The sequence below is a fragment of the Chanodichthys erythropterus genome, chromosome 24, assembly GCF_024489055.1.
Source record: "Chanodichthys erythropterus isolate Z2021 chromosome 24, ASM2448905v1, whole genome shotgun sequence".
Classification (NCBI taxonomy): domain Eukaryota; kingdom Metazoa; phylum Chordata; class Actinopteri; order Cypriniformes; family Xenocyprididae; genus Chanodichthys; species Chanodichthys erythropterus.
The window spans coordinates 1,628,334-1,692,951 of record NC_090244.1 but is presented as its reverse complement, the minus strand read 5'-3'; the positions used below and the strand labels follow the sequence as shown (position 1 = coordinate 1,692,951).

The window sequence follows — 64,618 nt, the reverse complement described above, 5'->3', positions numbered from 1 at the left end:
AAAGTCTCTTTTAATTGGAAGATTTTTAATTGCACCCAGTGCTGTTATTGTTCACTTAAAGAAAACTATTAAAAATTGCTACCAGCTTTTTTTCTCCAAATTTACTGACCAAATAATCAATTACCTGAAACATTCCATTTGAGTGTTAACTTATTCCATTACCTCACCTGTAGTTACCATGGCAACAGCAACATACGGTGTACTCGATAAACCAGCAGGAACCTCAACAGGTTCTGGAACAGAAGTTACTTCTAAATATGGATTAAAACACACACAAATGCATGAATATGCAAACGGCGAGATCCTTTTGTTCCACAGCTATCATATGTTGCCAGACTCCTCCTCTTCTGTCTGTGGTCTGCTGAGATTCGGGAGGCTTTTGTTTGAACCTCAAGGGTAATTTAGACCTTCGCAGCGTCGAGTGGACAAAAAAATGAAAATGGTGGCATGTGACATTGTTCTCCTGCTCAGGGTCAGAGGTCAAGAAAAATAGAAAGGGATTTCTATTGGAATGAACCCTCTCAAATGAGCATCCAAACCCAGATGCATTCTGGGGTAGAAAAGATTATGAAGTCTCTGGACGCTGGTTCATTTCGATCTGTTGTGCTCATTACTGGTTTTCCTAGCTTGTGGTGTGCTATTCCTTGAAAATCCATGTTGATACGTCTGCTCATGATTTATGTGCATAAACATAAATGCAGAGTTGTAAAGTACTTGAGTAAATGTAATTAGTTACTGTACTTAAGTATCTTTTTGGCTACTTTGTAGATGTACTGAGTATTGGCAACTTTTACTCTCTACTTGACTACATTTTTGAGCAAGTAAATGTACCTCTTACTCCACTACATTTGTGATGAGTAATGCAATTAGACATTACATTTTTCATGGCAGCTAACTTTTCCTGCAGCAGTTTGTTTCTGATATAAAGAAGTGATTTTGCCATCTAAGTGCATTGAAGGTTCTATATCTTGTGCATTTTGCCTTCACTCGCCCAAAGCTTGTCAACAAGGCTACTTTACATGAATGTGAGTGCATTAGCAGGTAGTTGCTGATCGCAGGAAATTACTGCAGCTGGTGATGAGGCTCAAAACGGCACATACAGTAGACTTTGACTATTTAATTTTACTTAACATTGTTTTATTTATCCGCTATACTGACAAGACCTTTTTGACAGATATTGGTTTACTTATGGCCTTTTTGTGCACCTGAACTTAGACTTGAGAGTTTGTAGACATTTAAAAGGTTGTTGTGTCGACCTTAAATTAATTGCAACATTGAGATGTTACAGTTGTATTTTGATTTTAGAAAATAAACTTGCTTTCTCATCTTACAAATCAACTGTTTTTTATTTTCACCGGCAATCTCTCAGGACTAGTGCATCTCTGAGCCTACATTCAGCATGAGTAAAATACTTAAGTGCTGTTAAAATCAGACACTTTAAGACTTTTACTCAAGTCGAATTGGAATTGGTTACTTGTAAGTTGTAGTGGAGTCATTTTCTATGTAAGGTAAGGTATCTGTACTTTTAAGTGTGGTTTTCAGGTACTCTTTACTTTTATTATTTGCTGGTCTTTCATGAGACACGCAGGTGTTTTATTGAAGTATAAACTGTTAGACGAACGTCCTATTAAAGTTACTGACAGAACGTTTGCTCATAACTTTGAGAGAACCTTGCCAGAACATTCTGAGAACATTCCCTGTTCGCTGGTTTAATGTATTGACAGTATTGACCATGACAGTATTAAAGTGGACCTATAATGCCCCTTTCACAAGATGTAATATAAGTCTCTGGTGTCTCCAGAATGTGTCTGTGTAGTTTAAGCTCAAAATCCCCCACAGATAATTTATTATAGCTTGTCAAATTGAGCAAAAATACGCTGTTTTTGTGTGTGTCCCTTTAAATGCAAATGAGCTGCTGCTCCCCGCTCCCTTTCCAGAAGAGGGCGGAGCTTTAACAGCTCAACAACAACAAATCTGGAGAATCTCACGCAGCCAAAATATCAGAAATGTCAGTAGCAGTGTTCAGCCTTATATGTTGGAACCACAGATGGAGAGACAGTTACAACTTTTATAATGAAACAGGACATTTCAGGTTAGTTGGCATACAACTAATACACGCATAAATGGTCATTATTAGGAAGTTGAAACAGCATTTATCATAACATAACTTTGTAGAAATTGAAACCAGCCACTAAAGAGAGTACCTATTAAAAGCAATTTGAACCAATGAGATTGAGTCTTAATGGAGACCCGATTTCAGGGGGGACCCAATGTACTGCAGTGGGAGTATGATATGTGATTTCAGTCTCTCTCATCCATCTCTCCAACTGAGCGACAGACAGAAACACAAACACCGGCTGTTGATTGACGTGGCCTGCGCCGCTCCGCCGGATGAGACCGACGCTCTCTTGAACTCTCGTGTATCATTTGAGTCTTGGCTCGGCACGAGCGTTAAATAATCACTGGAGTCAGATATGGCTTCCCTCTGTCAAAGAGGATTATTCTGCCAGCAGTCATGCATAAACATGTTTGCAGACGTATCAGTCGAGAGAGATCGATTACAAAGCGTTTGAATCCACAGAGGGACGTCTGATATGTGCAATAATTACTATCATTCACACAAATTACTCTCTGGGGACTCAAACATTTACCACTTTCATCTTTTTGAATATTTAACCATTGTTTTTAACTATGTGGATCCCCTTCTGATCACTGATCTGTACAAAAATTCATTAACATATAAAGCAGAGTTAGATGCGTTCCTGGGTCAACATATTTTGTTGATCCTGGAACAACATTCTAGTATGAAAATTTAGTCTTAACCCTATTCCTAGCCCTAAACCTAACCCTACCCATAAGTTATCCCAAAAATCAGAGGAAAAAAAGATAGGTGAATAACACTGATGTAGAAGCACCAATTCATGATTTTAAGCCTAAACTTGACATAATCTGTAAACTTGTCCCTCAAATCTGATTGGTTGATTTGCACGTTGTTCCAGGATCAACAAAAATGTTGACCCAGGAATATGTTGAACTCAGCAAAATCCGGTTATGCAACATGCAAATGTGTAACGGAGCGTCCGACTTTATTTTATTAATAAATTTACAATATTATTTGGATACAACTATTGATTTTAAAATGTATTAGAAATTGATGAAATTAACATTAACTAAGATTAATAAATGCTGTAGAAGTATTGTTAACTAATGTAGTTAACAAATGAAACCTTACTGTAAAGTGTAACCCAAATAATTTCAAATTCACATCAGTGACAAACGATTAAATCGGCTGTTCATTTAGTCACTGTTGTCGTGTTGAAAAAGAGGCAGAGTGTCTGACGGACCGCCGCTGGATTCATCTCTGTGACACGAGCGACCTCGACTCTGGCCTCCAAAACACATCGATTTAACCAGTCAGAATCAATTATGCCCTGAAACTGAGCATGAGCGTGTCCACACACACCTGATGCTCCCGCGAGGATCGCTTCAGCTCGAGTCCATCCTCATGTTCACTGACTTTCACCATGAAACAAAGTGCTGCTGATTAATGCAAGAAGCACAAACTGCATCCTGATTAACATTCACGCAGAATGCAAATATAGTGACTTGTAATTGGCCATGCATTATTGTTATTCTCTGTCATGAAGGTCAGTTTATTTTTCCCTTAAAGTCTTTAGTGGAGGGAAAAAAGAATATAATAGTTATTTTGACACCAATCAGTAATGCATAATGTCTAAATTAATAAAATGTGATAAAGAAATTAATCACACTTGAAAAAAATAAAAATTTTCGGTATTAAAGGAGAAAATCCCAACTTGCAAGATGGGCTTTTAATAAACCTTTGCTCTCTATGCAGTAGAAATGTTTTGTTTTTAATTAGTGCTTTGTGACTAGATTAAACCTCCCAAAGTTTTGTTACATATTCTTTGAAAACAAGTCTTAATGTCTCATGCAATCAAGTAAATGACAGAGAGCAGTTTAGATGATTAACTGGGAAGACAAAAACAGTGATTAAGAAACATGTCTGCAGTTGTTTTTGTACTCCTTTTCTTTTTCTTTGTAAATAATGGCACTCTGCACAGGTTTGTGGGATGATTTAGTTCAGAAAGAACAGTGGAGTGAAGCCGTTCCGGTCGGCCTGATCTCACGGAAGGACAAAATTCCAGATGAGGTCATGCGTTCACGGCAGCGGGAACGTCTCATTATGACTGAAGAATGCCGTCCAGAGGGCAACAACACATCGCTTCATCCCATAAGTGCACAAGACCTGCTCACTTCCCTCTGCAGAATTGCTGCATGTGTAATTTCACATTTTCCCACTCTGACATATTTAAAATTGAAACAGGAAGTTGACGTTATCTTCTTGTTCAGATTGCTTTGGTGACTGGTGTTTAACCTGTGGCCACGGACATCCAACACCCTAGCAACACCATAGCAACCACCAGAACACCCTAGCAACAATCTAGCAACCACAAGAACACCCTAGCAACTACCTGGCAACCACCCAGAACACTGAAGCAACAATCTATTGACCACAAGAACACCCTAGCAACTACCTGGCAACCGCCCTGACACCCTAGCAAAAATCTAGCAACCACAACAATACCCTAGCAACTACCTGGCAACCACCCAAAACACACTAACAACAATCTAGCAACCACAAGAACACCATAGCAACTACCTGGTAACCACCCAAAACACCCTAGCAACCACTAGAACACCCTAGCAACACCCTAGCAACCACCAGAACACCCTAGCAAAAATTTTGCAACCACCAGAACACCCTAGCAACTACCTGGCAACCACCCAAAACACCCTAGCAACCACTAGAACACCCTAGCAACATACTAGCAACCACCAGAACACCCTAGCAACAATTTAGCAACCACCAGAGTACCCTAGAAATTACCTGGCAACCACCCAAAACACCCTAGCAATAATCTAGCAACCACAAGAATACCCTAGCAACTACCTGGCAGCCACCAAAAACACTCTAAAAACAATCTAGAAACCACAAGAACACCCTAGCAACTACCTGCCAACCACCCAAAACACCCTAGCAACAATGTAGCACCCACCAGAACAACCTAGCAACTACCTGCCAACCACCCAAAACACCCTAGCAACAATCAAGCAACTACAAGAATAAGTGGACTCTTATGGTTTATAACACCATGGCTACTACCAAGCAACCACCAGAACACCCTAGCAACAATTTAGCACCCACCAGAACACCCTAGCAACTACCTGGCTACCACACAAAACACCCCAGCAACTACCCAGAAACCACCCTGACACCCTAGCAACTAAATGGCAACCACCCATAACACCCTAACAAATACCTGGTAACCATTTAGAACACCCTAGTAACCACCAAAACACCTTAATAACTACCTGGCAACTACCTAGCAACCACCCAGAACATCATAGCAAGTATCTGGTAACCATTTAGAACACCCTAGCAACCACCAAAGCACCTTAACTTTGATAGCATTGCGTTATCACAAAGAAAACAATCGACTCCAAGCAAAACCACACAATATGCTTATCAAATTACACATTTTTGGTAATATTCTAAAAAAGGTTGATGTTAATTTTCTTAGGCTGGACATCACTTTTGATCACTACTGTACATGGCAACCACCTAAAACACCATAGTAACAATCTAGCAACCATCCAGAACACCCTATAGCATCATAGCGACAAGTTTTTTACATACAAACATCACTCGTATTTTCTTCAGAAAATGTAAAAAATTAAGTTTAGCTAAAAATCTGAGGTTATTATAAGACAAAGTAATTCATAAAGAGGATCAGGATCTTTCAGGCTTTATTTTGAATTCTACTGTCGTCTGCACTAATGAGGCTGAGGCGGATTACTCAAGCATTTCAGTACAGATCTTGGCCTCTGTCAATCCAAATTGCCGCAACTAAACACCATTATTATTAATCCTGAGAGCTGCAGTTCAGCAGAACTATAATCAGCATAATAATGGAGCATAAAAGAAACTGAGGTTATAATGAAGCAGAGGCTAACAGGTATTGATCTGTACGCTCAGAATTCATTAACTCTCCTCAATGATTTCCTCCCATTTTAATATCGTCAGATTCAGATAAACACACCCGCAAATTCAGTAAAAGGTAATTCATTGCCTTTTCTAGCTTAGTAGTAAATATTTCCTAGTAGAGTAGACCGCTTTTATTGGGTTGCGGACAAAAAAAAAAGAAAAAAAGTTTTTTTTCGGAATGTTTTTATACGAGACTTTTATTTTGAAAGACTTGCGTGAAAGCTGTTGTTAACTCTTCTGTCAGACGCAGTTTAAGTAAAGAGTGCTTGAGAAAAATGCATTGCTCTGATTCAGTATCTGTGGTCAGATTAGATGTTGTCTGGCTATATTATTCTAACGTTATTATAGTAACTTGTTACGAAATAAAAAATCTCCCAATCTCACCTCAGAAATGTCCTGTCCCGCTCGCGTCGCACGCTCTTCAACTGTGCACAAATGCAGAGGCGCACGCTGTATATCACTTCACATGCAACTGGAGTCGACTATTCATTTTAAGTTGTCAAAACTTGTTTGCCATGCATTTTACTTCCGTAATAAGATATATCCCTGAGTGAAAAATGATTATTAATGTTTTCAAGCATGATGTGGCAGCACTTGATCTTATCTATTAGGATTTAATTAGATAGTGAAAAGCAGGCTTTTCATGGGCCTGCTACAATGCATGATTCTCCGAACACTGAATTATCCTGCTGCTTCCAGACCTTGACAGATGGAGAAATAAACACAAGTTGATTCAAAAAAGATCAGGAACTCTGGTGCTTATTATAACAAAATGTTTCCTTTGCAGGGAGATGTGCATGTGTCATGACGGTGACTAAATAATGCAGAAGTCTGCACAGAAAACACAGATCAAATGCAAAGAGGAGTTCACAATTATACCATTATGTACTTGAGAGAGAAGAAGAGAGCACATAACCTGCATGTCAAGCGCTGGTGTGAATCTGTTATGGGTCATTTGACGGTCACATCTCTGAGAGTCCATCAACATTTCCAGTTGACTGCATTAACACCTGCATGTCCATCTTTACTTTCAAAATGTACCTCATTAACAAGCCATGACCTATTTAAAATGTTTTAGGATGAACATCTAAGCTTCTTCGCATTTCTGTTCAAAAACAGCTATGTTTTGCACCATGGCATTACATAAACTAAAATAATTAAATAAAAACATTAAGAAATGTCATCAAAATTGGACTTTGGTGGCTTTAAACCACTTATTGTGCTACGGGTCAATTTAACCCACATTTGATTTTTAAACAATCAACCATTCAGAACACCCTGGCAACTAACCAAACACCATAGCAACTACCTAGCAACCACCCATAATTGACCCACATTTGATTTTTAAACAATTTAGCAATGACCACAACACCCTATCAAATACCAGCAACCACCCTGACACCCTAGCAACTACCTGACAACCACCCAGAACACCATAGCAACTATCTAGCAAAAATCCATAACACCTTAACAACGACCCCAATTGAACCTACTTACTGTGTTGCGGGTCAATCCAAACCACATTTGATTATTAAACAATCTAGCAACCACCAGAACACCCAATATAAACTACCTAGCAACCACCCTGACACCCTAGCAAGTACCTGACAACCACCCAGAACACCTTAACAATAGCCCCAATTTAACCTACTTACTGTGTTGCAGGTCAATCCAAACCACATTTGATTATTAAACAATCTAGCAACCACCAGGCCACCCTGACACTCTAGCAACTACCTGACAACCATCCAGAACACAATATCAACTACCTAGCAACCATCCATAACACCTTAACAACCCCAATTTAACCCACTTATTGTGTTGTGGGTCAATCTGACCCACATTTGTTTTTTAAACAATCTAGCAACCACCAGAACACCCAATATAAACTACCTAGCAACCACCCTGACACCCTAGCAACTACCTGACAACCACCCAGAACACCCAATATAAACTACCTAGCAACCATCCTGACACATTAGCAACTACCTGACAACCACCCAGAACACCATAGCAACTACCTAGTAACCACCCATAACACCTTAACAACAACCCTAATTGAATCCAATTATTGTGCTGTGGGTCAAACTGACCCACATTTGTTTTTTAAACAATCTAGCAACCACCAGAATACCCAATATAAACTACCTAGCAACCACCCTGACACCCTAGCAAGTACCTGACAACCACCCAGAACACCTTAACAATAACCCCAATTTAACCTACTTACTGTGTTGCAGGTCAATCCAAACCACATTTGATTATTAAACAATCTAGCAACCACCAGGCCACCCTGACACTCTAGCAACTACCTAGTAACCACCCATAACACCTTAACAACAATCCCAATTTAATGCACTTATTGTGTTGTGGGTCAGTCTGACCCATACTTGTTTTTTAAACAATCTAGCAACCACCAGAACACCCTGTATCAACTACCTAGCAACCACCCTGACACCCTAGCAAGTACCTGACAACCACCCAGAACACCTTAACAATAACCCCAATTTAACCTACTTACTGTGTTGCAGGTCAATCCAAACCACATTTGATTATTAAACAATCTAGCAACCACCAGGCCACCCTGACACTCTAGCAACTACCTAGTACCCACCCATAACACCTTAACAACAATCCCAATTTAATCTACTTATTGTGTTGTGGGTCAATCTGGCCCACATTTGTTTTTAAACAATCTAGCAACCACCAGAACACCCTATCAACTACCTAGCAACCACCCTGACACCTTAACAACTACCTGGCAACCACCCATAATGTCTGGAAACCACCCATAACGCCCTAAAAACCCCCACGATAACCCACTTATTATGTTTTTTTATTTTGTATCTGTGCAGCTAATTTTTATCAAAAATCAAACTGACCCCTAACATTTTTAAACACAATCGGAGTTCATAATTACTGATATTTCATATTTTTTTAAGTCTCTGACAAGCTACAATAGAGATTACATGACTCTTTATTTTTTTAATTTGTAGAATAGCATGGAAACCAATGGAGGCCGATTTGACAACACTGAAAACAAATGCATTCAAAATATTGATGACATCACCATGCACTCAAGCACATAAACACCAATCAGGTGCTGTCTATAATGAGAATGCCCCGCCCACTGACTATATTTGGCAACATATCCTGTTTCAACGTAATAAATCAACGCTTGTGAAGTATTAAGGTTAGCATCATATCTTGTCAAGACTTCATCATGTGTAAGAAAACAGTTGAAAGAACAACGTTCTGACTTTTGCATTTCAGTATTTTCTCCACACAGTGAGATTTTGGATGGTTTGTTCACTAAAATGTCACTCCGAAGGTCTAAAGGATGTAAGAGATGCTGAGATCTGAGTCTAATGACCCGTGGCAGAACAGACGTCTCACTGAGATCTGATGGTCAAAATCTTCTGCTGGCAAGAGTTCAAAGATCGTCATTCAAATTCAAAGGAGAAACTTGGTCTTTTTGACATTTTTACATCATTATTTTCTCCCTATCAGACCTTTGTGGGTCATGAACCACCGGTTTGAGGACAAAGAATGCTCTAAAATTGACAAACAAACATGCCTAAATCCAAAATGTCTGTAATATTTTCAGAAGACGAACATTTATTCTTAAACTTCCTTAAAATTCATTTCACAAACATAACAAACAGCTTGAGGCCTGTTAGGCAAAGAGCTAAATTTGACACCTAAAACCTGTAAGTCTAGAGGGATTTGAACGCTCCCTGAGGCATCATGAGAACTGCTAAACCAGGACACACACATGAGGGATGTTCCCTAATGAGTGTGTGAGTGTCTAATGTAGTGATAACAAAAACTATGACGAAAAATGTTCATTGACAACCTTTTGTTCAGAGACGACACCATTAAACACTGAGGCTGCATCTGAAATCACCTACATAGTAGGTGAAAAACAGTATGTGACAAAAGAAGCATGTTTAAATTCATAGTACTCATAGACAAAAGTATTCAGATGACCAACTTCTGGCGTACGAAATCGCAGACTTTCTTAAATAGGTACTGTGTGATTTCGGACACATAGCTTATAATGAGTGTAGCTTTTTTCTTACACTGCAACCCGTGAAGGTTAATTTCACAGATGGCATTTCCGATGACATTTGTGACGTTTTCTGAGGGATTATTTGGCGTAAATGCCATAAGTATCCTCGGTGCCTGTGATGACATGTAGATTTTACCGAATGCAACGGGTGAATGCATCCTAATGTGGCATGCTAAGCTTAATGACTGGTTGCGTTCTAATCAGCGAGCCATTTCCTGTGGAGACACGTGCACGTGTGTGTCATTAGAGCGGATTTGCTGCTGAACATGAGCTGCATGACCATGACGGCGCTCTGCATTATACATTATATGTGAAATGTAAGGCAGGGGATCTGAAAATAGCACATACGCACACGTGCGCTTCTCCAAGAATCAGTGTGGTTGAAAATGTGTGCTTCAGTGCATTTTGGATCGATTCCCTGATCACTCTGCAAGCAGCTACATTTATCAATACGGTTCAGAAAACTGTGATTGAAAGCACTTGTTTCTGATTAATGTTTTGTGTTTTATGTTTTTTTCATTTCCAGACTGCTGACTGACCTGTATGCTTTGTTTTAACGTGCCACACTTCCAAAAAATGATGTTCTTCCTCAGTATTTGTGTCTTGATTTCCAGTACAAATATCGAAATATTCTTAAATCAAGATACATTTACTGGAGAAACAGAATTACTAAAGAAATGTTAAGTCTTGTTTTCAGACAAATGCAGTGAGTTTAAGCTTAAAACAAGAACAAATATTTGCCAGTGGGGTCAGAAAAATAAACTTAATTCAAAGGGAAAAAGAGATTATTTTCGTATCCTATTGGCAGATATTTGTTCTTGTTTCAAAGACAAACTCACTTAATTTTTATAAGAACATTTTTTTGCAGTGCAATTAGGAGCAGATTAATCTGAAATAAAATATATCAAAATAATTGTCCATTACGCAAATAAAAAGGTCTCAAATGAACATCAATAAGACCATGAATTAAAAAAGTATATGGTCTAATTTTAAAATAAAAAAAACACCTTATTCACCTTATGAAAAAGAAGTATGCTAAAGTGTAGAGTACATACTGAATTATAGACATAATATAGTTAAAAATAATTATTTACTGTAAATGCAGACCGAGTGTGATGTTTTCACACTTAAATGCATGTTATAAACAATAAAATGAAATGTATTATTGTTTAAATTTATTCTGAATGCAATTGGTTGAACTTAACAGTGCTTAAGTATATCTTTTATGTAATTTCATAACTACTTCTATTGTCTTTTAAGTATGGTTAATGTGTATGGTAAACAAAAACACTTTAATATAATTTTTATGTCATATATTTTATTTAAAATATATGATCTTTAAATACTAAGTAACACACTACAGTTACAATTATAAGATTAAGATTATTAAAACATGATGATTTAAAAAGTACTTTTTAAATAAATATTTTAACTTGACATTATTACAAAATGCACTTTTTAAAAGTGTGTAAGTGAAAGTGAACTCTCTTAAAGTATATTTTATTGATGTTATATTATCTGCAAGTATTGTTTTTTTTTGTTTGTTTGTTTTTTAAATATACTATTAAGATCAGAAGTACACTAAGTGCACATTAAGTGCACTTCTTTTTGTCCTCATACTATCTCTAACTAAACTCTCACACATCTCTCTCTCCGTCACACGTAATTGTTGATTCTCACTTGTAAAAAACAAAACCCTGCTGCATTGCGGTATAAGTTTGAGGTCTGTAATTATGCAGATTATACGGCAGACTCAGGCCATATGGAGCATCATAATTGGTGTCTGTAGTGTTTGTGCTGAGAGAGACCCGACATACCAGATTCTCTGTTGTTTGTTTTCTGTTTGCCTTCCTAAAAAACCCCTGAAAATGAAACGCCAATCCTCAGAGAAAAACATTGAAAAGCTCCTTTTATTTTCAATCCCCAGAACTGAATGTCTCTTCAGAGGACGAAACTGCCCGACCGAACACCGCAGACCGATTGACATTAATAAAACTGAACCATTTTTGTCATCATCAATTTGCAGATTGTAAAAGACCACTTTTGTTCTAAAACCAGGTACACTGTGCATTTCGTCTGAAGTGCATTTGAGATTTCCAATGACAAAATCCACCAAAATTTGCTTTTAAAGCAGCCTGTGATAATCATCAACATTTTTAGGGGCATTTTAAGGATACATTAATGTGAAAGTATGATCTTTAGCAAATTTTCTTTTGCAGTTGATAAAGGCATTGTTCATTGTTAATAGCAATGTATGAAGCACAGAAGGCACTTTCAAACCAAGCAGCTTGAAAATGAGAGCAATCTGCATTGGGGACCTTTCCGCTCTTTCAATCACACGGATTCTTGAATGGATTTCACGACGCAACGATAAACATGATCAAACCTTAATTACATTTACATAGGTCTATGTTAGCATAATAGAATCTGACAGGCAGCTCTCACACAAGACAGTAGGCCTATAAATCACACCCGCACATGCTTTAATAAAAGAGATTATTCATTAACTAGATGAGTAAAGCTTGATGACAAACGTTGATGTTGGCTTGGCAAAGCCAGGTCTAAAAGTTTAAAATAACTTGGCTTGAAGTTTGAAGGTTTTACTGAGAGAAAGTTTAAAAAATGTTAAAATGTTTTACTACTTTCTAGCAAGTTTTAACATGTTGTTAGCATGATTAGCATGTTGTTAGCATGGTTAGCACGTTGATAGCATGTTACTAACATAATTTAACATGTTGCTAGTGTGTTTTAGTAAGCTGCTAGCATGTTTTAACATGTTACTAACATGATCATTTTGCTACTCTTTTGCTAAAATATTTTAACAAATTCTAGCATGATTTAGCATTTTGTTAACATGTAGCATTAGCTTTTTTGCTAACATGCTGCTAGCACGATTTAACACATTGCTTTTATTTTTAACATTTTAACATGATTTAACTCATTGCTAGCATGTTTAACATGTCAATATTAGGCCTACATAATTGTCACAATTTTCTTAGCATTATTTAACACATTGTTACCATGCATTTTGTTGTTAGCATGATTATCATGTTGTTAACAGGTTTGCTAACAGGATTAGCATGTTCTTAACATGTTTTGCTAGCATGATTAGCATGTTGTTATCATGGTGATAGCATGATTTAGTACATTGCTACCATGAGTTAACATGTTGCCTGCATGTTGTAAACATGTAACATGTTGCTACCATTATTTAATGTGTTGCTAGTATGTTTAACATGTTGTTATCATGATTAACATGTTGCTAGCATTATTAGCATGTTTTGCTAACAATTTGTTAACATGATTAGCTTTTTCTTAACATGTTGCTAGCATGATTAACATGTTGTCACCATGGTGATAGCATGATTAAGTACGTTGCTACCATGAGTTAACATGTTGCCTGCATGTTGTAAACATGTAACATGTTGCTACCATTATTTACCATGTTGTTAGTATGTTTAACATGCTGCTAGCATTATTAGCATGTTGCTAACATGTTGTTGATTAGCTTGTTCTAAACATGTTGCTAACATGATTAGCATGTTGTTATCATGGTGATAGCATGATTTAGCATTCTGCTATCATGAGTTAACATGGTGCCTTCATTTTGATACATTTTGCTAACACTTTGCTAGCATAAGTTAGCATTTTACTAGCATGATTTAACGCATTGCTATCCTGATTTAACATGTTGCTTGCATGTTGTAAACATGTAACATGTTGCTACCATTATCTAACGTGTTGCTCGTATGTTTTATCATGTTTCTAAAATGATTAACATGCTGATAACACGTTGCTAGCATGAGTTAGCATGTTATTAACCTGATTTAACACTTTGCTAACATGATTAGCATGTTGCTAACATGTTGCTAGCATGATTTAACACATTTGGTGCATCCCAAATGACGCACTTTACACTATGCACTTATGCACTATGTACTCATCCATGTAGTGAGTGAATTGTATAAGGTTATTTTGTCATTTAACAACAGACTCCGTTACGTAATTAAAGCTGCGACAGTTGAGTGCATGAAGTGTCCAACATTCCACACTTCATTTTTTCCGTTATTTTAGTGCATCATCCGGGTATTTAAAGTGAAGGCTACTTTTTCTTTTTGGAATTTTCAGTGTGAACGCACTATTTGCACATCATAGAATAGTGCATAAGTACGAGAATTGGGACTCACCTATTGCTAACATGTCTTAGCATATTTTGCTAGCATGATTAACGTGATTTAACAATGCTAGCATAAGTTAACACGTTGCTATCCTGATTCAACATGTTGCTGACATGATTTAATACATTGCTAGCTTATTCTACAAAAGTCTTCACCCCCTCAATGAAAGTCTATGGGACTTTTCATAGTTTTGATCATCCGTTTAACGAAAATCGAATCCGTTAGAAAAGATACAGCATTCTGAGTCGGAAAGGTCCAAAGTTTTGAGCAGAGTTTGGTGGGTGTAGTTTGAAAACTCAAGGAAAACAATCAGAAACAGTAGATCAGTATATTGGTTTGTCGACGTCATGAGCGACGGAGAGCACGAGCCGTGAATATCCCCTCCTGAACCCAATAACATCCTCTGAATTATGGCACAATGAATATTTTCCTCAACTCCTGTGTATGACATGGACACGGTAAACAAAACAAATCGAAACACCTGTAGGGAACACGATTCTAATATATATTCTAATGCACATTATATATTCATAAACACAAATCCGCACCACACAGCTCCCTAAACAACTGTGTCCTGGTGTAGCATGAGCGTGATGGGTCTGGTGTAAAGGGTCTGATTGAGTCTTTGATGAATGAACGCTGTCTATTTGTTTCGCCTGTCCCTGCAGGCGCCGTTGCGTCTCGTGTTGTCTTCGCTTTTGTTCCTGAACCTGTAAAATGAGGGAAGTTAGATTAGAGAACAGAGCACTTTCTGCAGAACAACAGAGTTGCTGTTACGTAACGCACGAGCAGCTTAAGTGCGACTGAACTCACTGCATTCACAGTTACTGTTATTGTTCATATGACATTCAAAACTGACTCTGTTTACTCTCTTAATTCAGGTTGCTGCTCATATTGTGAATGATTCATCCATCTGTGCATGTCATTACAAACCAAACTAGACGGTGTGACACTTTACAATAAGGTCACGCTACTAGTTAAAGGATTAGTTCACTTTCAAATTAAAATTTCCTGATAATTTACCCACCCCCATGTCATCCAAGATGTTCATGTCTTTCTTTCTTCAGTGGCCTCCAGATGGTTAAAGGTCAAAATTACAGTTTCAGTAACAGCTTCAAAGAGCTTTAAACAAGACCAGACGAGGAATAAGAGTCTTATCTAGAGAAACCATCGGTCATTTTCTAAAAAAATAAATAAAAAAGTTTATACATTTTAACCATAAATGCTCATCTTGAACTAGCTCTCTTCTTCTTCTTCTTCTCTATTTGAATTCCAGCAGTGTAGACGCTGCTAAGTGTATTACTGCCCTCCACAGGTTAAAGTTTGAACTAATTGTTATATACTTGCACTAGCATATTGAATATGACAATTTAGTTCAAACTATTAACTAACTCACTAACTAAATAACTAACTCAACCAGGCCCCGCATCATATGCCCCTGCATATGAATTATTTAAATGAGGAATACTGCGACGTGTTCGTTCCTGGAAGAAAACTCAAGACTACGATGGAGGTGTTTCAGGGAGAAACAGAGACACTGATATAGAGAAGAACTCCTGCTGGAGGGACTTTTACATGCTCAAACAGCAACATTTCACACTAAAGAAAGATGAAAAAAGCAAAACAGGTGCTCTTTAACATGCTCATAAACTGAAAGTACGCCTGCCGGGGGAATCTCCGGCTCGGATGCTAATTCTCTTCAGGGTTTTAGGGCTCTGAGCGTGTACCGGGTGTGATTCGCCTTCATTTGTCATTCATAGTGTGGTCTTAAGAGATAATGTGTCTCCGTGTTTCCAGCCAAGCCGTTTTCCTTGAGGAAGGGAGACTGATTACCTGGAATCGGTACAAGATACACTTTCACAAATTATGCACAGACCTCGTGACTCCAGACTGAAACGCATGAAAGTAGAACATCTATGAAGGAAACAACTTATTTTTTCATTTTTTCATAACATTTTCAAACGTTTCAGTATTCACAAAATGTACACCCCGATTCCAAAAAAGTTGGGACAGGTAGCAATAAGAGGCCGGAAAAGTTAAATGTACATATAAGGAACAGCTGGAGGACCAATTTGCAACTTATTAGGTCAACTGGCAACATGATTGGGTATAAAAAGAGCCTCTCAGAGTGGCAGTGTCTCTCAGAAGTCAAGATGGGCAGAGGATCACCAATTCCCCCAATGCTGCGGCCAAAAATAGTGGAGCAATATCAGAACGGAGTTTCTCAGAGAAAAATTGCAAAGAGTTTGAAGTTATCATCATCTACAGTGCATAATATCATCCAAAGATTCAGAGAATCTGGAACAATCTCTGTGTGTAAGGGTCAAGGCCGGAAAACCATACTGGATGCCCGTGATCTTCGGGCCCTTAGACGGCACTGCATCACATACAGGAATGCTACTGTAATGGGAATCACAACATGGGCTCAGGAATACTTCCAGAAAACATTGTCGGTGAACACAATCCACCGTGCCATTTGCCGTTGCTGGCTAAAACTCTATAGGTCAAAAAAGAAGCCATGATCCAGAAGCGCAGGCGTTTTCTCTGGGCCAAGGCTCATTTAAAATGGACTGTGGCAAAGTGGAAAACTGTTCTGTGGTCAGACAAATCAAAATTTGAAGTTCTTTTTGGAAAACTGGGACGCCATGTCATCCGGACTAAAGACGACAAGGACAACCCAAGTTGTTATCAGCACTCAGTTCAGAAGCCTGCATCTCTGATGGTATGGGGTTGCATGAGTGCGTGTGGCATGGGCAGCTTACACATCTGGAAAGGCACCATCAATGCTGAAAGGTATATCCAAGTTCTAGAAGAACATATGCTCCCATCCAGACGTCGTCTCTTTCAGGGAAGACCTTGCATTTTCCAACATGACAATGCCAGACCACATACTGCATCAATTACAACATCATGGCTGCGTATGAGGAGGATCCGGGTACTGAAATGGCCAGCCTGCAGTCCAGATCTTTCACCCATAGAAAACATTTGGTGCATCATAAAGAGGAAGATGCGACAAAGAAGACCTAAGACAGTTGAGAAACTAGAAGCCTGTATTAGACAAGAATGGGACAACATTCCTATTCCTAAACTTGAGCAACTTGTCTCCTCAGTCCCCAGACGTTTGCAGACTGTTATAAAAAGAAGAGGGGAAGCCACACAGTGGTAAACATGGCCTTGTCCCAACTTTTTTGAGATGTGTTGATGCCATGAAATTTAAAATCAACTTCTTTTTCCCTTAAAATGATACATTTTTTCAGTTTAAACATTTGATATGTCATCTATGATGTATTCTGAATAAAATATTGAAATTTGAAACTTCCACATCATTGCATTCTGTTTTTATTCACAATTTGTACAGTGTCCCAACTTTTTTGGAATCAGGTTTGTAAAAGACTGTAAAAATGATTTATTCTCAGTGTTTCTGAACTCTCTGAAACGCCTCCATTGTAGTCTTGAGTTTTCTTCACAATATTCCTCATTTAAATAATTCATATGCATAATAAAGGGGCGGGGCCTGGTTGAGTTAGTTAGTAGTGTGTTGAAACTGGCAGTTATGGTAAGGAACAGGACATTTCCCAAACACCAATCACAACACACTGCTCCAGCCGACCAATCAGAGCACATTGTGCTTTTCAGAAGGAGGGGCTTCTTAGAGACAGGAACTAAACAGAGCGTTACTGACAGATTGGGAAGAGAGGAGCTGCAACAATGGAGAATATGAGGAAAATAATGAACCTGTTCTAGTAGAGCACAAAAACAACATCAAGACTGTAAAAGAGCATAATATGGACTCTTTAATATTGACAAGTGGCTAACTAGAAGCACCGAAACAATTTAGTGTTTCCACAGAAAAAGACCTAGAAATTAACGTTATTGATGATCTTTCTGTGAACGTAAGCACCTTCTGTAAATTAGAAGCTATTAGCTTGATGCGTCTCTAACAGGAGACTGCCAACAATCAATAAACACAATCAGTATTCACACTGTAAACCAATTAACATTGTTTAGCAAGAGCTTTTAAATAAATATGCGAGGAAATGGATTGTTCCGGCAGTCTTAATCACTCATTTCTCAGAGTTATTTATACTCATAAGTAACTTCATTATCTGCGTTTATGTTCATTTGACGCCTTCATTAAAACGGCCTTGATTTTGTGACGGCTGACGTCTGGTGAATACTTGATGCTTGACTTGAGATCTCAAAGCCGCAGTCAGTCACATGTCCAGAGGAATTTATCTAACTTTTAATGTTTTATTATCATCGTAAAGAAGACTTTGTTCTGAAGTGACCCGTCTGGTTACGTAAAATGTTTTTAAAAAGAGCTTTTCAGCCTGCAATGTAAAGTAAATCTGTGTGAATCGATGTACAAATGAACCCTGTCAGATGGTGTCTGATGGAGTGTGTGTTGTGTTGTGTCGAGGCGCTCAAACGGATCATGTCAGACTGTCTCCCGTCGATGTGCACAGCTGAAGCTGATGGTGCGAGGATGCTGAGCGCCACCGTTTGGCATCTTCTGTCATAACAGCATCCACAACAGCTGGGAAAATATAAAGATCAAGACCTTCTGGGCAAAATAATGATCTAATTATTATTCTTTTTATTAAAGATAATTATATAAATTTTTTTTTTTTTAAATTATTTTATATGAATTAGATTATTATTATTATTATTATTATTTTTAAATTTTATATTTAATTAGGCTATACATTTTATACATTTAGTATGAATTAGATTATTATTAATATTTAATATTTAAATGTTTTACATTTTTTAATTTTATACATTTAGTATGACAGATTATTAATTCTTTCATTTTTTAAAAATTATTTAATTTAAATATAAGCATATTTATTATTTAGTATGAATTAGATTATTATTTAATATTTAAAACATTTTTTTATTTAAAATATACCTTTATTATTTAGCATGAATTAGATTATTATTATTTAATGTTTAAATTTGACTTTTATTTGAATATACATTTTATACATTTAGTATGACTTAAATTATTGATTTAATATTTTAAAAAATCTTTAATTTAAATATAAGTACATTTATTTTGTATGAATTAGCTTATTATTAATATTTAAATGTTTTAAATTTTATAAATTAAAATATACATGTATAATTTATTTAGTATGAAATAAATTAATAATAATAATAATAATAATATTAATAATAATAATTCAATTAACTTGTAATAATTTATAGATATTTCACTCACATGAAAATTAATTTCTAGCAAATTCGAAATTAAATTATATTCACTACACAAATCAAAGATTTCATTAACTTCAATGACTTCTCCAGGCCTATAAAACATGTTTTCCATGAGTGTGGGAAACATATATACCTAAAAACAAGCTCCTCACGTCACTTCTCCGAGAAGGGTTTTATTTGTAAGATCCTGAATTCTACAAATATAGACTTTTTCCCTTACAAAATCGAATTATTTACAAACTCATTATTGTCCATCACAAAAAAAAAAATCTTTAAAAACTAGTCGAAATTTGCTTTAGTTTCCCCAAACGTTTAAATTTGTCATCATTTACTGACTCTCATGTGGTTTTAAACCCATATGACTTCTGTGATATTCGGCAGAAAGTCTGAGCTGCTCTTCACCACACAATGAAAGAGAACGAGGACAGATGATGATGACCTCCAAAAGTGCCATAAAACATCAAGTCTTCTGGAGCTTTGTGTGACGAACACAACAACTGTTTTTGCTCATAAATGATCATTTTTATAGTGTTTTTCTGCATTTTTCAGCAGTTTATATTACAATCCACTCTGACTCTATGGAAGCAGTTGCACAAACACAAAAAGTCAGATGTTTGGGGACATGAGAGTTAGTGAACTATCCTTTAAAGGTGTTCTTTTGTGATCTGATGCAATATTTTGGTTGTTTACCCAGGAAGTTTAACAGGAAGTTGCTGTTTTGTCTCTCAGCTTGAGGAATGTTGTTCTTCAATGAATCAAAACAAACGGGAAGCAGGCGGAAAGGACAGAGACCTTCATCCTTCATCCAGACAGCTTCTCGGCATCTGCAAAAGTCCTGCTGTGCGGCTGTTATGAAGACGAGCGCTACGCATCGACAGCTTGGCTTCAGTTTCATCAGATATTATCCTTCCAGCCCGTTTGAGAAAGCAAACACGTGTAGACGGTGGGGTGTGAGCCGAACTCAGTCGTCTGGTTCAGTAACGCACTGCTCCACGATCTCACGCAGGTTGGGGTTCTCCATGGCGGCCGCCACGCGCTCCTTATCGTTGATCTGTTTGTTAACTGAGACACAGGAAAACCAGTTCAGAGACACAACGACTCCATCACGCACAGATACAATCTCCCGCTGGACGACGGGCCGTACGTGTGCAGCAGATCAGGCAAACAAACACGAGATTTGAGGAATATTTCGAGATAAGGACCAGTAATCAAACGCCACTGTACAATTAATCGAAGAGTTTGTTTTAACCTTTAAAAAAAATAAAATATATGAATTAAAATTATTTTTATATAATATATATTATAAAAATATATAACTAAATAATTATATATTATTTAACATTTAAATTTTCATACATTTTTATAAGTATTTGAAAATGCATTTTATGAACAATAAGTTATTACACACATTTTATGACAATTTGTATGAAAATGTAAATATAAACAAACAATTTTATTGAACAATTGTATGATTATTTAACTTATTTTTAATAAGTGCAATAATTTTAACAAATGCATTATATGTGTATTTATGAACAAAACAATATATTTTATACATTTTGTGAAAATAAATGTATTCTAATATATATATATATATATATATATATGGCTATTTAATAAAAACTTATTTTAATAACTACAGTTATTAAATAAAATCATATATTTAATTTTTCATAAAATACATATATACATATATATTAAAATAATTATTATTTATTATAAAAATATATAAATTAAAAATTATATATTATTTGTTGTTTAATTTCCATAAATTTTTACAAATATTTAATGCATGTTATAAAAAATAAGTCATTACACAGACACACACACACTTTGACAATTTAAATTAAAAATGAAACAATTAATTTTGAATATATATGATTATTTAATTCAACTTATTTTTTAAAATTATTAAATAAAATCATGCATTTATTTATTTAAATAAATTTAATAAAACCATAAAATGCATTATATATGTGTGTGTATCTATAAACAATTGTATATACACACACACACACACACACGTATATACATATTATTACTGTAAACAAAAAATTACCGAATTAAAATTTAATGAGAGCTTTGTTAATGAAGTGTGAAGTGCACATCTAACAAGCTTGTTATCTTGTGTTCGTGGATATTTGGGCCTCAGGGTCGTGTGAAAGTCATTCCAGCGGCTTTTAAAAAGGCAGAAATTGTTGTAATGAACACTCACTATCCTCCTCGGTCGAGTGCGTTCCCTCAGTTATGTAAATCTCCAGCTGGAAGGGAATAAAGCCAGAGAGAAAATACGATCAGAGGCAGCAGAAAAGAACAGGACATCAGAAACACGAAGCATCACAGAAACAGAAAGGGCTAACAACAATGGCCGTCGCTGTCGCTTTCATTTAACGGCCTTTCATCAACGTGACATCTCATTAAAAACCTACACGGCACGAGGAGATTGTTTACTCTTCCCATTCGTTCCCATTTCCACACTCCTAAAAATACAACATCCACATCCAGGGAATCAAAGTGTTTCTCCCTCTTTCAGGAAGCAGTAATAACGCTGAGCTTTAATGATGAGGACGCACCTTGTGTTTGAACGGCAGGCAGCGCTGAAGCTTGACTTGTAGGCACAGACCTGCAGGAAGAGGAAGAACAGGTGCCAAAGTGAGTTTAATTAGCTGTTCATTGTGATTCAGTCGGTCGACCTCATCAAAGCCCTTCCTGTGCGGAGCGCTAGAGCGGGTCTCCTGAGATCAACCGGTCGAGGTGAAACACGGATAATGAGGGGTATTTACAAGTCTGTGTGACCGATAGGGGTTAATTAAACTCTCCACATATCGACTCGAGGAAACAAACATCAAGTGCAGCTCAAGTCTAATCTTGATCTCAAGAAATTATAAAAGAGTTTCACTAAGACCAGAACACAAACGCTGTGTGTTCAAATCTATTTCATGGCATTTTGCCACAGATTCGTCGCCAAAAAACAAACTAAACAAGGGAAAAGATTACATGGTTTGTGTAACACTGTGTGGAAATCATCAAAACTGAAACCCTTTGTCAATGGATGATAAACATTTCCAGATTGAAAATTATTTTTTCAATGATGATATTCTATAAAATAATTATTTAATTTGAATGTTTATTTAGTTTAATTTATTTTTGATGCATGTGTCATTTGCCATTTGTTATATTTAAAAAAAAAAAAAAAATATATATATATATATATATATATATATATATATATATATATATATATATATATATGTTTATATTTCATTATTATTTTATATTATTTACATTTATATTATTAAAATATATACATTACAATTTATATATATTATTATTATTTATTGTATTTATGTATTTAATGCATTTGATGACAATTTAAATAAATATTAAAAATAATTTTATTGAATAGTTTTTATGTGTGTGTGTGTGTGTGTATATATTATATATATATATATACATATACATATATATAAATAAAAATAAAAACAATTGTATATTATTTTAATATTTTTATTATTTTAAAAATTGTATTATTTTATATTATTATTTACATTTATATTATTAAAATATATACATAACAGTTAATATAAATTATTATTATTTAATTTGTTACATTTTATATGTATTTATTAATGCATTTTATGACATATATACACATTTTATGACAATTTAAATAAATATTTAAAAAAATAATTTTATTGAATAGCTTATATATATATATATATATATATATATATATATATATATATATATATATATATATATATATATATATATATATATATATATATATATATATATATAATGTGTGTGATTATTTACATTATTTGATAATTAATAATTAAGTAATTTTGCTAATGCAAAACATAATTTCCGATTTGTCTTTTGATTTTGAAGTGAAATATGCCCCTGTGAGATTGACCCACTATCGCATGCTGTGGCTTGAAATTATTAATAAGTACAATTATTTATTGATAAGGTTCACTACTAGAAACTCTGTTAACATTCAGACAGTCAAGCTGCTCTTGACACTGAGCAGATCGTCACATTAATCAGATCGTTAGAGCTTCAAAACCAACTATTCTGTAACATCAAACACTATTAGAGCTTCAAAACGCATGAATCGTGTTCATTTTTAGTGGGAATTCTTCATCCTGCAGTGGTCAGTGTCTATCAAAAGTGCTCCAAGGAAGGAACAGTGGTGAACCAGCGACAGGAGCAATGGAAGACATCTTCTTTTACATCACGTGGATGAATCTGCGTTTTTGAACAAATTGGTCTAATGAATGATTCAACGACTACTTGCTTTGTCCCTGAATGAATCAGCCATTTAGAACGAATTGTTTGACTAAATGATTCAACGACTCGTTCGTTAAGACAGTTGAGGCGTTTACATGGACCTTAAAGGATTAGTTCACAAATTAAGATATTTTTGATAAAATCCAATGGCTCAGAGAGGCCTGCGTTGACAGCAAGATAATTAACACTTTCAATGCCCAGAAAGCTACTAAGGCCACATTTAAAACAATCATGTGACTGCAGTGGTTCAACCTTAATACTAGGGCTGGGTGAAAAATACTGATTTCTCGATTTTAATCGATTCTCATTTTTACGAACTGATATCGATTCTTAAATCCCAAGAATCGATTAGTCTAGTCTGTTTTCAGTTGATGAATGATCAGAATATGTAGCGCCTCCCATCCAATAAATCACAATAATCTTTTGTTACTTTTGATATGAAGCAAAGTCTCAGATTTCAAATGACGTCCATCTTATTATGAGATTAAAAAAATAAATACCGTTTTGGCGCTGTTTAATGTGGCGTGACAGATCGCTTTAGCGCCTCAGTTAAAGAGAAGCATGTGATCATCCTCTCCTCCGCTTTAATACCAGTTACAGCGAAATAAACATGAACATCTGAAGGTATGTTAAAATATACAGTACAACTTACTGAAATCTGTATTATGTCTCGTGTAATCGCTCAATCAGTGCTTCAACCTCGGAAAGACGTCAATAAAACAGCTTCAATGTCACGTGACGTCACATTTACCTCAGAAAAACATATTCAGTGACCATAAACTCATTAGTCAGCTAGAAAAGTGACTCTAGAAAGCAACATTCTGATAAATATAGCTATGCACCGTTACATATTCATTATTATTCTTCAATATTTAATGCATGTTTGAATAAATCAGTTATGACAGCCGCGATTTAAATGTTTATATTTAAAAAAAACGAATTGGAGTAGAAATACAATTATGTAATTCTAAACTTTATTTATAATAAAAACATAATTTAAGTGTTTGTATATAAATAAGTTAATTTAACCTTCAATATTATTATAGTAGTACCAGCTGACTCATGGTGCGTTAAGCTAATGAAGCGTTAAGTGCAAGTGATTTACACGTTAAGTCAATGCAAAGACGCGAATAGGCATCCTGCGGCGCAAAAGACGCGATTTGCGTGAATTGAGCGTTTCGGATGTTTGACGTGCGTAATTCGCACGAATCGCACAAGTTGAAAAATCTGAAAAGTGAATGATGAGGTCGGACAATCTGGTAAGTTGTAAGAAACGCGCTTTACTCAATTTGAGATATATATTATACATATTGAGACTACAAGCTAGCTAAAGCCGACAAATTGAGCTTATTCACCATATTTTACAACTACTTTCCTGCTGACGAGTTGTGTTTATTCAGAGGAAGTGTGCAGAAAGAAGTGGAAGAGAGCACCTCTCAGGACGCAAATTTGTGTCTGTTGTGAAGTGAATTTCATGTGCGAATGAAGCGAGTAAACTCAAAATGTTCAAGAGTCCAACTACTCACGAATAGCGTGGTTTATTCACGCAAGTCGCGTCTGGTGTGAACGCCCCATTACATTACAGCATCAGTTGAGAGATTTTTTTCCTCGAAAAAATTTACCATGTACTGTAACTGCTATAATACATCCAAAATAATCGATATCGAAATCGTAATCGAATCGCAAGCATGTGAATAGTAATCGAATCGTGAAAATTGTGTCAATACCCAGCCCTACTTAATATTATAAAGTGACGAGAATACTTTTTGTGCACCAAAAAACCAAAATAACGACTTTATTCAACAATATCTAGTGATGGACGATTTCAAAACACTGCTTCATGAAGCTTTACGAATCTTTTGTTTCGAATCCGTGGTTCGGAGCGCCAAAGTCACGCGATTTCAGTAAACGAGGCTTCGTTACGTCACAAGTGTTTCGAAATGTTTCAAAATTTCAATAGTTTTTCAATAGATTCACGCTCTGAACCACTGATTCGAAACAAAAGATTTGTAACGTTTTGGTGGTATTGTGAGTGAACATAAATAAAAGTTTAAACGCTTTATAGTTTATAATGATTATCTGTATTTCCAAAAATGATTGCGATGCAGTGGAGAGTGATTTGGACGTTGTCAACAAAAGATATGGCACATGTTTTCTGCATTGTCTGTACTGTTATCTGTGAGGTGCAGTGATGTACGTTTGAGGTCAAGTGACTGTTTGTCCTTATCATCTAACACACACACACACACACACACACACACACACACACACACACACACACACACACACACACCTATCAGAGTGGCCAGAGAGCAGTGCGGTACGGTGGGAGAGAACTTGATGATGATCAGATACTCATCGTCCCCGAGCTCCTGCACCTCCACACACTTCTCCGTCACGACGTCCAGCTCCTCCAGAGTGTTGGGCTTCTCCGGATCCCGAATCGTCCGGATCACATCTGTGAAAACATCATTTAAACAAGGAAATATCTGTGAAAACATATAACATTCACCTTGGTTTCCATCAAAATGCCATATTTCATAACTTTGGTACTGTACCATGGTAATACATTGTTTTCTTTTTATTTTGGACATGTACTATAGTAATATGATGGTACCATTTATAAATAATATGGTAATGTTTACCATGATATACAAATACACGATAATTTCAGTACCATGGTAAAACCTTCTTTTTATAGTGGATATGTACCATGGTAACACCTATTTAGTGACAGATATGTGTTATATGTTATATTAATATGGTAATTATTTAATTCCATGGCTAAATATATATAAAATGTACCATTTGACACCATCACTGTACCGTGAAACGCCTTTGTTAAGGTCATCGTGACTCACCGTACACCTCCAGCGCTTTTTCCTCCATCTTCTTGTTTCTCTTGTCATTCGTCAGCTCAGAAAGTCCCGTCAGAAGCCGGACTCGGCTCAGCAGTCCAGACACAAGCTCCATGATCCGGTCCGGTCCATCGCCATTGCTTAAGCGGTCACGCGCTTCTGCTCTTCCGCGTTCACGCAGACCAGAGCGATCAACGGCCGAGCAGAGAAACACGAACATAAAACCGTTAGTAAATGGTTTGGAAAAGTTTATTTGATATTAAAATTGATGTGATCTTTTATTTGTATTTTTCTTGACGAAAATACTAAAAATATTCGTAAAAAGCCAAACTGCCAAATCGATCTAAAAAAAGTTAGGTATAAATATAAATATTTTATATTAACATCCAAAACATAAGCTATTCAAAAGTACTGTTATTGCGCATGTCTGAAAAAAAAAAATTGATATTAAATTGATATTAACTTCGATTTTTATTTATTCTGGGCATTTTTATTATTATACAAAATAATAATAATTATGTTAAAATTACTAATATACAAAAGTAAAAATTGTGACTTTCTTATGACGTTTTATGTCATATTTTCCAGAGCCGTTAAATACGTTAAATTAAAATTTCAACGGCTCTGATAATATCGATTTAGTGTGTCGTAATTTCGATTTATTATGTTATAATTTCGACTTTTCATCTCATAAATATGACTTAGTATGACATATTTTACATTTTATGTCATAATTATGTTTTTCAAAAGCATTATTTTTATCATACAAAATAATAATTATTGTTAAAATTGTTAAAATTACTAATATTATACAAAAGTAGAAATTATGACTTTCTTATGTCATAATTTCGATTTAGTGTGTCATAATTATGACTTTTCATCTAATAAATATGACTAAGTATGACATATTTTACTTTTTATAATTTACAAAAGCATTTTTTATCTGAGGTGGAGGAGGAAACGGGTGCTGTGTTCGATTGGTTTACCTGCTGTCACGTGATGAGCATGTGATGATCAGCTGTGGTTTGTTTGGCTCATGGAGGCTCATGTTTTCACATTAGAACAAACGCTTTAGTTTCTTTGTTGAGGACTTTGTTTCTTCATCTCGCTCGTCTCTTGGTTTGTGTTTTCTGCTCCTCCTCTGAGATGAAGGATGTCTTTTATTCCCCGTATGTTCGCGGACCTGAGCTGAGTGACTTCCTCATCTGACAGCGGTGTGTTCGGGCAGGTTCGGGATGCTGAAGGTGTTGAGCCGGTCAGATGCGCGCGCTCAGCGCGTGCTGCAGGTGGACCTGCTGCCGGACACAGGTGTGTGTGCAGGTGTGGAGGACACGGCGGCGGTCAGGCTGAGCACAGGCCCGTCAGTGCTGTGCTGTGTGAGCGCTGCAGGAGAAGTGAGGCTGAGGAACCTGTCCGAGAGCAGAAGATCTCCTCACACACTACAGCACACCTGCAATGAGTGAGTCAGTCCGCAAGAGATGATATTAAATGTAGCATTGCACCTGGATATGTCTATTTTAATTATTCCAATTTTTATTGCTGTTAAAGGATTAGTTCACTTTCAAATTCAAATTTCCTGATAATTTCCTCACCCCCCATGTCATCCAAGCTGTTCATGTCTTTCTTTCTTCAGTCGAAAAGAAATTAAGGAAATGAAGGTTTTTGATGAAAACATTCCAGGATTATTCTCCTTATAGTGGACTTCAATGGACTCCAAACGGTTGAAGGTCAAAATTACAGTTTCAGTGCAGCTTCAAAGAGCTCTAAACGATCCCAGATGAGGAATAAGGGTCTTATCTAGAGAAACCATCACTCATTTTCTAAAAAATAAATAAATTATATTAGTTTTAACCATAAATGCTCACCTTGAACTAGCTCTCTTCTTCTTCTTCTCTATTAGAATTTCGGCAGTGTAGACAAGTTGCTGCGTCCCAATTCGCATACTATGCGTCCTAAATAGTATTCGAAAAAAGAATTAGTATGTCCCAAATCGTAGTATGTTGACATGAGTATTCCAAAGATACCCGGATGGTGTACTTTTTCCGGTTAGAATTCGAAGTGCAGATCCGTCATTAACTTTTAAATGCATCATAATGCAAAGATGAGGAGAGTTCTCTGCATGAAAGACCAATGACTAGCAGATCAACGTGCGACTACATTTCTCTCCGAAACGGTAGGAAAATAAATTTAATTAAATGTGGAGGATTTTAACTGTGACAAGATGATTGACAGGGTAGTTTAAACAGTTACAGGTTGAGTAACTAAGCAACAGAACGTCCATTAAAGATGCAGTTATGACGAGGAAGTATGTCCCAAAGCTTGCATACTCTTCTACTACACACTCAAAAGTATGTACTTTTTCTTTACAAAAACAGTACATACTTTTAGGACGTAGTATAAGTAGGCGCAGCAACTGTTAAGTGTATTAGTGCCCTCCTGAGGTCAAAGTTTGAACTAAATTGTCATATACAATATGCTAACTTTGACCTGAGGAGGGCAGTAATACACTTAACAGTGTCTACACTGCCGAAATTCTAATAGAGAAGAAGAAGAGAGCTAGTTCAAGATGAGCATTTATGGTTAAAACTTATATAATTTATTTATTTTTTAGAAAATGAGTGATGGTTTCTCTAGATAAGACCCTTATTCCTCATCTGGGATCGTTTAAAGCCCTTTGAAGCTGTAAATGAAACTGTAATTTTGACCTTCAACCGTTTGGAGGCCATTGAAGTGTATATAATATATATATATTATGTATGTATGTACAGTCCAAACCACTAAGATTTTTAATGTTTTTAAAAGAAGTTTCGTCTGCTCACCAAGGCTACATTTATTTAATTAAAAATACAGTAAAAACAGTAATATTGTGAAATATTATTACAATTTAAAATAACTGTTTTCTATTTGAATATATTTCACAATGTAATTTATTCCTGTGATGCAAAGCTGAATTTTCAGAATCATTACTCCAGTCTTCAGTGTCACATGATCCTTCAGAAATCATTCTAATATGCTGATCTGCTGCTCAAGAAACATTTAATGTGTACAATTGTACAAAATATTTGGACTTTTGGACTACTGTATATACTCATTATGTATATATATATATATATATATATGTATATATGTGTGTATGTATAAGATATACAGTACTGTATAATAATATTAATATAAATAATGTTTATAATAGTAACATGTGCAATATAATTACCATTAATTATAAAAGTAAAACCAGTACAATAATATTTATTTATTTGCTTGTTTAAAAATATATTTTATAATATCTATTTTTACAAAATGCTAATAATAATTATTATTATTTTTAATGAATAAAATAATTATATATTATTATTATTACTTATACATATGAATGTGTATTTTTTATTAATAGTAATATTTAATATCTAATATTAATTGAAGCTGTTTTTATAGCATTTTAGTAATATCATTAATTATTCATGATAATTTAAAAATAACAGAAAATAAATAATATAATAATAATAATAATAATACTATAAAATAAAGCATACAGCTGTAATCAATTGAAATGTTATATATAATAAATGCAACATTTTTACAATATATATATATATATGTATGTTTTAGGGCTGTTCAACGATAACCGTGATTATCGTGTACAAAATAAGAGTCTGTGTTTACGTAATATGTGTGTGTGTTTTGTGTATAATTTTGTATATATAAATAAACATACATTCATGTATATATTTAAGAAAAATATCTTACATTTCTATTAAAAATATTTGCATTTATATATAATATAAATATATAAAAATATAAATATATATATTTACACATACATGCATATATTTCTTAAATATACACATAAGAATTATACACAAAACGCACACATATATTACGTAAACACAGACTCTTATTTTGTACACGACAATCACAATCATCGTTGAACAGCCGTAGTATGTTTGTATATGTATATAAATGTATTTGTTTTTGCGGTTGAGTTTCCTGTGGGAAGATCTGTCGGATCGGGACGTGAGCCCAAAGCTGCTGCTGCTGGACTCTCAGTGCGATCTGAGACTGTATGAGCTGGATCCACGTGACCAGGTGCTGCTCGTGTGCGAGAGGCCTTCTGATTGGTTGCTGCGCTGCGTCCAAGACAAACACCCCGGTGAGTGAACGACCACACCGTCACACAGGTCACGTTAACGCTGCTCCTGTGATCGTCATCAGCCCTTTCCTCCGCAGACGTGTGTGATCTGAGGACGCTGCGGCCGCTGAGCTTCGCGGACGGACGCTGTGTGCTGCTGGTGAACACGTGTTTCCTGCTGCAGCTGCGCTGGACGGACGAGAGCTCCTGTCTGGACTCGCTGTCCTGCTGCCGGCTCCAGCCGCTCCCGACGGAGGACGTCTGTGTGGATCAGCGGCTCGTTCGGGGAACGCTGTTCCTTCTGCTCAGCACGGGACTCACATGTATCCTTCACCACATGTTTTAGCTCAGATCAGCTGATTGTGAGTGGAAACACCTCCATTACTGTGTGTGTTCTTTGACGGTGTGTGTCAGACGTGTTCGACAGCGCTGATGGGAAGCTCATGGCTACGCTGGACTTTCCCTCGTACTGCGGCGCAGCAGACGTTTCTCCAGCCGTCACGTCCTTCTGTCTGTTCCAGATCTCGCAGGATCTCAGTACGGCCGTGACCGTCACCCGGCAGAACCAGGCCCTCGCCGTCGACCTCAACGACTACTTCCGGTGCGCACATGTGATCACAATGAGCTCCTTTTGGTTTGGTTTGAAAGTGGACACTTGTAATATTTTTGTGAAATTTTTACATTTTTTTCCATCTAAGATGATTATTGTTACATTAATAAATTTATGTAATACTAGTATATATTACATTATTGCATATTAAATACTGTCATTAATAATTACAGATAATATTAATATTATACAGTACTATATGCTTAATATATTTTATAAATGTAATAATCTTGGATATATATATATATATATATTACATTTAATTTCAGCTGTATGCTTTATAATAATAATAATAATATTAATATTAATATTTACATTATACAGTACTATATACTTAATAATAATCTTGGATATGTATGAATTCAATATATTTATATAAAATGACATTTAATTTCTGCTGTCTTCTTTATATTATTATTATAATATATTATTATTTATTACATATTATAATTAAATACTGCTATTAATAATTTATAAAAGTAATATACAAAAAATATATATATATATATATATATATATATATATATATATATATATATATATATATATATATATATATATATATATTACATTTAATTGCAGCTGTATGCTTTCTAATAATATATAAATAAAAAAATCAATTATATATATATATATATATATATATATATATATATATATATATATTATAATAATAATAATAATAAATAATAATAATAATAATTAAAAATATATATATATATAATGGATATATGTATTCATTTGTTTTATATAATAATTTATATTTATTATTAATAAATTATCTTTATTATTATTAATAATAGATATTATATATTTATATTTATTTTTATGCAGCTGTATACTTTTTAATAATTTATTATTATTATTATTATTATTATATTTTCTATTGTTGTTAAATATCATGAAGTAAACTGCAATATATTTTCCAGATTTATTCCTTATTGGGATTTTTATTTTATTTTTTATTTTTTTGTGGATTTTTTTTTCTGATATGTTTTATAATATTAATAATAGTATTTAATAGTGCTTACATATTGCATAATTGCATATTAAATACTGCTATTCATATTATACAGTACTGTGTGTGTGTATATATATATCAATTAATTACTTCTGTATACTTTATATTATTGTTATTATATTATTTTCTGTTGTCATTAAATATCATGAAGTAAACTGCATCTTCCAGATCTATTCCTTATGTTTTATTTGTGGATTTTAGGATGTATCCAGATCACTTGTGTTGTCGCGCTGCCCCTGATCGGCCATTTCTCAGGCCCACTGAATCATGGGATCAGGACAGCCTCGCAAGCTCCGCCCACAGCCTGACGGTACTGGATAAGTCATTTCAAACGGACAGGTACTAAATAAATCAACAAGATCGCTGATGTAGTTCTTTTCGATTTCTGCCAATAATGCAACGTTTTCCGATGTCTTCAGGTCATGGGAGGCGCGTCTGTCGTTGCTGTACAGCCGGTCTAAAGGCCCGGACCGGCCGGGACGCAGGTCACCCTGGTACAAAGACTTCCCGCACGTCGAGTGCCGTCGGGCGGCCGCCACTGCCAAACTCTCCCAGCCCTCCGTGAAGCCAGGGGGCGCCGTGACGTCTTTTGACGTGCCGGAGGGAGCCACGGCAGCAGGGCTGAACGTGTCCGAGTTCTCCGCGCTGGTTACGTTTGTGTCCCCTGCGAACGCAAACACAGTTCTGGCCTACTGGGATCTGGAAGGTCAAAGCGTCACGTACCAGCGGTCAGACGCTCCTGCCGTACCCGTCCAGAGGTCAGCTGACGAACACCTGTGTCTGTTACTGAAGGGTGAGACGCGTTCACAGCTATCTGACCTCTGACCTTATGACACATAGCAAAATATTACCTGTTTATTTCTAATGCACTGGCTAGAATTTGATCATCAGTTTCATTAGATGGTAAAGAACATGGCTAGATTACACTTTAACGCAAAAGTCAAGAAAATTAAGCCCATGTTAAGACCATCGATTTTTACTGGAACATTTTACCCCCAAATAGTCTCATTAAACTGATGGAAATTAATTAATTTATTAAAGCATTTTGAATGTACACTATGTAAGCATTTTTATTAATTTATGCATTTAAGAATTTATTTAAATAATTATTTCATTATTTATTTTAGCATTTATTTAAACATAATATATGTTATGCTTATATTATTAAGCATTTATTTAAACATTTATTTAAACATAAGCATTTATTTAAATATTTATTTAAACATAAATAAATGTTTAAATATTTATATAAATGATTATCTATTAAAGTATCTTGTATGTATATAAGCATTTTTATTAACTTGTGCATTTAAGAATTTATTTAAATTATGTTTATAATTATATTTATTTTCATTTTTTTTATTTTAAGATTTATTTATTTATTCAAGCTTTTTTATTTAAGCATTTATTTTAACTTACAATACAATAAGTATTTATTTAAATATTTATTTATTTATTTATTTATTTATTTATTTAGGCATTTATTTAAACATGCATTTATTTAAATATTTAAGCTTTTATTTAAAATTACGCATTTAATAATTTATTTAAATAATTATTTCATTATTTAATTTAGCATTTATTCAAGCTTTTTTATTCAAGCATTTATTTTAACATTTACAATAAGTATTTAAATATTTATTTAAGAATTTATTTATTTATTTAGGCATTTATTTAAATATTTAAGCTTTTATTTAAACATAATTATTTATGTAAATATTTATTTAAACATTTATTTATCTATTAAAGCAATTTGCATGTATTTAAGCATTTTTATTAACTTAAGCATTTAAGAATTTATTTAAACAAAAGTATTTCATTAATTAAATTTAGCATTTATTCAAGCTTTTTTATTCAAAAATTTATTTTAACATTTACAATAAGTATTTAAATATTTATTTAAGAATCTATTTATTTATTTAGGCATTTATTTTAAATATTTAAGCTTTTATTTAAACACAATCATTTATGTAAATATTTATTTAAACATTTATTTATCTATTAAAGCACTTTGCATGTATACAAGCATTTTACACAATTTATTTAAATAATTATTTCATTATTTAATTTAGCATTTATTCAAGCTTTTTTATTCAAGCATTTATTTTAACATTTACAATAAGTATTTAAATATTTATTTAAGAATCTATTTATTTATTTAGGCATTTATTTTAAATATTTAAGCTTTTATTTAAACACAATCATTTATGTAAATATTTATTTAAACATTTATTTATCTATTAAAGCACTTTGCATGTATACAAGCATTTTACACAATTTATTTAAATAATTATTTCATTATTTAATTTAGCATTTATTCAAGCATTTTTATTTAAGCGTTTTTACAGCATTATTAATATTATGTACTGCCTTTATATGACTTTTTTGTATTGTAATATATATAAAAAAAACACTTTATTAATATGGCTTAATTTTCTTTATGCAAAATATAATTCTTTTTGCATGTGATTATGTGAAATGTGTACTGGTCATTCAGCTGGTATATACTGTGATGGTATCATGCTACACTGATTAAATGTCATGTTACTGAATGATGACTGTAATGTGTGTTTTAGCGTCGGGTCTGTCCGTGGTTCTGTTCAGTGTGACGCAGGAGGAGCTGTTGAACAGGCTGATGGTTTTTGGCACGGCCGGTACGGTCGACTCGCTCTGCCATTTGAACGCCTGGGGCCGCTGTTCAATACCCATACATGCCCTACAGGTACAAACTCAGAGACTGTCATGTGAACTCAGAGCACCTATGATGCTTTTTCACATGTTCATCTGTCTTTAGTGTGTAATGTTGCTGTTTGAGCATCAAAAGTCCTTCTCTATATCAGTGTCAGTGTTTCTGAACTCCCAGAAACCCGTTCAGTCATGGTTCACACACCCTCGACTCAAACTTGACTGCATTGTGTCTGAAGTGTCAGTTACTCTCAGTGAATATGAGAATATGTTCTGATGTTCGTTTCAGGCCGGCCTCAAGAACCATCAGCTGGATACGGTCGATTTCTTTCTGAAGAGTAAGGAGAACATCCTGAGCCCCGCGTCTGGGTTTGTTCTGCCCGATCAAACGCCGGCCGTCTCGACCCAGACACAGCTGAGGAGTAAGAGCCGCTTTAATGAGATCCTCTGATCGCTAACGACCTTCTCCACCCGCAGCTCAATTAATGTTCTTAAGAAGTCTTCTCTCAGATCTGACGGTTATTGAAGGGCAGGAGAAACTTCATAAATGTGAAGCTGGAGAGCGTCTCTTTTAGCTCATGACCTCAAGGGATGATCTCATGAAATATGCCCAAGTCACATTTCTATCAGAAAAAACGCAAAAGAAAAACTTTAAACTTGTAACAGATCTATTTAAATGTGTTTATATAATATAATATTTATATTATATAATTATAATATAATATATTATATTATAATTGTATTATTATTAATAATACAAATATATTTACAAACATAAAAAAATATATTTTATTCTATATAAAAAGTTTAGAAAATATATGTATGTGTGTTATTGAATAGTAAATATATAATTATATATTAATAATAGACTAAATAAAATATTATACATTAAAAAATCTATTATATAATAATTAAATATTTGTATCATATATTCAGTATAATATACAGTATAATATTTATATTATATAATAATATAATATTATATATAATATTATGTTTTATATTAACTATAATGCAATTATATAAATAAATATATTTTAATCTATATAAAATCGTTTTTTTATATATAAATATAAATATATATATATATATATATATGTGTGTGTGTGTGTGTGTGTGTGTTATTAAATTGTAAATATATAATTATTATAGATTAATAATATATAATTTATTTAATCTGTTATATTAAATCTATTATAATACATATTATATATGTAATTTTTATCATGTATACAGCATAATATACGGAATAATATTTATATTATATAATAATAATGTAATATTCTTATTTTTATATTAAAAATAATAAAATTTCATTTACAAATATAAATAAATATATTTTAATCTATATAAAAATAGTTTAGCAACTACATATGTTATTAATTAGTAAATATATTATTATTATAGATTAATTTTATTTATATATATATATATATATATATATATATATATATCATATATTCAGTATAATATACAGTGTATATATAAATATATACGTGTGTGTGTGTATTTTTATTTTGAAATACAGAAACAATTACTGTTTTACTGTAATGAAATTCACTTTTAAACATAAAATAGAAATTATAAAAATAAAATATAACATTTTAAATTATTTTGAAAAATATATAAAAACATTTTAAAATGTAAATTTTTTATAATTAATTGATTATTTTATTATTTAGTTTTTTATTTGTTTTTAATTGTTAAATCATATAATGTTTTGTTTTTTTCAACATTGATAATAATCATAAATGTTTCTTGAGCAGCAAATCATCATATTAGAATGATTTCTGAAGGATCATGTGACACTGAAGACTGGAGTAATGATGCTGAAAATTCAGCTTTGATCACAGGAATAAATTAAATTTTAACATATTATTCACATAGAAAAGAGATATTATAAATTATAATAATATTTCTGAATTTTTACTGTATTTTTGATCAAATAAATGCAGTCATGGTGAGCTCTTCTCTTTCACGAACAATAAAACACTTCTGACCACTAGTGTGTGTTTCAGATGTTCAGGCTCTGTGTCCGGCGCTGGATCTGCTGCGGTCTGCCATACGGGACACACACACAGAAGCCCAGAGTCAACAGTTCTGTGAACAGCTGCTGAGCATCACGCTAACCTTCCTCAACACGCAAACCAAAGTCCTCCTCACCAGCGCACACGGTAAAACACGCAGAGAGTCGAGCTCTTGTTCTGTGACGTCAACCTGAATCTGACAGGCTGTGTTGTGTGCAGAGCTGGACGTCAACCTGCAGGAGTGTGTGCAGATCTTAGACGGCTACATCTCTGATCTGCGTGGATTCATGAAGAAGTTCCCCTGGACAGATGGAGGTGAAAAGCAGGTCTCCGTGTGTCCTCACGCTCCAGCGCCCACCGCCGGCACCGACCAGGACTGGCAGTCGCTGTCTGATGAGGTCAGTCAACACAAACATGCCTTGCGGTTGAAAGCACCTGCGTCCTGGCAGACATGTTTGTGTTCTGCTGCAGCTGCTTTAGCCAATATATTTTCCCTGATATATATATTTATGCATGCCAATTTTAAGCATATATAATAGCTGTTCTCAGCGGGTACTCGAGCACTGAACGGAGCTCACGACTCTAAAAATGCCTAAACAAATGGTCAAATAGGTGCTATGTTTATATATAAGTTGCATATTTGAGGTCTAAACGACTACATTCCCACCTAAAAACTCTTAAAACTACATTTGTGATATAATAACAGTAGTATTTGTTAAATCGTGAAGCGGTTTCCGTGTGATATCAGAATATTGCATGGCTGGAAAAGGCTCTCAGCCAATCAGAGCTAGTTTTGTTCCTTGTGTGTTTCAGGATGTTGTGCAGCGCGCTGTACTGAGCAGACGGATCCCACACGCGCAGGCGTTTCTGCGCAGACGCGGCTCTGTCGGATGCGGTCTGGAGGACATCAGGAAGACGGGTTTGAGGCTCACCTTCACCTGTCTCACTCACAGAGACCTGACGCAGGCCAAAACACTGCTGACTAACATGGTACACATGACCCTGATCAAACAAATCGCTCTTCTGCTCACCAACACTGCATTTATTTGATCAAAAATACAGTAAAAATTGTGAAATATTATGATAATTTAACCTGTTAACTGTCACTGCCATTATGTATTTAAAATAGTAATATTCTATACTAAACCTAAACTAATCTTGACAAACTATATATCATTTGAAAGCTTCTAGTTTTCATATTTGGTGACTGATTTTCAAAATAAATCACAGAGGAGCAGTAATTTATCAATTTGCAACAAGCATATTTTTATACTCACAAGGCATTTTGAAATAGCGATGAACATGAAAAATCATTAAAGATTGGTTGAAATATGTTTGTTTTCATGCCAAGAGTTCAAAAGATAATATCCATTCAATTTTTTGAGGGAAAAAAAGGTCTGAAAATGTTTTTAACAGAAAAAAAATAAATTTATGATAACCCACAAGCATGTTATTTTTATGTTGAATTCATATCAAATTCTGCCAAACTTCCCATACTATTTCCATATAGGATGTCTACTTCATAAATAGTATGAAAATAAAGGAAATATATGGTTCAGGTCACTCAAACCATATATGGAAATGGAGATGCCCTTATATGGTCAGTAATTGGAGCTTGGTTGTCATCTAGTGTAAAAGTGTGGTACTGCGCCCAAACAAAATCTTACTGAAAGCTCATTTTTTGAGATATCAACCTGAAATTTGGAAAACAACTTGCTCAGATTGTTGGCTTTGATTTCCTTGCAGTTTTAGAGTAAAACTTGTTTTGTAAAATATTATTACATTTTTAAATTTTACATTTTCATGAACTTATTTACTTAGTTATTTAACTTCTACAATAATCTGCCAAATTTTATCTTTAAAACAACCTTAAGTCTATATTCCAAACTATTCTTGAATTACAATCGTTTAGGTTTGGATAGTGCATTTTCATGTGTATAAAAAAAAGTGGGGGTGACCGTTAACAGGTTAAATCGGCTGTTGTCTATGTGAAAGCTGTTTTCAAAGCTGAATTTTCAGCATACTCGAGTCTTCAATGTCACATGATCCTTCAGAAATCATTCTAATATGCTAATTAGAGGTTCAAGAAACTGATTATTATCAATGTTGATAAATATTCTGCTTCATATATGTGTTGAAACTGCGACACGTTAATTTTTCAGGATTATTTGCTGAATTTACTGTCATTTTTTATCAATTTAATGCATCCTTGCTTAATAAAAGTGTATAAATATATCTATCTGACCCCAGATGTTGATTTTATACAGTTTAATATAAAGTAGGATTGGCTGTCTGTGTTTTTAGGGCTTTAATGTGAAGGAGCAGCTCCACAGCATCTGTGTTTTCACTGCCGATCGGGATCTAAGGGCCTTCATGGTGAGAATACGCAATATATGTGCAAGGGTTGAAACATTTGCCGGAGGATTTTTACAAACTGGTCAAATATGTGAATCTCCAGTGTCATTTTAGGGATGATATTTGCAGTTTTAATGGTTTATTATTGCTGTGATTCCCAGGTGGAGGAGCTGCAGAAGCAGAATTTCCTCTCTCATGAAGAGTTTGAGCGGGTGGAGTTCATTCAGACGATCGAGAGCTTGTGTTCGACACCGGCGACGAGATGCTCCTCCCGTCTGGACACCAGCAGGTAAGTGATTCTCACTGATTTTCTTTTTCAAATGTTGTTTCTGGCCTTTTAAGCCCTCTTTAATTGATACAGTAACACAGGAAATGATGTTTAGAAGAGGGTGGACGGGAAAACTTGAGCTCAGTTTGAGCACTAGGGCATTATTTTCAAAGCGTGTCTTTAAGATAGCAAATTAAGGGTTTTTTTGTATTATTTTTATGACAATTTACGTAACAAATTCTTACTACATCTGTTTTTTAATTTGTTTAAATGTTCTGCATTTAAAATCTGAAGTGATCACATAATCATATTGCATACTGGATTGCGATTGGTCCTCTTTCATGTGTGTATTTGCATACTCAATTGTGATTAGTTGTTCTTTCTTGCATCCATTGAACCGTCTGCTGCCTTTTTTCACTGTTCAAACAAAAAAGTGAGAATTTTGTAAAGGAAAAAAAGAAGAATTAAAAATCTAGCAGGTTAAAATTAATTACCAACAAGTTTTTATGTCATTAATTTGTCAAGCTTTTATTCACAAGCCGGTCAAAATGTGTCCAGGTCATATTTTACCTCAGGTAACATTTTGCAAATAGCAAATGAGGCTTTTTTTAACAGTAAAGTGGGTAAAAATGTGTGTGGATCTTCTGTCCAGGGTTCTGCAGATGACCCGGTCCGATCCCGACAGCAGAAGACTTCTGGAAGAGATCCTGCAGGAACGAGAGGCATCGTCCTCCGGGTCTGTACTGGATCCCGTGCGTCTGGACTGGGTCAGATACTGGGACAGAGACACGCAGAACGCCATCCTTCTGTCCCGACTGCAGCCGTCCAGTGAGTGGAACACGATTACACCGTTAAAATGAAGTCAAACATTACGTTCTTGGTAGAGATGGGATTTATCGGCCGAAAATTGATCTTATTTCAATCTAAAGCAAAAAAATCTTCATGACAATTTACCCTAAAAATTCTCATTTTCATGAAGCAGATTTTCTTCTCTTGTTGTTTCAGCTCAGGGTTCGTGGGATGCTGCTGTTTTGTGGTCGTATCTCACCTCACTGCACGATTGTGTCCGGGTCACTGCATGGGTCTGCGGTTCGGCCGGAGAGAGCGACACTGCTCCCCACTGGCCAGCGCTCACACCGCACGTCATCAACGGCAGCAGCCGCTGTGGAGAATACCTGCGCGATCGAGTCCTGGACCTGCTCGCCCGGTCAGAGCCGACACAAACACACTGATCCAGCGGGCTTTAACCTCACAGAACTGATCTGAGTGTTTGTGTTCAGACAGGGGCTGTTTGTGCAGGCGGAGATGGAGGACTTTGAGCAGTTGCTGTGGAGACTGGGTCAAGCCGGAGGAGTGATGCAGCATGGGAATGACCCTCCTGTCCTACAGTTCCAGATGTCACAGGGTCAAGAGTTTCACCAGCGCTTCGTCCTCCACTGTCTGGAGAACAGCCTGCAGTACCTGCTCTACTGCTACCTGGAGCACTACAGGTGAGTCATGTGACAGGTTAAAAAGTCACAGTATATATATATATATGTGTGTGTGTTATATACGTAATTATAAATATAAAATTATTTACAAAAATGTATATAAAATGAATTTGCATAAAATTAATAAATTATGTATCAAGAAATATTTTTTTAAAATGTAAAGAAATTATATTAATTCTGGAAATTAATTCCAAAATTACCCAAAATATATAAAATGAATATATAACAATTAAATATATTAAATGTTAATAAGTTTTAAGAAATATATGCAGTTTAGGGTATGCGTGTATAAATAAATATATTATTATTATTAAATAAAGTATTATAAATAAAATTAATATATTAAGTATTAAGAAATATGTGTGTGGCTGTGTGTAACATTTAAAAAATTGTTTAAAAAATTTAATGGAAATTTTATAAATATCTAAAAAAAAATTAAATGTAAATTAAATAAAAGTGTATAAAATTAATAAATTACATTTTAATGAATAATTATTGAAATTATATTTTCATATAATATTTATATAATAATATTTTTATATAATTATATTATATAACATTTTATATATAAATATTTGCATAAAATATCTTTTTGTATTAAGCATTTAAGTATTAATATAAAAGTTACATTTATAGACTGTAATAGCATTAATTAGTTCTGCAATTTAATAAAAAAAATTCTAACTCAAATTTCATTCATTATGTCTATATATATATATATATATATATATATATATATATATATATATATATATATATATATATATATATATATATATATATATATATATATATATATATATAATGTATATGTGTGTGTGTTAAAACTTATTAACATTTAATATATTTAATTGTTATATATTCATTTTATATATTTTGGGTAATTTTTCGAATTTATTCCCAGAATTAATATAATTTTTTTTTACATTTTAAAAAATATTTCTTGATACATAATTTATTAATTTTAGGCAAATTCATTATATATACATTTTTGTAAATAATTTATACATTTTTGTAAATAATTTTTTACATTTTATGTTTATAATTATGTATATTAATATACACACATGTATGTATACACACACACACACACACGCACACTTTTTTATACATATATATTTTAATAATAATTAAAAAAAATTGTGTACATTTGTGTAAATTAATTTTTAATTTTTATAAATACCGCAATTTATCTATATCTAATTTATATATATATATAAATGCAATATAATACAAAATGCATATAAAATTGAGTAAAATTAATAAATTACATAATAAATAAATATATATTTCTTGAAAAGTGAACAAATTCTAATGCATAAATGCACACTGTAATAAATATTAAACCAAAAAATAAATAAATAAATAAATATATATATATATATATATATATATATATATATATATATATATATATATACACATATACAGCTATGGAAAAAATTAAGAGACCACTTAACCACTTTTGATTTATAAACTTGGAGTGGTCTCTTAATTTTTTCCATAGCTGTGTATATATATATATAATTAATTAATTAAAATTAATATATGAAGTATTAAGAAATAATATATAAAATAATATATAATATGAATTTTTTTTAACAAATTATGTCTGTGTGTGAGATTTTGTTTAGTAGCGCATTCAGAAGTCGTCTCTCTTTCTCTGTCGTTCAGGTTAACTCCTGAGAACTGCGCGGTTCTGACCGACAGGAACCTGTTTGAGAGTTTCCCCTGGTTCGAGATGATGCTGAAACTGCAGAAAATCACCCGAGACCTTAAAGGTGTTACTGTTTTCATTTAACGTGTACAAATAGTTTTCTAAAACCATAAAACAGCTGTCCGTCTCAAGACATTTGAACGATCAGTGATATAATGTCTCCGTGGGAAACGTGTTTGTGTTTCAGACCCCGAGCGTGTGTTCGAGGCCAGTCTGACGGCGGCTCAGGTCCTTCTGCCCGGCAGTCAGGCCAGCATCAGCAGCATGTTGCTGGAGGGTCACAGTCTGCTCGCCCTGTCCACCATCATGTTCAGACCGGGCGGCATCGACCAGGTAAACGTCCGTCCTGCTTCAGTCCCACACCGTTCTCCAGTCAGTTCTGCTGCATGTCCTTTGCGTTTGTCCCGTTTGCAGGCCGTGCGAGAGGGAGAGCGAGGCGAGGACCCGCTGAGCAGAGTGGACCCTCAGCTGCTGAGAATGGCCCTGAGCGCCTATCCCAAACTCAGAACGGCCCTGTTCCCTCAGAGCGGCCCCCGTGGCGCCTCCGCCTGCGACACGTCCCTCTACCACCTCATGCAGGTGCTGCTCCACTTCCACACCCTCAAGTGTTCATTTTAGACTCTAATGGGACATTCTGGGGGAAAGAAAGCGAAACACCCTCCTGCTGATGGAGTGATTCGAGAATCAGATATAACTGTGTGTGTGTGTGTGTGTGTGTGTGTGTGTGTGTGTGTGTGTGTGTGTGTGTGTGTGTGTGTGTGTGTGTGTTCCTTCTGCAGTCTTTGCATCCGTTGGATCCCTCCAGACTGTTCGGATGGCAGTCGGCCAATGCCGTGGGCAGCACCGGTAGGGGGAAAATTGTGCCGCTGTTGCAGAAAAACTCATTATTTCCTGGGACTGAAGAGCAGAGAGATTTTATTGGCTAATTGATGGATTTTCTGATGTCTTCCAGAAACGTCCAGTGAGCCGCCCCATTTCTCCAGCCCTCACCTGGTCAGTAAATTCGCCGTCGTTGAGAATCTGGACTTCCTGTATTACCTGCGGCACGGCCGGCCGGCATTCGCCTTCGGGGTTTTTCTCACGCAGCATTTTGTCAACTGCAGTAATGTGAAGCTACAGTGAGCAAAACACACTCATGAAACCAAAAAAAAACTTCACAATGTAGTTTAACAAGAACTAACAATCACATTTCATTCAAATGTAAAAATAAAAAATAACTAGATGAGTAAAGATTGATGAAGAACTTTGATGTTGGTTTAAAAAAAGGCTTGAAAAGCCTGAAAGTTTGAAATAACTTTGAAAAGATTGAAATTTGAGTATTTTACTCAAAATCAGTTAAATGCTGTAAACATATTCTAATGCATTATTAACATGTTTTGACAAGTTGCTAGTATATTTTGACACATTGATAGAATGTTTTAATAAGTTGTTAACATGAATTAGCATGTTTGCTAGCATGTTTAAGTCCATGCCTTCCCAAATTACTAACTAGGCTATATTGCTTGCATGTGTTAGCATTGTTTAGCACTTTGCTAGCATGATTTAACATGTTCCTAACGTGATTTAACACGTTGTTAGTATGTTTCTAGCATGATCTAGCACGTTGTTGGCATTAATTAGCATGTTAACATGATTTAACACATTGCTAGCATGTTTAAGCATGATTTAGCACATTGCTAACATGAATAAGAATGCTGCTAGCATGATTTAGCACATTGCTAACATGTTTTAACATGTTCCTAACATGATTAAGCATTGTTGCTAGTATATTTCTAACATGATTTAACACATTGCTAGAATGTTTAAGCATGTTGCTAGCATGATTAAGTATGTTGTTAACATGTTATCATGATTTGGCACATTTCAAGTATGTTTCAAGCATGATCTAGCACGTTGTTGGCATTAATTAGCATGTTAACATATTTCTGGCATGATTTAGTACATTGCTAACATGAATTAGAATGTTGCTAGCATGATTTAACGTGATAACATATTGCTAGCATGATTTTGCACATTGCTAACATGATCCTAACATGATTTTGCACATTGCTAGAATAAATTAACATGTTTCTAGCATATGGCTAGCATGTCAAGCCAACATTAGTCTAAATATTAGATCAGTATGTTAATAGCTAAATATTTAGATATATTTTTATCATCATGATTCTGTGATTTGTGTGTATGTTCAGGTTGACCCTGGCTGCGGATCAGGCGTACTCTCTCGGCCTGTTGAGCTTCAGCAGCGCGTGTGTGTCGGTGGCGTGTGTGTGTTTCTGTGAGCTCATGGGAGTGTGTAGCCTCAAACTGAGGGTGGATCTGCGAGCGCTGAACCTCATCCTCAAACTGTGGACTCAGAGCTGTGAGGACGGAGCCGGAGCTTCACTCAGACAGACGCTCGGTGAGTGAGAACACGCCTCTTCCTGCAGTTAAACTCAACATATTAAACACAACATATTAAAACATATTAGCAAGGTGTTAAAACATGCTAATTCATGCTAGCAACATATTAAAACATTAGCAAAGTGTTAAAACGCTAGTAACGCGCTAATTCATGCTAACAACATATTAAAACATACTAGCAAAGTGTTAAAACATGTTAGTAAACACGTTAATTCATGCTAGCAACATACTAAAACATACTAGCAAAGTGTTAAAACATGCTAATTCATGCTAGCAACATATTAAAAAATGCTAGCAAAGTGTTAAAACATGTTAGTAACACGTTAATTCATGCTAACAACATATTAAAACATACTAGCAAAGTGTTAAAACATGCTAGTAACATGTTAATTCATGCTAGCAACATATTAAAACATATTAGCAAGGTGTTAAAACATGCTAATTCATGCTAGCAACATATTAAAACATTAGCAAAGTGTTAAAACGCTAGTAAGGCGCTAATTCATGCTAACAACATATTAAAACATACTAGCAAAGTGTTAAAACATGTTAGTAACACGTTAATTCATGCTAGCAACATACTAAAGCATACTAGCAAAGTGTTAAAATAAGCTAATTCATGCTAGCTACATATTAAAACATACTAGCAAAGTGTTAAAACACATTAATTCATGCTAGCAACATACTAAAACATACTAGCAAAGTGTTAAAACATGTTAGTAACACGTTAATTCATGGTAGCAACATACTAAAACATTATCAAAGTGTTAAAATATGCTAATTCATGCTAGCAACATATTAAAACATACTAGCAAAGTGTTAAAACATGCTAGTAACATGTTAATTCATGCTAACAACATTTTAAAACATACTAACAGTGTTACAACATGCTAGCAACATGTTAATTCATGCTTGCAATGTACTAAAACATGCTAGTAACATGTTAAAACATGTTAACAATGTGTTAAAGCATACTAAAACATATTAGCAATGTATTAAAACATGCTACAAACATGCTAGCAAGATGCTAAATCATGCTAAACATGTTAACAACATGATAAAAAATCCTAGGACGCTTCTAAAACTTTCAGAGATGGCTTTGTCAAGCCAACATTTTACCAACATTATATTAATTTGATCTCTCTCTCTCTGTGATTTCCAGTGGAAAATGCGAGTAAGCTGGTGACGGCTGAGAAGGCGACGGCTCAGGAGCTGCTGGTTCATCTGGAGGCGGCAGTCAGAGACGGTCTGGAGAAGAAGGGCATCAGTCGGTCAGTGTTCGTCAGCATATCAGGACCTTTAGAGTTAAACTCTCATGCTTTTTACACTCACACAAGTTATTTTAATAATTGAATACTATTAGTTGAAGTTGTTTTTTTCCGTAACTGTAATTTTCATCACATCCCAAATCATTATTCATTCATTTCATTTTTTTATGTAATTTTTAATTTTCTTAATTGTCCACGTAGTAAACAAGTACACTAAGTTTTAATAAAAGTACTTTAAATTTGTCTTAGCAATTTAATTTTATATTTTGAATTTAAGTAATTTTGTTATGTGCTTTTTGTCTTTATTAGTTTTTTTTTTTTTTTTTTTTTTTTAAGTTTTAATCATTTTAGTACTTCTTAACTTATTTTATTATTATTAATTTATTATAGAACTTAAACTTATTTTATTTCTCTTAGTTGCCAAGGCAGCATTTGTAATTTTGATTCAGGTTTTTCATCTAATATTTCTGTTTTATTGGACATCAGCTCGTCGTTCGAGGCGGCGCAGGAGTGGGCACTTCCTGTCCAGTTCTGTCACCTCCACGCTCTTCCTCTAAGCCCCGCCTACCCACAGGACTGTGCTCGTGACGGACAGTGGCTCAACTTCCTGTTGTTTGTACAGCTGCACAGTTACCCGCCCCAGCAGGTGCGTCTGCTCACATCTGCCTTGTGATTGGCTGTTTATTTGATCACAGGCTGTTGCCTTTTTTTTTTTTTTTTTCAGTTTTTAAATTAATTTTTTAGCATTGAAAAAGATTGTTTAATGGGGTTTGTTTGGTTTGTTTTATTCTATCAAAATATGGTAAAAATAATTGAAATTAAAAAATGTTTTTACTTGTTTTTGTATTTTATTAAAATATAAAAAAAATATTATTTAAAAAAATTAAATAGGTTAAAATGTTTTTTACTGTTTTTTATTAAAATATTGACAAAAGACTAAAAACAATGGTATTAAATGGTATTAATTTTTTTTTTTCATTAAATTTGGAAAAAATATATATTTTTAGTGGGATTGTAGTGTTTTTACTTGTTTTTTTATTTTATTAAAATATGAAAAAAATATTATTAAAACAATTTAATAGGATTAAATGTTTTTCCCCTGTTTTTGTATATGGAAAAAGATTAAAACATTTTAATGGGACTGTAATGTTCTTACTTTTTTTTTATTTTATTAAACTATGAAAAAAAGATTATTACAAATATTAATAGAATAAAAAAATCACGTTTAAGATAAAAAGTTTTTAATGGGATTAAAATGTTTTTTATCCTGTTTTTTGTTTGTTTGTTGGAATTTTTTTTTTATTATTATATTAAAATATGGGGAAAAGACATTGATAGCATGTTTTAAAACTTTCCTAGTATGTTTTAACACATTGCTAGTATGTTTAAACCATTTTTGTGGTATTAAATACTTTTCCTCCCCTGTTTGTTTGTTTTTTATTATTATTAAAATGAGGAAAAGATTAAACATTTTTGTAATGGGAATATAGTGGGATTAGTGTGTGTGAATATAGATAATATATACACAAACATTTCTAATAACTGAAGCTTTTATTTTTGTATATTTTTGTGGGGTTTGTCCAGGTGAGATCTCTGGCTTCCGGCTTCAGTCCGGCTCTGCAGTCCCACATTTCCCTGGCATTCCAAGATCTTCATCCGACAAACTCCCATCAGACTGTGGAGACTCAGGGGCGTGTGTTGAGCGCTCTTCCCCGAGACGAGAGCTCCGAACCCCCCAGAGAGCTGTTCCAGGTGCTGCTGCAGAGCCAGGAGAAGCCCAGTCCCTGGAGGTTCCTGCTGTCCGAAGCCGTCCGTCAGCGCTGTCCTCCTCTGTCCGTGCTGGCGGCCTGTCACCAGGTTCGTACTCCACGATAAACTCTGGCAGATGAGCTTCTGCTGAAGTCTGAGACGCGTGTGATGTGATTGACAGGGCGTGGAGCTGCTCCAGTGCCTCTGCGTGTGGGTCCTGACGTCTGTGGATGATGATGTCACTCAGGAGGCCACCGCCCACATCAACGAGAGCCCCGCCCATCACGTGTGGAACCTCCATGATCTCTCCATCTTGTGGAAGATCCTCCTGTGCAGGAGCAAGATCAGGCCTCTGATTCGTGGCTTCCAGCTGTTCCAGAGGGTAAGAGAGGCTCTGATTTATATTATAAAAACGTCTTTACTGTCACTTTTGATCACTTTAATGCATCCCTGCTGAGTAAAAGTGTTAATCTCTGTGTTTGTTCTCTGTGTGGCAGGAGTCGCCGCTCATTTACATGCTGAACATGTATGAATTCTGCTCCGACTACAAAGACTATCAGCGAGCCAAAGACAAGCTGCTGGAGTTCCAGAAGTGTCTGCTCAATGTAATCTCACACGTCTCATTTGGGCCTCTTCCTCCTGAACTGCTGGTTGTCCTGTAACTCTTGTTGTGTGTGTGTGTGTAGTTGCGGAGCAGCAGTGTGGTGTTGAGTTCAGACGTTCTGCCGGTCCAGTGGGTGGAGTCTCAGGCGTCGGTTCTGCTGCTGACGCTCCTGAAGCAGAGCAGGACTCAGTACGAGCTGCGGCGTCTGCTGCAGCTGCTGGTGGACATGGAGCGGCTGCTCAAATCCAACGGTCAGAGGGCGCTTATGACACTACACCACAGTTACAAGGGCTTATATCATCACGTTTGGAATAATTACACTGTTAAATGACACCTTTTTCAATTAAAGAAAAAGGACTTTTTTTTTTTGACATCGCCATCTACTGGCCTGGCAGCAGAATACAGCGTTTTTAAGAAAAACGTTTTCGCTTTTAGTACATCGTTGTCGTGTTAACATACCAAAAGATTGAACAGTCTTTAATGTATGGAAGCTTGTTTCTGACACATAATATTTATATTTTTATCTCGCAATTCTGACTTTTTTCCCTCTCACAATTCCCTTTTTTTCTCGCAATTCTGAGATTCTAATTTGCAATTCTGGGTTTATAACTTGCAAGGTTTTTTTTACTTTTTTTTCTCTCGCAATTATGACCCTTTTTTCTCGCAATTCTGAGTTTTCAAGGTTTCAAGGTTTTTTTAAACTTTTTTTTCTGTCTTTTTCTCGCAATTCTGAGTTTTTAATTTGCAATTCTGAGTTTATAACTTGCAATTTTTTTTTTTTTTACTTTTTTCTGACTTTTTTCCTTGCAATTCTAAGTTTATAAGTCACAAGTTTATAAATTGAAAATTTTTTTGCTTTTTTTCTGGCTTTTCTCGCAATTCTGACTTTTTTCCCACAATTCTGAGTTTCTAATTTGCAAGTTTATAAATTGCAAGTTTTTTTTCTGTCTTTTTCTCGCAATTCTGACTTTTTTTACACAATTCTGAGTTTCTAATTTGCAATTCTGGGTTTATAACTTGCACGTTTTTTTTACTTTTTTTCTCTCGCAATTATGACCCTTTTTCCTTGCAATTTTCAGTTTATAACTTGCACATTTTTTTTACTTTTTTCCTCAAAATTCTGACCTTTTTTCTTGCAATTCTAAGTTGATAATTCACAAGTTTATAAATTGCTAATTTTTTTGCTTTTTTTTTCTGGCTTTTTTCTCGCAATTCTGACTTTTTTCACAAGTCTGAGTTTAATTTGCAATTTGCAAGTTTTTTTTTTTTTTTTTTTTTTACATTTTTCTGACTTTTCTTGCAACTCAGTTTTATAATTTACAATTTTGAGTTTATGATTTACAATTTGTTTATAGTTTATACATTTCAAGTTTTTTTCTCACAATTCTTACTTTTTTTGCAATTGATTTTTATTGTAAATATTTTTTGCTAAAAACAAATCAGATTTGTGAGAATTTTGAGTTTATATCTTACAATTTAGACTTTTTTTCTCAGAATTGAGAGATAAATACAATTGTGAGGGGGAAAAAGTCAGAATTGTGAGATAAAAAGTCACAATTACCTTTATTTTATTTTTTTTATTCTGTGGTGGAAACAAGCTTCTATGCTTTTTTTCACCAGGGCTGCATTTATTTGAGTAAAAATACAGTAAAAACAGTAATATTGTGAAATATTATTCCAGTTTAAAATTGTTGTTTTCTATGAGAATATATAGTAAAATGTAATTTATTGAGCAGAAGAGACGTCTTCTTTCACAAACATTAGCAGTCGTAACTCCTCCAGACTCTTGAGCGGTAGTTTAATATCGTTTGCTGCAGGTCCTGACTTTAAGAAGCTCAGTCAGTTGAGTCAGGTGTTGGCCGACACTCCCGTGCCGCTGTCAGCGTGTCTGCTGGAGGATTATTCCAGCTCTGGCCTGCAGAGGGAGAGCAGGAGGATGATGGACGAGCTGCAGGAGCTGGGGCTCTTCACACAGGCGCGGAGGGTTGCGCAGATAGCCGAGCTGCCCATCGACTGCCTGATCATAAATGAAGTGAGTGACCATCACGGCATCAGAAATCATCTTTATCCCATGTTTTTGGAGATTGATCATAATCAAATTTATCATAATTAAAGTGTGCATAATCATGTTTAAGTAATCTTAAAGAAGAATAGTGATGAAGCTTGTCATAAAACGTAGAGGACGGCTGCTTTGACCTAATCATGACTCGTCTTTACGCTGTAACTTCCACACATTTGTGTCCGTCTGAAGCTCCGGCGAGATCTGTGCACTCACAAGCTCAAGCGTCAGTGGGAGCGGCAGGAGACGCGGATGGCCTTCTGGAGACGGTGTCACGAACAGCTCAAGACGGATCAGATCCAACCAGAGGCGGCCTGTCAGTTCTTCCTGTCTCAGGCTGAGGTGACGCTTCATGATTACGTCTCAATCTCTTATTTGACATTTTTAATGCTCTTTTACAATTCATATTGACCGTCCACCTTCAGAACATTGCTAAAGTGTTCCTAACATTATATTATATTATATTATATTATATTATATTATATTATATTATATTATATTATATTATATTATATTATATTATATTATATTATATTATATCACTGTATATTATATCACTGTATATTATATCACTGTATATTATATCACTGTATATTATATCACTGTATATTATATTATATATTGTATTGTATTGTATTATTTATTCATATTTTTATAAATTTAAATAAATGTTTTGAATTGGGTTTTTTTTAGCTTTCATTATATAGTAATTTTATGTGCTTTTTACGTTTTTTTTTTTAATGTTCTCTTTCGCTTTATTTCATATTATAGATTTTTTTTGTATTATATAATATAATATATTTTTATATTTTTTATTTTCTTATCATTTTAATTTGTTAATTTAATTTATTTTTTTACGTTTGCGGTTTATTTAATATTTATATTTTATTTGAGCTTATTTCAATGAACATGTATTATATATGTACTATTATTGTATTTATTAATATTTTAATATAAATAATATAATACATTTTGCATTTATTGATATTTTGAATAAGCTTTTATATTTTCAGTTTTTATTATACAGTAATTTTATGATTTTTTTATGTCCTATATAGCTTTTATTTATTTTGTTTTAATTTTAATCATTTTTGTACTTAATTTTATTTAAATTTTTATTATTTTATTATTTATTAGTTGCCAATGCAACATTTCTAATTTTAATTTACATTTTTTAAGTTTAAGATTTTCATCTAATATTTACATTTTATTTTATCTTAGCTTTATTTCAATTAACATGTTCATTGTTGTTTTAGTATTTATTCATATTTCTATACATTTTAATAAATTTTAGCTTTTATTTATTTATTTATTTTGTTAATGATTTTTAATCATTTTAGTTTTAGTCGACACTGATGTCGTTTGATGTTTTTAAGCACAAGTTAATCACAAATTAACTTTTCCATTGTTTCTCACATGAATCTGTCAGGAGCCGATACAGTCGGATTCAGAGCTGGTTCAGCTTCAGGAACGCTGTCTCTTGCTGGGTCTGGCGGGTCACTGGTTGTCCCGCTGTGAGGCTCCTCTTCCCGTCCTGCGTCTCGGCCAGCTGGAGAAGCGGCAGTGGGAGTGTCGAATCCAGAGAATGGTTCTCCACACGGCTCTGGAGCGTCAGAGTTTGTTCGCGCCCTCTGCCCTCTCCGAAGACTCCTTCGAAAACCTCCTCAAAGAGTTCTCCTTCTCCAAAATGTCGGCTCTGAGCGACCCGGCACATTTGAGCCTGGACGGGCTCCCGGCGTCTGAAGACACATGCGTGCTGTCTGATGATGAGCGCGCGGCGCTGAACGCTCTGATTGCCCAGCTGCTGAACGAGGGCAGCGTGAACGAGGCCAGCCGCGTGTGTCGGTACTTCGGCTCATTTCACAGAGACCTGTGGCTGGTTCTGAGGTGCCGTGGTTTAGCGTGTGGCGAGCTGCAGCCTGAACTTCACAGTCCTGATGGAGAAACTCGACGCAGTTTGCCATCATGTGAGTCACTTTCATCTGTTTTTATGATTACTTTAGCATGTTAAGATGTCACATGCACATTCCCAACACTAAAGTACTTTGTTAGGCTGCAAACATTGAAAATTTTGAAGTGTTAGCTTAGCCACATGCTAATGGCTAACTATTATTTTACATTTTTATTAAATACTGAAAAGAATCTATAGAAAATTGTTCAATAATATTAAAAAGCAAACATTTCACCTAGTAATTTGTGTATTTATTTTATGTATTTTTGAACTTATTACAGCATTGAAGCGTTATCTTAGCCACATGCTAATGGCTAACTATTATTTTATTCACATTTTTATTAAATAGTGAAAAGAATCAATAGAAAATTGTTCAATAATATAAAAAAAAAAACATTTCACTCAGTAATTCTTAGTTTTTATGTATTTTTGAGCTTATTACGGCATTGAGGCGTTAGCTTAGCCACATGCTAATGGCTAACTATTATTTTATTCACATTTTTATTAAATACTTAAAAGAATCTATAGAAAATTGTTCAATAATATTAAAAAGCAATCCTTTCACCTAGTAATTTGTGTATTTATTTTATGTATTTTTGAGCTTATTACGGCATTGAGGCGTTAGCTTAGCCACATGCTAAAGGCTAGCTATTATTTTATTCACATTTTTATTAAATACTGAAAAGAATCAACAGAAAATTGTTCCATAATGTTCCATAGCCAACATTTTACCCAGTAATTCTTTGTTAATATGTATTTTTGAGCTTATTACAGGATTAAGTCATTAGCTTAGCCACATGCTAATGGCTAACTATTATTTTATTTACATTTTTATTAAATACTTAAAAGAATCTATAGAAAATTGTTCAATAATATTAAAAAGCAATCCTTTCACCTAGTAATTTGTGTATTTATTTTATGTATTTTTGAGCTTATTACGGCATTGAGGCGTTAGCTTAGCCACATGCTAATGGCTAACTATTATTTTATTCACATTTTTATTAAATACTTAAAAGAATCTATAGAAAATTGTTCAATAATATTAAAAAGCAATCCTTTCACCTAGTAATTTGTGTATTTATTTTATGTATTTTTGAGCTTATTACGGCATTGAGGCGTTAGCTTAGCCACATGCTAAAGGCTAGCTATTATTTTATTCACATTTTTATTAAATACTGAAAAGAATCAACAGAAAATTGTTCCATAATGTTCCATAGCCAACATTTTACCCAGTAATTCTTTGTTAATATGTATTTTTGAGCTTATTACAGGATTAAGTCATTAGCTTAGCCACATGCTAATGGCTAACTATTATTTTATTTACATTTTTATTAAATACTTAAAAGAATCTATAGAAAATTGTTCAATAATATTAAAAAGCAATCCTTTCACCTAGTAATTTGTGTATTTATTTTATGTATTTTTGAGCTTATTACGGCATTGAGGCGTTAGCTTAGCCACATGTTAATGGCTAACTATTATTTTAATCATATTTTTATTAAATATCAAAAAGAATCAATAGAAAATGGTTCATAATAACATTAAAAAGTAAACATTTCACCTAGTAATATGTGTATTTTATGTATTTTTATGCTTATTAAAGTGAGTTATACTCTATTGGAATGAACTGTGAGACCTTTTCTCTCTGTGCTTCTGTAATCAATTGTCTCTTCTGTCTGAAGCGCCCAGCATGAGCAGTCTGTCGTCGTTCGTGGTGTTGCCGTCACCTGACGATCAGGTCCTGGTTCAGCTCAAGCAGCTAGTGGATCAGTGCTGCAACGGCAAGAGTTACTGCAAACAGGTGCTGAGCCTCTACGAGCTCTCGAAGGTGAGGCGACACACGCGTTCATCAAGTCAGGAAAAGTCTTGATTATTCCCATCTTTTGAGCGCTAGTGCATCAGTGTTAAATGTGTGTGTGTTTGCAGGAGCTTCAGTGCTCGTACGCGGAGATCTCGTCCGAGGAGCCCGAGGCGGTGCTGAGGAAGGTTCTGCTCTCGCATCAGTCCGAACGCTATAAGAAAGCGCAGGCGTTCATCAGCGTTCAGGGCCTGCAGCCTGACGCCGTCGCCCGGCTCGTCTCCGCCGCTGTGCTGGAGGGTTTACTCGCCTCGTCTCAGGAGGGAGAACCCGGTGAGGAATCGGCTTCATCTTCTGAGGGTTTATGTCAGTTGTTTTGGTGTGTAATCGCTGTCATGTCTGCGTTCAGGACAGCGGCTGATGTTCGGCCCGGCCGACGGGAGAGAGGCGTTCCTGCAACTGGCCAAACTGTGTGGAGATCCCAACCTGGTGGGCGTCCAACTGCTGGACAGCATCCCGACGGTCCCGCTGTCAGAGCTCAGCTGCAGTGAGTACAAACCACTGCTACCCACAATGCTCTAGTGCCGATAAAACCCTTCTTCATTCTAAAAGATTTCTATGCCCATTTTTGATTCGTTTATTTAGATTTTATTTTATGATATTTGTTTGTGTTATATTATTGTATTATTTAGCATTTTTATAGATTTTTTTTTTATTCTGTTATGTACTGCCATATATTTTGATTTTGTTTTACTTATTTATTTATTTATGTTGTATTATATTTATTTTATATATTATATTATTATTTTGTCTTATTTATTTTTTATTTTATTCTGTAATGTACTGTCATATAATTTTGATTTTATTTTTACTTATTTGTTTATTTATTTGTTTATTTTATATTATTTTGTCTTATTTAAATAGTTTTTACTGTAGTATAATTAGTTTTCTCTTCCCATTTTTGCTTTATTAATTTATTAGTTTGTTTATTTATGTTGTTTGTTTTTATATTTTATTTTGTTTTTATTATTTTATTTTTTATTTCATAATGTACTGTTATGTAATTAGATTTATTTATTTTGTTTGTTTGTTTTATATTTTAATATTCATTTAATCATTATTAATTATTAATTTAATTTATTTTGTTCTGTAATGTACTGTCATGTAATTAGATTTCATTTTTAAAGAATTATTTATTTGTTATTTTATTTTATTTTATTATTTTGTCTTAAATTGTTTTTGTCTGTAGTATAATTAATTTTCTCTTCCCATTTTCATTAGTTTAGATTTTTATTTATTTATTTTGTTTATATTTTATTATTTTGTTTCTTATTTAATTTAATTTTTATTTTATTTTATAATTTATTTATTTTTGTTTGTTTGTTTTATATTATTTTATTATTAATTTAATTTAATATTAATCATTATTTTTTATTTTATTCTGTAATGTACTGTCATGTAATTACATTTTGTTTTTAAAGATTTATTTTATTTTATTATTTTGTCTTATTTAAATAATTTTTTCTGTAGTATAATTAGTTTTTTCTTCCCATTTTTGATTAGTTTTTTTTTTTTTTGTTTATATTTTATTATTGTTACTTATTTAATTTAATTTTATTTTAATTTTGTAATGTACTGTCATTTAATTTGATTTTACTGTAATATAATTAGTTTTCTCTTCCCATTTTTGATTAGTTTCTTTGCCTGTTTATGTATTATTTTATTTTAATTTGTTTCTATTCTAGTCACACTGTATGTTTAAGCTGCAGATGCTTTGGCAATATAAATATCCATATCCGTTAAAGCGCATGAATATGAACCGAGTCGTCTTCCTCTCTGCGTCTGCAGCTGTGGAGATGTTGATTCTGGCTCACGACTGCTTCAGTCTGACCTGTAACATGGAGGGCATCGTGAGGGTCCTGCAGGCGGCGCGACACCTGAGTCACACGCACCTGGCTCACGGCGACGGCGACGGCTACGGGCTCCTGGTGAGTTCATCGACGTCTGAATCATTCATTGAGTCTGTGAGCGCTGGTTCAGCTGGTGTGTCTCCACAGGTGCGTCTCCTCACAGGCATCGGCAGGTACACCGACATGACCTACATCTTTGACCTGCTGCATCAGAACCATCGCTTCGAGATGCTGCTGAGGAAGAAGGTCGAGTCGGTGAGTCGGTTGAGCAACCGAAGCGCAAGCTGTTAAAGCTCCACCCTCTTCTGGAAAGGGGGCGGGAGCAGCAGCTCATTTGCATTTAAAGGGACACACACAAAAATATCATGTTTTTTCTCACACCCAAATATAATACGCACAACTCAAAGATATGTGTGTGTTCCAGAACGTGCGTCTGAAGACGGCTCTGTTGGACTACATCAAGCGCTGTTTGCCGGGCGACAGCGAGAAACACAACATGGTGGCTCTGTGCTTCAGCATGTGCCGAGAGATCGGAGAAAACCACGAGGCAGCGGCGCGAACGCAACTCAAAATCATCGAGTCGCAGCCGTGGGGTCAGAGATTAACACATGCACAGACAGAAGTTTAAGACTTTGCTGCAATGTTACTGTGATGATTGATTGGTGAATGTGTGTTTGTGAGCGCAGTGATCACTGCAGACCTGAAGAGCGCTCTGGTGAAGGTCCTGACGCTGCTGAAAGACGCCGCTGAGAGCTACTCAAAGGTCTTCACTTCACTGCACTTCATCAACTGAAGCCAGAGTCACGCTTAGATTTTATCAATTAAACAGATTTTATTTTTTTTATTTTTGTTCTTCATATTTATTATTCCACTTTCATGTTTTATATATTAATTTATCATCATGTTTATTCATTTCTCTTCATATTTTATTCATTTTTAAAAAAGATTTATTTCTTTCTTTGTTTGTTTATTTTTGTTGTTTATTCTCTATATTTATTTTTCTTCATTATTTATTAATTTTTCTGATTATTAATTTGTCTTCATAATTTACCAGTCTCTCTTTATATTTGTTTATTTTCTTCATATTTATTTTTTATTTATTTATTTATTTATTTTCATATTTTATTACTTATTTATTTATCTTCATATTTTATTTTGTTATTATTTCTCTTTGTTTATTTTTCTCTTTATATTTATTTTTCTTCCTTTTTTTATTTTTCTGTTTATTAATCTCTCTTCATATTTGTTTATTTCTCTTCATATTTTATTTTTCTTCATATTTTAACATTTTATTATTTCTAATTGTTTATTTTTCTCTTTATATTTATTTCTTCATTTTTTTATTTATTAATTTCTCTGTTTATTAATTTCTCTTCATAATTTATTAATCTCTCTTTATATTTGTTTATTTTCGTCATATTTTATTTTTCTTCATATTTATTTTTAATTTTTTATTTATTTATTTCTCTTCATATTTTATTACTTATTTTATTTTTTATTATTTCTTTGTTTATTTTTCTCTTTATATTTATTTTCTTAATTTTTAATTTTATTAATTTCTCTGATTATTAATTTCTCTTCATAATTTATTAATCTCTTTATATTTGTTTATTTTCTTATTTCTCGTCATATTTTATTATTTTATTATTTCTCTTTATTTGTTTGTTTTTTTCTTTATATTTATTTTCATTTTTTTATTTATTAATTTCTCTGTTAATTTGTCTTCATAATTTATTAATCTCTCTTTATATTTGTATATTTTCTTATTTTATTTATTTATTTCTCTTCATATTTTTCTTTTATGTATTCATCAATTTCTTTGTTTATTTCTCTTCATATTTTATTTATTCATTTCTCCTCATATTTTATTTATTTATTCATTTCTTTTCATGTTTGCTTATTTTTCTTCATATATTATTTACTTATCAATTTCTTTTTATATTTTATTTATTAATTTCTCTTCATGTTTGCTTATTTTTCTTCATATATTATTTACTTATCAATTTCTTTTTATATTTTATTTATTAATTTCTCTTCATGTTTGCTTATTTTTCTTCATATTTTATTTATTTCTCTTCATATTTATTTTTATTTATTAATTTCTCTTTGTTTGTTTGTTTATTTATTTATCTTATTTTACTTAATTTCTCTTCATATTTTATTTATTTATTATTTTCTCAGAAGAGACCGAATCTCCAAACGAAGCGTTTCAGACTCTGAATGGATATTTTGAGAAAATTAAAGTGTTTTTGACTTTAGATGACTGTAATTACATAATAAAACATAATGGGGCACTTTAGTATTAGGTTTGAAAAAAATGAAAGAAATGGCTATTGAAAGTGTAGTTTAATGTGTGTGATTTCAGGACTCGTGTGTGCGTCAGGCCGTGAAGTGTGTGAAGATGGCCAAACTGGTGACGCTCCAGCTGCACTTCCTGAATCACGGACAGGAGCAGCGCGTCATCAACCTGCCTCCGTCAGACATCCAGAGCACCATCGTGTCTTTACCGCGCTGTTACCAGGTTTCACCGCGTTACTAATATACAGACGGCTCACAGCTGAACTGAATCTTCTCATCATGTTTTAGGGTGTTTTCCACACAGAAACAAAAGTACAAATGAAATTAGTTACGTTAGTTCATGTTAACTAATAAAACCTTGTAAAGTGCACCAGTACACTGGTGGAAATTAACTTTGTGTCTTATAGTGTTTCTTTAAGACATGAACACACTGGAGAACAGAGTCATGTGACATTTAGGGGCAGCGGGACTGATTTATTGTGATTCGGTGATCTGTGAACTCATTGTGTGTCGCAGGCGTTCGTGTTGGCCGAAGCGTACGACTACAGCCCGGACTGGGCCGAGATACTCTATCAGAAGGTCATTCTGAACGGAGAATTCAACTACCTGGAGGAGTTTAAACGCCACAGATCGCTGAGCGCCGGCCTGTTCGAGGACATTTCCAAGAAGTAGGCTGAAATCTGTTTAGCTACGGAAAGAACCGTTTTCTGGAGTACCTTATTGTAATCGGACACTGGTGTCGTTTTACAGTCAAATATGTGTGAATGAAATAAAAGTCATGCACATAACAAAATAATTTCAAGTCAACTATTATATTTATAATCCTTTAGAATATGAATATAATATTTCATTAATATAGTAATGTTTTATTACTACTTGATTATAATTGGTCAATGGTGTTGATTTGGTCAAATATTTTTAAATGAAATTAAAAAAAATAAAAGTAATAAATTAATACATTAAATGATTATGATTTTATATTATTGTATCATATAAATGCAATATATTGTGATTTTATTATTATTATTATTATTATTATTATTATTAGTCAAATATTTGTAAATGAAATTAAAAAAAATAAAAGTAATAAATTAATACATTAAATAATTATTATTTTATATTATTGTATCTTATAAATATAATATATTGTGATTTCTTTTTTTATTAGTCAAAAAACTATCTCAAATATTAGTTTATATTATTATATCATATAAATATAAAGGTAAATATTTGTTAATGAAAGAAAAATAAAAGTGATAAAATAATATATTAAATAATAATTGTTTATATTATTATATCATAATATTATCCCATAATAAAAGTGTTAATTCAAATATTATGTTATATTACTATTATAAATATAAATGTCTCATATTTGTAAATAAAATTAAATTTAAAAAGTAACTAACTCCCATAATAAAAAAGTTAACTCGCATATTAGTTTATATTATTATATAATATAAATATAAAGGTAAATTTGTAAATGAAATTAAAATAAAAAAAGTAACTCCCATAATAAAAAAATTAAACTCTAATAAAATATATAATATATAATAAATAAAAAAATATATATATATACATATATGGACAAATATTTGTAAATGAAATTAAATAATGACAATGAAAACTATTTTAACTCAAAAAAGTAATATAATATAATATTTTTACTGCTTAATTGTAATTGGTCAGTGGTGTCATTTTGGAAATTATTATAATAATATAATAATACAGAAATTATTATAATAATAATAGAATTAATAATTATAAAATAAAATTCATAATTATTATTATTATTATTATTATTAAATAATAATATTAAATTAATATTAAAATAATTTCACCACAAATATTTTATTTATTGTATAATATCATTTCATTAAAATAATAATATTTATTTAAGTAGTACCCAAAGTTGATTTGTTTCAGACGGTCTGTACATTTATTCATTAGTTGTTATATAAAACATTCAGTCTAGACATCAGTTTGAAGAGTTTTGTCTGTGTGCATTCACAGAATTATGTTTTTTTTTATTTCATTTGTCTATCTGGGGTTGTTTAGAACCGATTGTTGTGTTATATTCAATGTTTTAAGTGTTGATCCTCTTGTGTTTGTCAGAATGTGTCATCAGAAGGCTCCGGCGAGCTCCAGTCAGAATCTGAAGAAGCTTCTGTCTCACTGCGAGGACGTTTACACGCATTATAAACTGGCTTACGAGCACAAGTTCCTGGATGTGGCCAACATGCTGCTGCAGGACTCCAGGAGCAACAGCTACCTGAGCGACCGGCTGGGCACCTGACCTCCGCCCGCCTGAGACACGCTTCACACTGTGTGAACGCAACCAGTGCCGTGTTTGTACAAAACTAACCATGACTTGAATATGTACACAAATCAAAACTAAATTTCCAGTAAAAATACTGTTTTTGACCATTTTCAGACGTCTGTGTTTATGTCCTGATGTTGAAGTTGCATCAAGTTTTTACTCCATTAACACGGTAAAATACTGTGTTTAACTGCTGTTATTGTGACTGCAAGAGACCTCGACGTGTTTGATGATGGAATGAGCGATAAAGCATATTTTTATGCATTTTTGACTCATTTTTAAAGTGAAGACATCTATGCTGCAAAAAATGATGCTCTTCCAAAGTATTTCCATCAGAAATATCCAAACATTATTAAATCAAGATAAGAAGCAAACTGAAGAAGAAAAATGACTGAAGATATTAAGACTTGTTTACTAAAAAATGATTAAAATGAAGTGAGTTTGATTAAAATAAGAACAAATATCTGACAATGGAGTCAGAAAAATCATCTGAATTCAAAGGGAAAACAAGATTATTTTTTGACTCCGTTGGCAGATATTTGTTCTTATTTTTAGCAAACTTAATTTTTATTAATTTTTCAGAAAATAAGACTCAATATTGTATGTCTTTAAATGCTTGATTGTAATTGGTCAGTGGTGTTATTATAATAAAACAATAAAATATGTTTTATTAATATAATTAATTGGTCAGTGGTGTCATTATAATAAAACATAAAATATATTTTATTAATAGTAATTTTTACTAGATTTTAATTGGTCAGTGGTGTCATTACAATAAAACATAAAATATAATATTTTATTAATAGTAATTTTTACTAGGTTGTAATTGGTCAGTGGTGTCATAATAAAACATAATCAAATATAATATTTTATTAATAGTAATTTTTACTAGGTTGTAATTGGTCAGTTGTGTCATTATAATAAAACAATAAAATATAATATTTTATTAATAGTAATTTTTACTAGGTTTTAATTGGTCAGTGGTGTCATTATAATAAAACATAAAATATAATATTTTATTAATAGTAATTTTTACTAGGTTGTAATTGGTCAGTGGTGTCATAATAAAACATAATCAAATATATTTTATTAATAGTAATTTTTACTAGGTTGTAATTGGTCAGTTGTGTCATTATAATAAAACAATAAAATATAATATTTTATTAATAGTAATTTTTACTAGGTTTTAATTGGTCAGTGGTGTCATTATAATAAAACAATAAAATATAATATTTTATTAATAGTAATTTTTACTAGGTTTTAATTGGTCAGTGGTGTCATTATAATAAAACAATAAAATATAATATTTTATTAATAGTAATTTTTACTAGGTTGTAATTGGTCAGTGGTGTCATAATAAAACAATAAAATATCATATTTTATTAATAGTAATTTTTACTAGGTTGTAATTGGTCAGTGGTGTCATTATAATAAAACAATAAAATATATTTTATTAATAGTAATTTTTACTAGGTTGTAATTGGTCAGTGGTGTCATTATAATAAAACATAAAATATAATATTTTATTAATAGTAATTTTTACTAGGTTGTAATTGGTCAATGGTGTTATAATAAAACATAATCAAATATAATATTTTATTAATAGTAATTTTTACTAGGTTGTAATTGGTCAGTGGTGTCATTATAATAAAACAATAAAATATAATATTTTATTAATAGTAATTTTTACTAGATTTAAATTGGTCAGTGGTGTCATTATAATAAAACAATAAAATATAATATTTTATTAATAGTAATTTTTACTAGGTTTTAATTGGTCAATGGTGTCATAATAAAACATAATCAAATATAATATTTTATTAATAGTAATTTTTACTAGGTTGTAATTGGTCAGTGGTGTCATTATAATAAAACATAAAATATAATATTTTATTAATAGTAATTTTTACTAGGTTGTAATTGGTCAATGGTGTCATAATAAAACATAATCAAATAAAATATTTTATTAATAGTAATTTTTACTAGGTTGTAATTGGTCAGTGGTGTCATTATAATAAAACAATAAAATATAATATTTTATTAATAGTAATTTTTACTAGGTTTTAATTGGTCAATGGTGTCATAATAAAACATGATCAAATATAATATTTTATTAATAGTAATTTTTACTAGGTTGTAATTGGTCAGTGGTGTCATTATAATAAAACAATAAAATATAATATTTTATTAATAGTAATTTTTACTAGGTTGTAATTGGTCAGTGGTGTCATTATAATAAAACAATAAAATATAATATTTTATTAATAGTAATTTTTACTAGGTTGTAATTGGTCAGTGGTGTCATTATAATAAAACATAAAATATAATATTTTATTAATAGTAATTTTTACTAGGTTGTAATTGGTCAATGGTGTCATAATAAAACAATCAAATAAAATATTTTATTAATAGTAATTTTTACTAGGTTGTAATTGGTCAGTGGTGTCATTATAATAAAACAATAAAATATAATATTTTATTAATAGTAATTTTTACTAGGTTGTAATTGGTCAGTGGTGTCATTATAATAAAACAATAAAATATAATATTTTATTAATAGTAATTTTTACTAGGTTGTAATTGGTGAGTGGTGTCATTATAATAAAACAATAAAATATAATATTTTATTAATAGTAATTTTTACTAGATTTTAATTGGTCAGTGGTGTCATAATAAAACAAATATATTTTATTAATAGTAATTTTTACTAGATTTTAATTGGTCAGTGGTGTCATTATAATAAAACAAATATAATATTTTATTAATAGTAATTTTTACTAGATTTAAATTGGTCAGTGGTGTCATTATAATAAAACAAATATAATATTTTATTAATAGTAATTTTTACTAGATTTAAATTGGTCAGTGGTGTCATTATAATAAAACAAATATAATATTTTATTAATAGTAATTTTTACTAGGTTTTAATTGGTCAGTGGTGTCATTATAATAAAACATAATAAAATATAATATTTTATTAATAGTAATTTTTACTAGGTTTTAATTGGTCAGTGGTGTCATTATAATAAAACAATAAAATATAATATGTTATTAATATAGTAATTTTTATTGCTACTTAATTGTAATTAATCAGTGGAGCCTGAGGAACATCTGATGGTTCTCATCTGATGATCTGCAGTGATGGAGCTTCAGCAGCAGATGTCTCTGTGACTCCAGATCTCTTTATATCCGTCTGAGTTCATCACAGACACTGACCGAGAGACAGTCACTGATTCATACATTCACATTTACAGATACATTTTAACACGTA

General features: G+C 33.3%; 2 protein-coding genes across 3 annotated transcripts; one reads left to right on the top strand and one right to left on the bottom strand.

The window, feature by feature from the left end:
• Positions 1–19,555: 19,555 nt before the first annotated feature.
• Positions 19,556–27,817, bottom strand: ciao2a (cytosolic iron-sulfur assembly component 2A). Of its 2 annotated transcripts, XM_067379065.1 has the most exons (6): positions 27,678–27,817; positions 26,695–26,850; positions 26,127–26,291; positions 22,111–22,160; positions 21,753–21,798; positions 19,557–20,599 (listed from the first exon to the last, which is right to left on the bottom strand). In XM_067379065.1, the coding sequence occupies exons 2-6, from the start codon at positions 26,804–26,806 to the stop codon at positions 20,499–20,501; spliced, it is 474 nt and encodes a 157-aa protein (XP_067235166.1). In that variant the 5' UTR covers positions 26,807–26,850; positions 27,678–27,817; the 3' UTR covers positions 19,557–20,498. The 2 variants fall into 2 exon arrangements, with proteins under 2 accessions (XP_067235165.1, XP_067235166.1); XM_067379064.1 differs by lacking the exon at positions 27,678–27,817 and having other exon boundaries at positions 19,556–20,599; positions 26,695–26,914.
• A 109-nt stretch (positions 27,818–27,926) lies between these two features.
• Positions 27,927–61,978, top strand: spg11 (SPG11 vesicle trafficking associated, spatacsin). Its single transcript, XM_067379063.1, has 41 exons — positions 27,927–28,150; positions 30,672–30,838; positions 30,916–31,140; positions 31,232–31,418; positions 32,650–32,787; positions 32,868–33,241; positions 35,025–35,170; positions 35,423–35,555; positions 37,152–37,307; positions 37,380–37,558; positions 37,974–38,150; positions 39,465–39,536; positions 39,677–39,804; positions 40,436–40,611; positions 40,789–40,990; positions 41,064–41,273; positions 42,948–43,054; positions 43,178–43,323; positions 43,405–43,569; positions 43,770–43,836; positions 43,943–44,108; positions 45,180–45,388; positions 46,553–46,661; positions 47,145–47,304; positions 48,243–48,515; positions 48,589–48,789; positions 48,905–49,012; positions 49,094–49,262; positions 50,829–51,043; positions 51,263–51,412; positions 52,500–53,037; positions 54,704–54,849; positions 54,948–55,152; positions 55,229–55,366; positions 56,668–56,807; positions 56,877–56,984; positions 57,154–57,322; positions 57,416–57,492; positions 59,095–59,250; positions 59,544–59,695; positions 61,143–61,978. Exons 1-41 carry the CDS (start codon positions 27,927–27,929, stop codon positions 61,321–61,323), a joined length of 7,149 nt encoding a protein of 2,382 aa, XP_067235164.1. The 3' UTR covers positions 61,324–61,978.
• Positions 61,979–64,618: the final 2,640 nt, after the last annotated feature.

Bases quoted from the DNA above. Each gene is read 5' to 3' on its own strand.
- ciao2a (XM_067379064.1), bottom strand. From the start codon at position 26,911: ATGTTCGTGTTTCTCTGCTCGGCCGTTGATCGCTCTGGTCTGCGTGAA. The intron at 26,292-26,694 runs GTGAGTCACGAT...ATGTTTTCACAG, and splicing joins AAAAGCGCTGGAGGTGTACG to ATGTGATCCGGACGATTCGG. The intron at 21,799-22,110 runs GTGCGTCCTCAT...ATTCCCTTCCAG, and splicing joins GCCTGCCGTTCAAACACAAG to CTGGAGATTTACATAACTGA.
- spg11 (XM_067379063.1), top strand. From the start codon at position 27,927: ATGCTGAAGGTGTTGAGCCGGTCAGATGCGCGCGCTCAGCGCGTGCTG. The intron at 51,044-51,262 runs GTGAGTGACCAT...GTCCGTCTGAAG, and splicing joins ACTGCCTGATCATAAATGAA to CTCCGGCGAGATCTGTGCAC. The intron at 59,251-59,543 runs GTTTCACCGCGT...TGTGTGTCGCAG, and splicing joins CTTTACCGCGCTGTTACCAG to GCGTTCGTGTTGGCCGAAGC.